Here is a 72,089-nt window from a genome sequence, read left to right on the forward strand (position 1 = left end):
AGAGGGGATTATAAGTGCTGTCAATACCGGCCATTAGTCGAGCGCTCGCCCACCTCCTCAATGGTGAGTTATTTTAGCTGGATAAACCTGTTATCTGCGGAAGAGTGATGGTTAGAGGTGAGCACATGCGAGTGAGGGTCATCTTCACCGGCAGAAGCTCTGATTGTCATGGTAATGCACAGATTCTGCAGCAGAGATGAATCATTCAAATTAACCATACAGATCTTATTGAAAGTTTCAACTTGCAGTATGAATCGGGCCTGATGGATATTGCTTTAATGCTGATCTTTATTACCAGCCTTTTGTAAGGTGAAAAATTTCAATAGATTTTCTGATGTACAGTGTGGGAAATGTCACCCTTGACTTTTAACCTGTAACTCGACATGGGTTTTCATATATTTTAAGTGAACCTTTTGATGCTTAATGATTTGTTGCTTTATTAACATTTCTGTTTTTGAGTTCCCAGCATCCCTGCTGCACCCAAATGAAAAACGGTATTAACCATGAAGTGATACATAGTTTCATATTGTTTTATATTCCCTGTTGTGTATGTGGCTTTCTTCTTCATTTTTTTCCTTCAGGGAAAAATGTGACAAATATTTTTTTTTTTTTTAGCCAGGGACATCTAATTGAGTTGATACATTATGACCCATTTATATCTATAAGTATTTACAAGTGTGTATATTTATTATTTAAATTAACATTATAATTAACACAAATCATTAGCTCTGTATTCATTATTACATTTATTTATTCATGTTTTATAATTATGCATTAGGTCTATTTAAAAAAAAAAAAAAAAGATTTCTGTTTTATAAACAGTTGACTCTTTATAAAACAAAACCGGGAAAAAGCCAAGTTTGCCCAGCTCTTTTTTTGTTAAGCTTTAGATCTTGATTTAGATAGGATTTTGAATGTAATGCAAAATTATTGTACCCTGCTGCTTGGGTTTTGGATGTGAAGTACTTACCTGAGAACATGTTAGAAATAAAAAACAAAATCAGTGAAAACCTTTGTTTGTGAGGATGTTGTGACGAAATCGTAGCCACAATATTTTTTATGTTTTCTTTAACCTAGCAATTTAGGGTGTTTTATTAGTTTCCATCCTTTAAGTCTTTTTTATAATCTTAAAATCTAGCATTTCTACAGGAAGTGGCATCATTTTGGCAGGAGAACTTCACAACATATGTATTAGCAATAGATGGGATGTTTGATATTTTGTGGCAGCTTATTTGTTGGTTTGTGTCAGGCTGATGATACATAGGGCAACTTTTTGAGCAATGTTCCCATGCAACTTTGGAAAATGTTGTCGGCAACAGGCAACCAGTTGACACAAAGGACCCACGACCGATCAAAATTTTTTAGATAGAAATTTGTTATCCATTCTCAATGGGGAAAGTGCCCAAGCAACATTGCTGAAAAAAGTTGCCCCATGTATCATCAGCCTCACTCTCAAACATTTCATCCTGTTTAATAATATTACAGAAATTTTCAAAAAGTAGCCTACAGCAGTTAGAGCTCTATCAAAATTTTACATCCTCCTGAAGGCTAACCGTCAATTCCTCCTTGAGAAAAGGCTTATTTTAGTCCTATGATTTTTGTCCTAGTTAAAACATTAGTATTGCATTGTTTAAAGATGAATATGAACTTGTTTTCTTTGCTTTATTTGAAGTCTGAAAGCATATTTTTGTCAAATGTTTAGTTGGAATTTGGGAGTAATAATGTCAGTAGTTAAGGAAATAAAACAAAAACATTAATTTTACTCAAACACATACCTATAAATAGTAAAACCAGACAAATGGATCTCTAGATTTTTTCAGCTGTATTTTTATGTTGAGGACTGCAGTCTCAAACGACCTGGTTATGGCCACAGTGGAGTCACTGAAGCGAAAAAACACAGCACTTTTCATCAGAGCATCCACATGTTTTTTTTTTTCTCTCGTTCCTGAGGATGGCAAAATCAATCAAACGGGTAAAAACAACAATTCAACATGTTTTCATTTAACATGGCAAAATCAGGGTGATGCAGGCACACCAAAAATAAATATGGGCCATTGTAAGACTAGGAATAAGCAATAGTTCACCTGAAAATGAAAATCCTGTCTTACTTTCATGTTGTTTCAAATCTGACTTTATTTTTTCCCATGAAAACTAATTTTTGATGCACATGTGTACTTCAAGTGGAGACAGAAATAATTGTGACCCTGGTCCACAAAACCAGTCATAAGTGTAAGTTTCTCAAAATTGAGATTTATACATCATCTGAAAGCATACAGTTCTTAGCAATGCATATTACTAATCAAAAATTAAGTTTTAATATATTTACAGTAGGAAAAATCAGATTTGACAGCTTAACAAATTTTTAATTTCTTAAATTTCACATTGTGGCTCACACAAAGCTATCTTATACCTTAAGAAGACTTGAAATACATACCGCATGGGCCATATGAACTGGTTTTATGATACTTTAAAGGTGCAATGTGTAATATTTACAACAATCTATTTACAAAAATGCAATATAACATACATAACTATGTTTTCAGAGGTGTATAAAGACCTTTCTTAATGAACCATTATGTTTTTATTACCTTAGATTGAGCTATTTCTATCTACATACACCACGGGTCCCCTTAAATGGAAGTCACCACCATGTTTCTACAGTAGCCATAAACAGACAAACTGCTCTACACAGCGCGTTTCGTGACTTTGTTGTTCTTGTGAATAAAACACTGACACAATGATGAACAAGTACATTAACATTCGCAATAACATTGATTTATTGAAAGATTAAGTAAATATAATTCCTTGATTTACCTTTGTAAAGAAATCTCATTGCTCACTGCTGTCTTTACGGACGACATCTTTACCTGTGTCGGCCACCGTAGCTTCTCTAAAGGGAGGAAAAAATTACACACTGCACCTTTAATTGTGTTTTTTGGCTGTTGAGAAGTTTGGGAGTATAAATCACCATGGACCTAATAAAAGTATAAGCTTAAACTGATGCACAATATCTCTATGTAAGTTCCACGGAAGAAAGAAGGTCATATGGGTGTTGCAGAATCTTTTTGCCGAAATAATTTTTTGGCGATCTGTTTGAAAAAAGATAATGTGTTTGAGTGTATTAGAATGCTGAAACAGTGCACTGAATGTGTCAGTGAAATGCCCTTTTTTATAATGAAAGATAACACCTAAACACCTCACTGATACATACAATGTGATGATATAGAGTGGCATTGAAGCTTGTGGAATGAAAGAAGAAACAAAAGTTCATTCAAGAGTCCATGGACCACTCCATGTGCCTTCAACCGGGCAAAAAAAGCTCAGAAGTTTCCACTATCAGTGTTCTGTACCAATTCACTCTTAAGAGTGCAAATCACAGGTCCTACTGATCAGTTGAGTCTCATTCTCCCTGCTCTTCTCTATTGATTGTTCCTCTGCTCCAGCTTTGGACTTGTTTGCATCGCACACTAGATAGATGGTATTCTCCGGGCCGTTTTTGGCATCAGAGGTACAGCAAATATTGGATCTCCCGCAGAGGCAGCCCAACTGGTTGACTTCTTGTTTAAAGGTCTTGCTGAAGATATAGTAGATGAACGGGTTGTATACAGTGGATGACTTGGCGAACAGACAAGGTAACATGCTGACCTCAGGAGGGACCAAGTCACCGGGGCGGTAGATGGACCACAGGCTGATGATGCCGTACGGCACCCAGCAGCCGACAAACCCAATGCTGATCAACACAGCGATCTGTAAAAGCAAAGAATAACAAGTTCAGATCATGTTATTTTTGGTGTATGTTCTTATACATATGTAAAACTAGAAATACGCAGCTTTTTGTTACAGAAGATGTTAATTGATGGACTGGAGGCATGTGGATTACTTGTAGATTAATGTGACGTTTTTATCAGCTGTTTGGACTCTCATTCTGACGGCACCTATTCACTGCAGAGGATCCATTGGTGAGCAAGTGAAGTAATGCTAAATTTCTCCAAATTCTGTTCCCATGAAGAAACAAATATTGGCCTAACAATAATTTACAGTAAAATTACATGAAATACCCCATTAGATGATAGAGTAAGGGAATTTACTGTTAAACAATTAACAGGATTTTTACCATAGTCTTTCACCATTATATATATGATAATTTTTTACAGTGCAGGTTTGTAAGACAATTAGTTTAGGAAACAAGTTAGAGAGTTTTAGTGTCATGCAGTCTCTTTGTGAATACATTACAAAATATGAATGCTGAATGCATCGCTGTCTTTAAATATATATATATATATATATATATATATATATATATATATATATATATATATATATATAATTATGTGTTTTTTATTCTTGAATATATCTTTTGTTTGAATATATATGTTTTGTTTTTTTCTAGTTTATTCAGTTTTAGTTCTTTTAGTACATCATCTTTAAATTATAATGAGAAACGCTGCTTTGGCAACTAGCACTGGAAACACGCAAATTCATACATATGTTTTACATAATTTGCACATTTTAAATAACTGAAATGATTTAAGCATTTTTGTTGTGATGCATGCCACACATCTTGAGGCAGTAAGTTTGAATGCATGCACTAAACCCTGGAAAACATCTTGTTCGAAAGATCTTGTGTGTTCCACAAAACATCAAGGTTTTAAACATCAAGATTAAATTGTTGTTTTTTAATATTTAAAGAAGTGTCAAATTGATGCCTGCCCACTGTGACCTAAACATAACTAGTTACTCTGATAATTGCGTCTGCATCTGTCTTGCTATTTTGTACACGTCTTAATATTGAGTTAATGAGGTTAAAGCTGTCAGCTAGAAAGCCTGATGCTCTTGAGTTTCAGATCACGTTCAGGTAAGCACATAATGTACAGAACTTATTTCATAATAGCAGTGTAGCTGGTGCGAACCATAAGTCAAATAGACTCACCACCATGAGCCGCCGCTGCATCTTTATCATGTTGGAGATGTGATTGCTGTCGTCCATAGACTTGTAGGTAATGTACAGTTTCAGAGCAATAGCAGAGTAGCACGAGATGATGATGACGGCTGGGAGGATGAGGTTCATGAAGAAGATGGTGATGATAAAAGACTGGCTCTGTTCCTTCATGTCTCTCCAGGCCAGAGTACAGGACAGGCCAAAGGGCTCCGGGCCATATTTTCCCCAGCCAATCAAAGGAAAAATAGCCCAGAGCAGTGCATACAGCCATGTGGTCGCCACAAGGATCTTTGCGTTCCTTTTGCTGATTTTCTCTTCTATGGAAAAAACAAAACAAAAAAAAGACAGTTAAAGTTGAAATAAAGGGGATCTGAATGCAAAAGCAGTTTTTATGTGTTGCTCTTTTGTTTTTATTTTATATTTAGCATTTTATTGTCTTCCTTTAAGAATGATGAGCACAATGTAGGTGGTCTTTTCCCAGAAAACTGGGGAAAGTGGGCTTTTCCAGATTACAGATGCACACATAAGCTGAATCTGACATCTGGCACTAAATGCAAACATGAATAATAGATTATTTAATTTTATGAAAACATGAGTAGTGCTTGCTCATGCAAAATTAGCCACTGTGATGCTAAAGTGTTCTGGTTGGTTGTTAGGCAATGCTATATGGTTTCTAGATTGTTGTTAGGGCATTCCAGGTGACTGGCAATGGGTTGCTGGATGTCTTTTAGGGGTTTCTGGGTGGTTGTTTAATTTAATGGGCCTACTTAAAGAGTTATTCTGGGTTGATATCTCTTTCAGCTCTTTATTAGCATTTGTCTAGCAATAAGGGCAGACAAGAAATCTATTTGTTTCCCTCCACAGCAGTTATTCCCATGCCAAGTTTCATTTCAATAATTCTGTGTTTGTCTCCCAGCATGAAACAGCCAAAAAACTCCATTAAGTTAGCTTTACTGAACTGTCATGTTGAGTTTGTGTGTAAATGACAACTATCTGCTGTAACAGAGCTCCCTAGCAGCTCTCAGTGAGAACATGACCTCTTACAGAGCTGAAACCAGATCACTCCCTCTGTCAAACCATTAATGAAACCTTGCTTTGTTATGTTATAGTGGAATTAATCAGAAATGATTGGCTGTATCATATACATTTAATAAATTGATAATGTTCTGTTTGGGGTCAATGCCATTTAAAAAGTTTGGTCAAATGAATATTCTGGGTTTAGTACAAGTTTAGCTCAATCAACAGCATTTGTGGCATAATATTGATTACCACAAAACTGATTACGATTAGAGCAGAAATGTGAAGCTCATCATTTTATAAAAGCACCTGACTTAATTTTTCAGTTAAAATGGTGTATTATTTGTGGTGCAAAGCTGTTAAAAATTCATCCTTTTAACAGTTGTTTTTTGCGATTTGCGATTTTTCATATTATCGTATTCATTATCTAAATCATTAACACCCATATTGTTTGCATACTGTGGCTATACTATTAAAACAGTTTTAATTAGATAATTTTTTTATTTATTTTGGAGCAGATAACGTGCATCAGGCAAATGCTCTACCTCTGAAATGTACATTGTCATTCTCAACAGAACTTTACATGGTAAGAAAAGATAATTGAACTCTCAGGAGCTCTGAGGTTTTACCACTCATTAGAAATCTATGCAGGAGTCAGAATAAAAATAGGTCCATAGATAGAGCCCAGGGGAACTCACTGGGTGACTGGAGCGTTAAAGACACAATGAATCGAACAATAGCCATAATTGTCAGGGTCATCATGCTAGCTGCTCCAAAGAAAAATCCCATCAGGCCGTAGTACACACAGGTGACGTCTCCTCCTATCCAATGGTGGTTCCAAGCTGAGGCTATAGCCAGCGGGTACATGGTGATGGCTGCTCCCAGATCTGTCACAGCAAGATTTACACTCAAATACTCAGGGGGCTTCATGTGGTTTGACCGCTTGTATGCCATCACAAGAACCATCAAATTCCCCACAATGGAAAGAATTGCTGCATGTGAAAGACAAAAAGAAGAAAAACACACCCAGATGAAAAACGCACATCCATAATGTACTTAAAGTACTCTATTTTCACACACTAATTTTGTACATAATATAGTAAAAATTATTCTAGTACCTCTTAGGAAAACTTAAGATCATCTAAGTGTACTCAACTGTGCTATTTTGGGACAACATGAATATGAACTAAAATGTGCTTTTAACATACTATCTCTGTATTTTAAAAATGCATTTAGTTACCACTTGTAGTACACTTAAACCCTTCTTTCATACACTAGTACACTTACAGGTGCATCTCAATAAATTAGAATGTTGTGGAAAAGTTTATTTCAGTAATTCAACTCAAATTGTGAAACTCGTGTATTAAATAAATTCAATGCACACAGACTGAAGTAGTTTAAGTCTTTGGTTCTTTTAATTGTGACAATTTTGGCTCACATTTAACAAAAACCCACCAATTATCTCAACAAATTAGAATATGGTGACATGCCAATCAGCTAATCAACTTAAAACACCTGCAAAGGTTTCCTGAGCCTTCAAAATGGTCTCTCAGTTTGGTTCACTAGGCTACACAATCATGGAGAAGACTGCTGATCTGGCAGTTGTCCAGAAGACAATCATTGACACCCTTCACAAGGAGGGCACGCCACAAACATTCATTGCCAGAGAAGCTGGCTGTTCACAGAGTGCTGTATCCAAGCATGTTAACAGAAAGTTGAGTGGAAAGAAAAAGTGTGGAAGAAAAACCGAGAGAACCACAGCCTTATGAGGATTATCAAGCAAAATTGATTAAAGAATTTGAGTGAACTTCACAAGGAATGGACTGAGGCTGGGGTCAAGGAACAAGAGCCACCAGACACAGACGTGTCGAGGAATTTGGCTAAAGTTGTCATATTCCTCTTGTTAAGCCACTCCTGAACCACAGACAACGTCAGAGGCATCTTACCTGGGCTAAGGAGAAGAAGAACTGGATTTGCTAATTTAGACTTAATCCATGTGTTACATTCAAATTTAATTTCCATTTATTTATTTTGACAGAAAATATATGACATTCTGTGTTTTGATTTTGTGATAATGACTAGCTGACTATATCCATCTCTATCACTTACACCTTCTTCCATATTTGCTGAGAAAATGCAAGATGCTGCATCATGTCTATATATGAATTTTATTTGGATTTGTAATTGTTTTATATTAATGCATATCTTGCTCTGCATTTGGCTGACACTTTTATCCAAAGTGACATCCATTGCATTCAAGGTTCATTTTATCAGTCCATATCCCACGTTCCTGGAATTGCTAGTCTCCTTTTAATCTACAGATCTTATTATATAGTGTTTTGTTCAGAGCAAATGTTGGGATCAAATCCCAAAGACAAATTCCTCCTGTAGTCTTATGTAACCCCATCTTCAAACAGTCTCTTGTGTCGTTACTTTGTGTCTCCTTGCCTACTCTATAACCTTCTTGTTTTGCTTTAGACTGCATTTTTAGCAGTACATAATAACTGTGGGACTTACATTTACTGTATGAATTTGGCAGGCGTTTTATCTAAAAGCAATTATATTGCATTCAAGACACACACACACATATATATATATATATATTGAACACATGACCTTGGAGTTACTAGCGTCACACTACAGTTGAAGCTACAAGGAAGCTGAAGGACAACTTAGAACATGTTTTACACAGCAATCAATGAAGGTCTAATGGGGTGAATGTTACATAACCACGCAACATGTTTTACATAGCCTAATGGAATCTTTAACAATTGTAAAAAAAAATTTAGACTGATTCTTATTACTCTAATGTGAAAAAAATACAATTTTAATTTCTCACTAAATTTAAAAAGATTAACTATTTGTCAATCATAGTAGTATTTTTATGCTTTTTTTATCCTATCCGGGCGCTGCAGCATAAATGGCTGGCCACTGCTCCGGGTGTGTGTTCACAGTGTGTGTGTGTGTTCACTGCTGTGTGTGTGCACTTTGGATGGGTTAAATGCAGAGCACGAATTCTGAGTATAGGTCACCATACTTGGCTGTATGTCACGTCACTTTCACTAAAAATAAATAAAAATCTAGCACCGCATTATTCAGTACTGACTGATGTCCTAACTTAAATGTAAAACCCACATCCTGTACAAACTCGTGAGAAATTTACAATAATCCTAAGCAAGTTTTAGGTTGGTTTCTGCTAACGTGGCTGAATGTACCTAACATTGTCAGAATTGATCTGTGCTGTGCCAGTGAAATCCTTTATTCTTCATCGCTGACTGCTGGATACGTGGATTACATTTAATCCATCTGTAATCTTACATTTGAAAGCATTACATATGAGTCGCTAGGATCTTCCTGCAGCAGAAAACAGATCTGCTCCACTAAAATTAAAAACATCTTGCTGTGCAAGGAGCAAACAGTCTATCGTCTATAGGGAACAGAGCTGCTTCATTCAGCAGAGCCTTAAGGGTAAAGTGTGTATAAATCATATGCCATCAGCTTTACCCAATTATCCTCATCTTCTAAAATAGGTTCAATGCTCCCTCTGCCAACTGCATTAAGGGTTTATCAAACACCTGCAATTTAAATTGGAATGTATTGAGGAAATTAAACGTCTCCAGTTGCAAAGGCCATTTGTCAAAGCAACCGAATGAAAAGTGACATCAGTGTGAAAGCACTTTGATGAGGGATTTCTGTGTGTATTTCTCATTGTGCCATTTACAACACGATTTTCTAATAGAAATTTGGACTCTGGGGCATAGAATACTGCAAAAAGAATTGATATATACAGTCTGCTCTGGTAACCTGGACGTCACAGAGGTTATGCTTTCTCTTTGAGAAGAGAAAGTCAAGAATGGTTTTGCAAAGATAATAGAGACCCACGAGTCTCTTCATCCTTGCAGTAATGTCACGGATGACTACTCTGTCCTCAGACAAACATAATTTTCACTTGCCTCTGACACAAATGATTGTTCACAGTTAAACCTACTGATCAGTTAAAATAAGCCTGATCTCTGTACGATTACATATATTACTGTATCTCGAAATCCAAGACACAACTTTGAATTCTCTATATAAATACTAAATGAGTGACAAAGGACAGGAGAGAATGAAAGAAGTCAAAGACACATACTTTAATATCTTAGCACTAAAAAAAAAGAAAAAAGAAAAAAAAAAAGCCAGTGACCAACCATTATTACCTAGAAAAAAGAAAGTTAATTGAACACACCATATATATTGAGCATGTTGTCACAATGGAAACTGACATTAAAATATAAACAGTAAGACAACTTGACTCTCTCTATATAAACATTAAGGGAGTGAATGAAACGAATAATTGATTTCTATCAATTATTGGAGGAAAACAAATAGATTTCTTGTTGGGACAGAATGAGAGAATGCAAACGTTTTACTCCAGGATTCAAGTCTATTGTTGCAAGTAAATTTCACATACACAAATATTCACTTGATTGTTGTTTTTTGTTGGTTTGTTTGTTTACTTGTATAACCAAAAATGATGATTTGGGAGGTGTAAAAAGTGGTAACATGCAATTATTACCTTAAATAACTATTTCAACCTGATTTAATCCACAGTTTTGTTGGTGTAAATTAATAGCCCTGGTTTCTCTTAAATAAAAAATGTACCAAAGCATCGATCGTTAAACTTCTCTATAAAACACTGCGTTTTCAGAATAACTACCCCTTTTGAGTCATTAGGTAAGAAGTTTTATTAATCAGTTTGGAAACACACAGACTCACTATTACGCGCCAGAAAGGGTAACCAAAAAAGTTGGAGATCCAGTAACGCAATCTTACCAATGAGCAGCAGGAACGCACCAACTCCATAATCCACAGCCGGTGATAGTTTAGAGGAATAAATATCCATGTGGACAAGTGAAATGTGCTCTTTAGCGGGACGAGATGTTAATTCCCAGAAAGACACGCGCTCACAAGGATCGGTACGATGTGGAAAAAGTTAACGAAAATACATGCGCTGTGAAATTCCACTGGAACAAGAAGCTATAGACGATCCACACTGCTGTCAGGTGTCAGAAACATCTGATGTCCAACCGAGATAAAGAACGCGATTAAATGAAGCCCCCACCTCAACAACATACCGAGAAAATGAAGCGATGCCGCTGTTTTTGCTCAATAACGAATAAAACAGAAGAACTCGCCATGAGAGGTTACTGGTGCGCACTGGACGCCCTCAATCCAGCGTCTGATACAACATCTCTACAAGGGTCCGCTTCACTAAAGTCCTCAAAAGGAGGGTCTTAATCATGACTGGACCACACTTAAGTCCCGCGTTAGGATAGATAGATAGATAGATAGATAGATAGATAGATAGATAGATAGATAGATAGATAGATAGATAGATAGATAGATGAAAATATTTTTGAGTGCAACTGGGAAAATAATAAAGAACAAAATATTGCTGTGGTTTATTTACAATGTTTTATTTTAATTAAAATATATATACAGAATAATTTATATATATAAATTATTCTATATATATATATATATATATATATATATATATATAGAGAGAGAGAGAGAGAGAGAGAGAGAGAGAGAGAGAGAGAGGTCTATAACTACTGTTATTCTGATTGTTTTGGAGAATCAGTCATCTCTCATGCAAGTGCATTACTGTCACTGTACAATAGTCATAAATTGCAATCATGCATCCTCGCAAAACACACTTGATTACAGAAACAGAAAACACAGAGAGTAATAAGAAGTTGATTCTTCTTCGCATTTAGGCAATTAAATCAAATTAGCAAGCTTCAGATGTCACAGTTTTTTTTTTTTTTTTTTCAGATTCTTTCGAAATTCAATTAAACAAACTGGGACTTTCATCCTTAAGTAAAAAAATGAATAATAAAATCTGGAGCCATTTTAAAGTAAAAAGACACCAAGACAATTATATGTTCTTCTCTCTTTGATGTCTCTCAATGAAGGCTTAAGTGTTCAGTGCACTTAAATCCATCAGGAAATGTCAAATAAACTGAGATTGAGATATCTGAGAGTTTCTGCACATACTGGTATGGTTTGTGTGCACAGCGGGAATGAGACAAATTATGCAATGCTTTGCACAATGCTTTGAGGAAATTGTCGAGCACCGTTCACAATTAAAGCTATGTTTTTCATCTGCAATCTCATGTTTATTTCTTTAGCTGGCTCTTGTGCAGCAGAGACCTGTGGGTGTGGTTAACAGAATACTTTGCTCAAAAATGAACATTTTCTGAAAAAAATACTCACCTTCAGGCCATCCAAGATGTAGATGAGTTTGTATGTTCAGAACAGATTTGGAGAAATTTAACATTACATCATTTGTTCACCAGTGGATCCTCTGCAGTGAATGGGTGCTGTCAGAATGAAACTTATTTCTGATAAATGGATTTGTTCATTACAAACACAACAGCAATATTATGCAACATTATGGATTATGGACTTATATTTTAACTGGAAGCAATGGTTTGAAAAACATCTTTATGATAAACTGGCTTATAACAAAAATGCAGCTTTTCACAAGATAGTTAATTGATCGACTGGAGTAGTGTGGATTACTTGTGGATTATTGTTATGTTTTTATCTGTTTGGCCTTTCATTCTGACGGCACCCATTCACTGCAGCGGATCCATTGGGGAGCAATTATGTAATGCTAAATTTCTTGAAATCTGGTCAGATGAAGAAACAAACTTTTTTACATCTTGGATGGCCTAAGGGTGAGGAAATTTCTGCAAATTTTTAATTTTGGGGTGAACTTTTTCTTCATTTACATTTCTCATTTCCGGAGGCTACCAGTTGAATGCGGTTCAACCTTTCTCTGTCTTCACTTATGCAGTCCTATTGCTGTGGACACTACCTCCTCAAAGGAAATCTAAAAACCTCCTTTGCATATTATTATTTAGGTTTTTCCTTCCTAATAACAAATTTGCATGACTCATTTACCTTTGATCAATAACTTTGAATTATTCATAACTCTTATCGCTGAATTCATTAGTGGAAACAGTAGCTTACTAATTAATTGGATTTACATCTTACATCTGGTGTTATGCAAGTATGCAAGATATCTGTTTATGTGTGGTAATTTGGAAAACCTTTAAATAAAATAAAAATAGTTGAAAATAGGCTTGAACATATGCTGCATATGTCATTTTAGTCAGTTTTATAGTGTCTTATTATTATAAATGCATTAAATGAATACATTTAAGTATTTACATGAATGGGGGTGCATACATTAAAAAAGGCTAGAAACGTCTCCCCTATAAACCTTATGTAGCTTTGCACCATTTTAGTGCTGTGCTTGTTATCTTCTGTCCTCTGTTTGTATTTCTTCAGGGTGAAGGTAAAGTCGTACGAATACTATCTACTGATATTTGTTATGACATCTGCTTTGAACATTACAATTGCTCATTATATCTTTGGTTAACTCATTAAGTAAACGGAGTGTCTATTTACACTAAGTGCAAATAGCCCGCCTTGTTGGCTAAAACGATTTACACTAACCCCGCCCACCAAGGTGTGATTTAGCTACCTGTAGTTAACACTATAAAAGAAAACTAACAGACCTCACTCGTACAATTTTGTACGATTTGTCTAGACCGCAGTGATGGGTAAGTTTAAGGGCGAGGTTAGATGTAGGTCATTCATACAAATTCATACGAATTGGGCAACTAGTAAAATACATATTATTTAGCACAAATCAGGTCATAGGAATTCGTACGTCTTACAGGTTTCAAACGACATGAGGGTGAGTAATTATTAATTGACAGAATTTTCATTTTTGGGTGAACTAACCCTTTAATGTGTTAGTTTGGTTCCAACCGTGGTCTGAGTAATCAGATCAGGAGTAAACCACTGAAGCACTCAATGGCTAGTGTCTTTCCTCGTGATGAAGCTCTCTGGGAAATGATATTAGATCATGGATCTGTCACCCTTCCCTCCAAGAAAGTGATTTAAAGATCTGAAAGTTTCACGGGGTTTAGATGAATGTTATTAGCATTATTGCCAATGCAAATTGGCTATGCTGTATTTATCACTGTAGGCATACAATGTGGATAGGAACATGTGCTGTAATGGTTGCACTCAGGATAATTGGCTCAACCAATGGCTGATGTGGGTCGAGGTTTTTAGAAACAATTATTTCTGCAATTCTGATTGGTGACGCTAGTATCAGAAAAATTATACACTTCTCCTTTCACTTCTAAGTCTGTCTGATGCTCATCATCATTGTGGTTTCTGGAGGAGGCCTGTCTTTCTATTTTCTTTGAACTTTCATCTGTAGAAGATGCAGAGCTCTTCTGTAAATTGAGCTCTCCATGAAGGGCAGAGGACGTGTGAAATGCTCACTTTTCTCTTTTGATGAGTGGTGGTTAACAGTAGAAGAAAATAATGTAAAATGATTAATATGACTCATGAAAGCAAGCCATGTTCTTGGATCCACATCTTTTGTCTTTGTCATGAAACATTTGGGGTTTTATACAAAGACATTACAGGCAAAGTCAAACAGGTTTGGAACAACATTTGAATTACTGATGACAGTCATAGATTTGAAATGAAGTTTTGGCAGGGAATGAACAAACTGATTTCTTTCTGCTTACTGATGATGTCACAATTTATTCTGTAGCGAAGAAACACAGCCCTTTAAAGGGATACTCCACCCCAAAATGAAAATGTTGAACAGAGATGACGAACAGAGCTTTTACGGGTTTGGAACGACATGGGGGTAAGTAATTAATGACAAAATTTTCATTTTGGGGTGGAGTATCCCTTTAAGCCAAGTATTGCTTTGACATACCATGCCATCAGAGACACTTTACATTCAGGAAACTGAGCAAAATGATATGTCTAGACATTAATCTACATCCAGAGTGCACTTCTCAGAGCGTCCATTTGTGCGTCTCTGAGGATAGTAAAGTAAAGTTGGGAATGGAAAGCTGCTGGGATGTGTGTTCATATGTGTCCTGGTCAGCCCTCTTCACTTTGATCTGCTCCCTAATTCAATAAGACACCCCTGCCAACAACTCAGAAATCCCACAGAGAGTCACTCTGCAGTAGCGTTTTAAAAAGTTATGGTTGGGGAAGAGCCAACGACCAAAATTTTTTTTTAAATGTGATTTTATTTTTAATATTTGTGACTGTGTGGGACTAAAACAATAACATATACCTATACATAAAAGGCAAATGCAAAGTAGCACAAATAATGAAATGATTAAATATTTCCAAGCCTGTATTAAAAATCTTACTGTTCTTAAATCATACTGTAGTTGAAGGAACACCTAATCCGGCTTTATTATTTTTTGAAGAATTCTGTCTAACAACAAGTTTAGCATCTGTGCCCTATAGCTTGACAAAGTGAGCATGACGTTTCGATCAATGTCTCAATGGGGTGTTTGTCTTGAAGGAGTCATGCATTAAAAGCCATTAACAGGATCCTTCTTTCAATCTGTGTACCTCATCTGATGATCAGCCCCTTTCACCGGTAATTACAGCTTTAGATGCATTACATGTGCACAAGTAATACTATTAAAGAAAGATTGACAACAATTATTGCAGAATAAAGAACGCAGGATTAAAATACAAGAAACAGTCAGTGTGAAAAATGATTTTAATGAAAAACAAGGTTTAATGGAAAACAAAGCAACATAAAAAGTTTTGCAAAAAAAAAAAAAAAAATCTTCCTTGCACCATTCTATCTTCTTATAAAGCATTTATCTTTCATAAAGATTGCAATAGCTCTGATCTCACAATAATCTGGGACTAAAAACAAATAAACATATGTACCTATACATAAAGGCAAATGCAAAAGTAGCCACAAATAATGAAATGATTAAATATTTTCAAGCTGTATTCCAAAAACATCTTACTGTTCTCTAAATCATACTGTAGTGAAGGAACACCTAAATCCGGCTTTATTATTTTTTGAAGAATTCTGTCTAACAACAAGTTTAGCATCTGTGCCCTATAGCTTGACAAAGTGAGCGGGCATGACGGTTTCGATCAATGTCTCAATGGGTGTGTTTGTGTTGAAGGGTAGTCATGCATTAAAAGCCATTAAAGGATCCTTCTTTCAATCGCGTAGTGTGTACCTCATCTGATGATCAGCCCCTTTCACCGGTAATTACAGCTTTTGGATGCATTACATGTGCACAAGTAATAACTATTAAAGAAAGATTGACAACAATTATTGCAGAATAAAGAACGCAGGATTAAAATACAAGAAACAGTCAGTGTGAAAAATGATTTTAATGAAAAACAAGGTTTAATGGAAAACAAAGCAACATAAAACAAAATTATTGAGACAAAGTTTTGCAAAAAAAAAAAAAAAAAAAAAGAAAAAGAAATCTTCCTTGCACCATTCTATCTTCTTATAAAGCATTTATCTTTCATAAAGATTGCAATAGCTCTGATCTCACAATAATCTGCCGAAAGCGAAAAGGTTAGGCAGCAGTAAAAGATAAGGTAAAAGGACAAAAGAATAAGATATTGTTCAAACAGGCAGCATTTGACTGGGACAGTGAATATCTGAAGCTAAAGTGCTGCTTGTTTCACTGGCATCAAAAGATGAATCTTTATGAAATTTTTCCAAAAATTTCCTCTGCTAATTACTTAATTCTGTGTCCCATGTTCATGCAGTAGTGCATTACTGTGGGCTGCAGACACAGACTTGATGGTCTTGAAAATGCCATAACACACAGAGTCCAAGCGTTTCCATATTACAAACAATCCGGCAACCCTTTTCTTTTTATTTAGTGTGTGTTCACTCTTCTGCTGTCTCTTGTGCCCTGCTAGTTTCCTCTGAGCTTTCTGCTCCTATACAGAGTGTCATTTTGCTCACAGCATCCCAGCAACAATACATCCGGATTTGCCGAAGCTCTCTGCGGAAAGATTTGCAGAAAACATAGTAGACTAAGGGGTTGTACACTGTTGAGCATTTTGCAAAGAGGCAGGGCAGCAAGCTGACAATGGGCGCCACGCTGTCTTTGCCATCAGAGTAAAACATGGTCCAGAGACTGATGAACACGTAGGGCGCCCAGGATACAATAAAGCCGGCACTGATCAGGATGGCCATCTGAAACAAACAAGAAAAAACTGAAAGCAAAAAACAGTTAAAGGAATATTCCACCCAAAAATGAACATTTGCGTACAAATTTGCATCTAAGATGTGGATGAGTTTATTTCTTCATCTGAACAGAATAAAAATGGGCGCCGTCAAAATGAAAGACCAAACAGCTAATAAAAACATCACAGTAATCCACAAATAATCCACACCACTCCGGTCTATCAATTAATGTCTTGTGAAGTGAAAAGCTGACTTCAAACTTGTAAAATGTGAGTCCTGCTGAGTATTGCTGTTGTGTGGATTTCTTGTGGATTATTGCGATGTTTTTATCAGCAGTTCAAACACTCATTACTACAGAACACACACAGCTGAGCAAGTTATATAATGCTTCATTTCCTCAAATTTGTTATGATGAAGAAACAAACTCATCTACATCTTAGATGGCCTGAGGGTGAGTAAAATTTTTACTTTTTGGGGAACTATTCCTTTAAAAGTGATTCATGTTGGACATGCTACTGCTGTTGTAGTCTGGGGGAAAGGGCACTAATACATTAATTCAAAGTGATGGCTCCACATGAACCATTTGATAATTAAGGCTTATGAACAACATATGCTGTGCTTAAGATTCAGATCCAGTGAAAAGATTGCAGAAATACCTGATTACAATTTTGATCTTAGCTCCAGGGGGTAAAGACCCGACAATACACTATTAAGCTTTAGATGCAAATGCCTGGAAAATTACAAGGCTATTTCTTGGAAATCCTTTACATCCATTAGTGACCTTTAAGGACTGGAGGAGCTTGACCTTTACCAATTTCTCTCACTTCTATAACTTGGGCACCGAACAAAAAAAAAAAAAAAGTTTTAGGTTTAAAATTTTAGATCTGAAATCAACTGAAAAAAAAATGTTGTGGGCAGAAGGTGAAGCTGGGGTGTGAATCAGTGTCTGTCACTGTAGCAGGAAAAACTGTAAGCTTCCTGCAGATGTGTGAACGCTCCAGGGTTTGCACGTCCTGTGACCCTGCATGTTGTTAAAAACTTAAAAGGCAAGTTTGCTGATTTTCAACCAGCTTTGTTTTGTCTTTCTCCATGTTGCCTGGAGAAAAAATACAAATGGTCATTTACATGTACCACAACAATGTAATAATACAAAGCTGGTTGAGAAACATCAAACTTGTCCTTTAAAAGAAATAATAAAAAAAAACCTAGCCATAATTTTAGTGTACATACTGTCAACTAGAAGGAAATTTTTAAAGAAAGAATGCAGTCAAAACAATATCTGTCCTGAAAACCTAGCTATGCACACTAAAGGTCATATTAAGGCTATTTTGACAAAATTTCGCAGACAAAAGGGGTCTATTGTCTACAGCTCAGACAGAAGCCATTTTAAAACCAAGTAGTTTTCTGTTAGTCTTGGCCATTATGGCAAATCTGTGACCAACTTGCAGAATTTTGCCCCTATGTAGATTTACCAGATTGTATGGTTTCCTATTGAAATGATCAGATTTTGCCTAACAACAGTAAACGTGAGCATAGTACTAGTGTTAGAAATTTGAACGAACCCATTAAATTGGATGCCTAACTTGTCCCACACCATTCGTGCTATGGAGATGAATGATACCTTATATTGTTGCAAACTTGACTTTATTTTGTACAGTACATCCCAGTGCTCGGAAATTGTGTAAAGCTGGCCAGTCAGATTGGAGCCTGGCAATTTCAAGAAAGCTCTTAACATTTTTGTGTGCAATTTCGGATATCCCTTACCAGGGTGACTTTCCTCTCAACGGCCCCAGAGTTGGGCAGGTTATCATTGCTCTGGACGGACTGATAGGCCTTGTGGAGCTTCCAGGCGATGCCAGTGTAGGAGAACAGGATGACCACACATGGGATCAGGGTGCACAAGATGGCCAAAGCCATAATGAATGAAGAGCCATTTAAGGAGTGCTGGTACCCAGCCCAGTCCACAGAGCATGCCAAACCAAAGGGTTCTGGCCCATATCCTCCCCATCCCAGAAAAAAAAAAAACCACCCAAAAAAACAGAAAACACACACATAACACACATCAATCAATATACTGATAGTTTTTCTTTGAAATTTGCTTCCTGGAACAGAGAGATAAGAAAAAGTTATTTGATACTGTTCTTCATAGGGGAAAGCTCATTCTTTAGAGTTTTTATCAAACATGTAGAGGTTTAGCCATGCCTAGAAAGACAACTGATGAATCCTCAAGTAAATCCCACTGCCAATAACCTATTTTTCCTCATTTAGAGTTTCTTCTTCGTAAATGGAGAGGCAATGTGAAGGCAATTAACAGGTTGGTAATTTGAAAATGAAAAGGAAGATGGAGTAATGAGAAACTGTCTAATTGAAAATGAAAATGAAACTGTTTAACTGGAAAACAATTGGGTGTAAATTGATCCCTCAAATTAAATATAAAACAACATTAGCGCAAATCTATACCCCAAATTTAACATTAAACACAATTAAATCAAATCCTATAATCCCTCCATTGACCTTTTCATGCATCATTAAAGATTTCATGGATAGATGTTTCATGTGTTTCGAGAGCAAATAAGCAGTTATGGTTTGGGTACAAATTAAATTAAATTCTGTGAGTCCTGGCATTTGTGGTAAAGCCAAAGAAACAATCAAAAACACAAATACCATTCATCTCTCTATTCTGATTTTGACTGTGATTACAATGTCATTAACATTTATATATATTTTTTTCTGTATAAAATTATATTTATGACTGTGAAATTCCCATGTCTGTAGACAAGTTATAATGATATTTTGTTTTCTGTATCAAATTATACACTTTTTTACAGTAAATATTTATTAGTCTGGGTTTAGTTTTGAAAGTCAAGCAGTACACAATCAAACACAAAAATAAAAAAAATCAATAAATACAGACTCAAACATTAAAATTCTACATAAAATATAAATCAAAAAAAAATACACTACACAATTACAAGAAAAAAAAAAAAATATGGTTCATTAAACACACATTGAACTTTTGTGTCCCCAAACCCAATGTTCTTAGATGCAACAACAATGAAATTAAATTAAATGCTGAATTAATAAAGTAATGAAGGATCCTGTTTTTAAATGTTATTTAGGCCTTAATGGAATCAGCACAGCACCTGATTTCGGAGGGTTTCCTGTCACCAGATATCTCACTAAACCCATGACGGCCAGGGTCATGATGCTGGCCACACTGAAGAAAGTATCATACCTGCATCAGGGAATAAGGAAGAAAAGTCATAGTACAGGCAGGGAAGGGTCAAATATTGTGCCTCCAATCCAGGCGTGGTTGAAGGCAACATTTGTGGGGGAGAGGGACGGATGTGAGAGCGGGTACATACTGTGGAGAGCCATAATGTGGCAATGTCAGTCACAGCCAGATTGACCGTGAGGAAAAAGCTCAGAGAGCATTATGAGAACACTGGAAAAAGAAAAGCCAGGCAGCTGTTACCAGAAATCAGGAGACGGCTGCATTGCCACAGATGGATTCATGAGAGAATGGCTGGAAAAAAATAAGTGTTAAAAAGTAGAAATCTAATGGTCTAAATCCTAAATCCAATCATTTATGATTTTAGAGACTTGTAACATTGTATCTTCACTTGTACTGTATAAGATAATATAACATTACATTCATGCAGCCAGAGTAGAATAAGTCACTTGGTATAAGTAGAGTATGACACTTGGTATATTTGGTAGAAGAGTAGAGAGAGGGTGACACTTGGTATGTGGGGATTTGGCAATGCCTGGTAAATGATCAGAGAAGATTTCTGATATTTCTGAAATGGGGGGTACAAAATAATATTATTTTTGTTTAGTTGTTGGAAAATGTAGCTTAATTATTTCCTGATTTGATGGAAATGTGTGTCTAAATTTTGTGTGTAAAAGAAGTCGAGAAGAAAGGGAGATTAAATAATGGATTTTAAAAGGTTTAAATGAAGTAAGAAGTGTCGATGACTGTTAAATGAAAATATTAGCAAAATGGCTCAGCAGTAAAAAAATTGATCTCCAAGCGATTTACCATGGTGGAATAAGGAGTGTGAGAACGCTATTAGAAGGAAAAAGGAGAGATCAAGAAGGTAAGAGATTGCATAAGTATACAGATTTATGAATATAAAGATCGAGAAAAAGCAACAGGAAAAGAGGGGGGTAGACGGGCAAAAGACAACATTGAGAGATTTTGTGATAGAATAGGGGAGCAAAGGAAGTACATAAGAGGAGAAGTATGGGTATGATCAGAAGGATGAATTGGATAAGGAAGGATATGGAATATCCTGTTTTTAAATGAGGGGCAGATATAGCAATATAAAACTGTGACTTAAAGCAGGAAACTGTTTTGTAATACATTATAAAGTAAACAGTACGGAAAATCGATGAAGAGTTTATTTAGAGGGAAAGGGAGGAAGTCACTACGAGGAGCAGCCTCATCTATGGGGGAAAGAGACAGGATGGAGATATATAATGGATGTCCCGTTTGGAAGACGGAAACTAAAACGAGCGCTGAGGATAATGAGCAGAAACTACTCCGGGGCAAGCTGAAATCAGCGATTATATGATCAAGCAGTTAAGTGAGGAATCATTGAGAGTGAATGTTGGCGTGCTATATCACGTGTGGGAAATGGGGGGTGCTACGCATAGGTGGAAAGAGAGCATTGTGATATTGCAATAAAGAAGACCGGGAAGGATCCAAATAAGCCGGCTAGTATAGCCACATAGCCCTTACATCTCATGTAGGGAAAGTGATGGATGAGAATGATACGATAGATTTAGTATATTTTTTGGAAGAAGGAAAAAATACACTCCAAAGTTTTAGTGGAGGCCCGGTTAAACAGATGGAAATCCAAGCTCTGTCACGAAAGAATACTCCGTATTGAAAAGAATAATTATAGTCTGATCATTAAGTTGGGGGCGGGGGAAGAAAATGGGGGTTAATTGGAAGTAATATTTCTTACGCAAAGGCTAATAAGGGTGAGAGTAGGAGATGCTAATCTCAAGGAATTAATAGAAAATGGTTCCTCAGGGAAGTGTAATAAGTCCAGTACTTTTTTTTAGTAATGTAAATAATTTTAGTAAGGTGTTTTGGTAAATCACCAGCTTTGGTTTTTATTATGGGAAAAGCAAGGCGGTGATGAGGTAGGGTCATAATAAGTATGTAAGTTATCAGTGGACACAATGTTATTAATTTTCTAGATAATGGGGAAGTTATATAACCGGGAAATTCGAGAACGTCAGTAGATCTTGGGGAAGTGGCTAGATACTAGACTTACATGGCACCTTATGATAAGGATGTGAATAGGGGTAAAAAGAGTTTAAATGTAATGAAATGTATGGCAGGACAAGAGTGGGGAGCAGATTAGCGGGGCGCTTCATATATAGCAATGATAAGATCAGTTATCGGAAGTATAGCATATGGTGTTGGCGGCAAAAATCACAGTTAGAGAATAAGAAATTCAAGCACAGGCGATGAGAATTTGCTGGGAGCATGGCTTACAACAAACACCATAGTAGCTTGCAAGTAGAGATAAATTGCAATTTAATATTAGAAGGAAAAACTGTAAGGCTTGTATGGACAAATCTAAACTAGTCAGAATGACGGTACATCCAACAGGAAAATATTAGGAAATGGTGGGAAAGGGGAATGTAAGAACCATAAGAGTTTGGGTGGGTGGTAGAAAGAAGATTTATAGGAGAGTGGGGATACCAATTATAGAGTGTTACCAAGAGTAATATATCCGGCATATCTATATGGATATGCCTCAGCCAGTAGTAGTGGAGATAAGACATGAGTGAAGAAATCAGGTATGGAAGTGGAGAGCAATGAGTGAAAAACGTATACGTGTTGTAAATAAGGCAGAGAGTAGGGTGGGCAGTCAATGTGCCATTTTTAGAATTATGACCAGTTGTCAACTTTGAGTTGATTCTGTTTGCAGGAGTACAAATCAGGAGCAGTAATATGTTCAGATTCTTATTAAGCAATAGGTAGTATCTATAATCAAAATCTGAATCAAGGCAGATCTTAATCATGGAACTTCTTCAACATCTAGAGTTGAAACAAATTCAAATAGAAGTTGTGGGTCCCAGCTCATGGAAATTAAAGGCAAATGCGGAAGCTGTCAAGTGTAGCATGAAGATAGGGTAGAAAGAAATTTAGGTTATCACATTAGTTTTTAAAAGAAATTCAAATCAGTAATCCGGAGGAACTGATTAAACAGTTGGCAACAATATTGGATCATGAGAGTCAAGGTTAGCCATTTTTGCAATACAAAAGAAAGTGGGAAAAGGTAGGAAAAGAGGGAGAACTAGAAGGAGGAAAGTATAAATTACAAGTACGCACGCTGTGGACATACGGTTTGAATAAAACTATCTAAGCAATCCAAGGGTTTGTGTGAGCAAATGTGGGATGTTTGAAACGTGAACATGTTGGTTTATAATTTATTGTTCAAAATTTATATTTTACTATTGTCCTGAACTGAATTGTTTCAAGGTTATAGTTGACTATTAGCGGTGAGATACAGTTTGACAATATGACAACTATCAATAAAGTAGGCCTATTATTGTGCAGGATTTCGTTTGTTGTTGGCACGCGGTAATGACATCACCTGGCTCATTCTCATCTGCATCTTGTCGCCCCAAATCTATAAGTTGATTATGATAACACGTCTTGTTGATCTGACTTTTTAGTCATGTTGACTGTTATGTTTGCTAAAACGTTGTTTGAAGATGCTGTTGAAATAATGTATGCTTTTATGAATATATATTTTGTAAGCTTGAAGGATCCCCACCTTTGCTTTGACTTGTTTTGTTGGTTCAACCTTTGAATTATTTGTAATAAGCAAATAGACTGTATGGCTATATGTGGTACAGTCTCAGTGCTCTGTATAGCCAGTCCATTTCTTGCATTTTACCCAATACAGTATATGCATATATTTTTTTTCAAAGCTTTTTTGTTCATCTCAGTAAGCTGAAGAATCCATGGAAATACCAGTGAAAAAATCTAAATGTCACTGCTAAGCAATCATGATGACTCTTCAGCTGAAAAAATATATTCTACGTCATCTGTTCGTGATGAAAATCCCCCCAAAGATCAGTTTTGCAGACCCTGGGTTGAAAAGCAAGGCATGTCAATCTAGCCAACAGCAGTATGAAGGCAGGAAGATATCTGACTGATTCTCTTGTGAGGTCAACAGTGTTCTTAGAAATATTTTTAAGAAAAACAAGAATGGTCTTTTGAGAGATGGCATCTGTGCAGTAGTAATCAATTTTACATTTTTCACTTCCAAGCAGCTGCAGACATGGAGCCTGAGGTGAATTAAAACAACTTAAGCAACCTTAAGTTTAATATGTATTAAAAAGACTGTCCATGTAAAACCATAAAATTGATATGTTCCACATCTGAAAGGAATGCTATTTTTTGTTTGCTGATGCCACTTTTATATCTTATCATCTGTGCAATTATATATGTTTACATCTGCTGTACTGCTGTACATAACCAAAGCAATAATATCCTGCTCCTTCTAGAAAAAATAAAAAAAAAATAAAAACTTTTTCTTGTCTTTAAGAAATCATGTACTGTATGAATCATTTATATTGATTTATCCTTTAGTTTTAATAGGGTCTTGTATTACTATTATCTATTTATTCTCACAAACTCACACCTATTTATCATCTCTTAATGAATTCAATTAATTAATTCAATTCAATCACATCACAGCATAAAAAACAGTCTTGCATAGATGTGTTTGGAAAATATTTGTCAAAATGAGGAGTTAGATGGTTTTAGTATCTGAATATCTGTTTAAGTATCTGAGTATATGTGAAGTAAAATTTCTTTCAAGCCCTTGTTTGACTTTAAGTAGCCATTTTCACATTTTCTCTGACCTTTACAGTTAAAGAGAAGCGATTAGTAAACAGAAGAGATGGACGGCTGCACATGAGTGTCGTGCTTAATACTTGTTTGTAGATCTGTTGTTTAAATTATTACTTGCTGCTAGGAAGGGATATTTAGTTTTCTACTTATTACTAATTTGTATTTTCGCTGTAGTTTGGATTTTTGATTGCAATTACTTGTAAATATAATAATCGCCGTGGGCTAAGAAGGAGCCTGTGTTATTTTTATTGCTCCCTTCCTGAAGGAAACTTCATTACTAATTTCATTTATTTAAACTACATTTTGTTACCCCTATACCGGTTACTTTTAGAATGAAACCTACGCTCCCTTTCCCCCTCCCATCTTTCCACTGTAGTATCCTCCTCTCTTCCCTTACCTACCCATTTCTCATCTCTGGGTGTGAATGCAGCAACTGACACTTTATGCTCTACCTTTTGTCTAGACAATATTTGTCCTCTCTCCTCCAGGCCAGCATGGGCTGCCCCTTCTAACCCCTGGTTATCCAATGTTCTTTGTGAGCATTGGACCAAACTCAGGGCAGCAGAGAGAAAGTGGTGCAAATCAAAAGATCTTTCAGACCTGAGTATGTATCAGTCTTTGCTTTCATCTTTCTCTGCTGAAGTCCTTACTGCCAAATCTTCATACTTCCACATACTTCCTTTTTTTTCTTTCTGACTGGAAGACATCAGGCAGTACGGGTCGGCAGTAACACATCCAGCACCATCACACTGAACACTGGGGCCCCCCAAGGATGTGTGCTGAGCCCTCTCCTCTTTACTCTGCTGACCCACGACTGCACACCGTCACACAACTCCAACGTCTTTATTAAGTTTGTGGATGACACGACTTGTGGTAGGTCTCATTAGCAACAAATATGAGACAAACTACAGGAGCGAGGTGAGCCGCCTAGCCGGGTGGTGCAGTGACAACAATCTCTCTCTGAACGTGGAGAAGACGAAGGAGATTGTTGTTGACTTCAGTAGAGTGCACACTCAGCATGCTCCTTTTAGCATTAACGGTGTGACTGTGGAGAGAGTGAGTAGCACCAAGTTCCTGGGTGTGCACATCACGGAGGACCTCTCCTGGACCGACAACACCGCAGCACTGGCCAAGAAATCACAGCAGCGTCTATACTTCCTCCGCAAACTGAGGAGAGCCAGAGCTCCGGCCCCCATCATGTGCACCTTCTACAGAGGCACCATCGAGAGCATTCTGACGAGCTGCATCACTGTGTGGTATGGTGCCTGCAACGCGTCCTGCCTGAAGACCCTTCAACGCATAGTGAGAGCAGCTGAGAATATCATTGGTGTCTCTCTTCCCTCCCTCCAGGACATTTATGGAACCTGTCTCACTTGCAAAGCCCTCTGCATTGCAGGTGATCCCACACACCCGTCACACAGCTTCTTCAGTCTGCTGCCATCAGGGAAGAGACTACGGAGTCTCCAGGCCAGGACCAGCAGACTGAAGGACAGCTTCATCCATCAGGCTGTCAGGAAGCTGAACTCGCTCCCGAACTTGCCCCCCCGTCCCTCTTCTGCCCTAGGCACCACTGAACTATGAACCCCCCCCAGGTTCCACATCCCCAGGGCCTTCCACTCCCCCCTCCCACTAATATACGGTGACATGCAACAGTCATTTTGTGCGGCATTGGTCTGCTCACTACCTCATTCAGCATAGAACTGACGTCTTCACTGGTTTGCACTCTATCTGCCATGTGCCTTGCGCTGCTTTATTTAACTTTATTTTTATTTTTTTACATACCATTATTTGTATAGTTGTATCTTATATTTTATATTTAATCTGTATCTGTCTGGATTTTTAGGCTCTACTGTTAGTGTTATCTGTATGCACCATGGGTCTGAGAGTAACGCAATTTCAATTCTCTGTATGTATGTGCTGTACATGTGGAAAAATTGACAATAAAGCAGACTTGACTTGACTTGACAAGATCAGCAGCACTCCAGACACATGTAATTTCTTCAAAACATTCCACTCTCTCCTCTGTCCCCCTCCACCACCTCCCACCACTTCTATAACAGCTGATGATTTCGCCACATTCTTCACAGACAAAACTGGAACAATCAGAAGTCAATTCTCAGCCCCACACTCACAGGACCTCAAACCAACCTAAAACTCCCATCTTCTCTTTCTGTCCCCTCACTGAGGCAGAAGTAAACTTCTCCTCTCCAGCCACCCTACAACATGCCCTCTAGACCCAATCTCCTCACACCTTCTCCAAGCAATCTCTCCTACACTCTTACCAGCACTCACACACATCATCAACACATCTCTCCTCACGGGTACCTTCCCCACTGCATTCAAAAAGGCTCGCGTAACCCCACTGCTAAAAAAATCTACATTAAACACTTTTAGACAACTACAGACCTGTCTATCTCCTTCCATTCATAGCGAAAACCCTCAAACAGGTTGTTTTCAACCAGATATCATTGTTTCTTCCACAGAACAACAAAATGAACGCTAACCAGTCAGGTTTCAGAAGTGGCCATTCAACTTGAGAGACTGAGCTTTTTCTAAAGTTTGTTGGAAGCAGGTCTTTTCACATTAGCACATTTGATGCCACATTACTGAGATTTAACTATGTCAACATCTGTTCATGTCATGTTCATAAATAGACCTATTAATCCAGGTAGGGACTTTAACCTTATGACGGTTAAAACAGATTCTCAGAAAAGCCTAACAGGTATTCTTTAAAGCTGTTGCATGACAACAGTGGCACTCTGACACTATAAAATTTCACTGCTCTTGCATTGATAGCAGAGTACACAGGCAACTGTTAATTAGAAAAATAATAACAGCATGTTTTTTCTGCACTCTTTCTATTGTGAGGTGCTAAAGAGTGATTAAGCAAAAGAACAATATTGCTTTATATTTTGTTTAATCTCACTCTAATCAGACAAATCTCCTGACGTGGCATTGCGTCCTTTGCAGAAAAGCATTAAACTGGTGTTAATTTAGTGTATTGAGCTGTTAATTGTTTACATAACTAAGCTCTAAAGATAAGGTTTTAAGTGCTGCTCATTTACTTGGGCTCCTAAAACAGTACATTATTGGGAACTAGAGAGAAATGGGGTAAATTTGTCAGATATTTCTTAGTGCATTCTTAGAGATTTGCACACAGTCAAGAGATGTCTCTGAGAGCATTACAAAGACGTTCATCAGCTCAGTGATTTTCTTTGTACTGCTCAGTGGACCACAAACACATACTCTTGAGCACATCAGGTGGGCACTTAACGCTGGTCTGCGCTGGTGTCTGAAAGCTGAAAAATGCTGCCTTCAGTAGGAGTGTTTATATTGCATATGGTACAATTTAGATACCTTTGTATGTTTGTAATAACCTTATGTACACTGTAAAGTTTATTTTTTGAATTTGTAAAATTATCATTTCAGTCTTCATAATTTCTTCAAAAGTTTACTTCAAAATTTCACATTTAATTTAATGTTACTTGCTGTTTCTTTGTAATTATTTGTGAAAATTTACTAGCAAATTTGGAGTGAAAAATGCTTCAAAATAAATTCTACACCAAATTTTTTTTTCAGTCTTGTTTGTGAACAATGGAGAAAAAAAAAAAAAAAAAAAAAAAAATATATATATATATATAAACATATAACTCTCCCAGAGCGCATGGGAGGAGCAAGTTCAGTGATCTTATTCCTCTGACCTTCAAAGAGATGAAAAGAGCATTTCTTTTTCACCAAAGTATATGCACATTCATCTCATGGTATGAAAGCATGTATAGATTTTTTCCCCCAGAGTTTAATACATATTTAAAATAAAAGTATAAAGAGAGAATAAATGCAGTGAACCTAGAAGAACCATTTTTGCTTCCCTAAAGAACAGTTCTTATAAGAACCATTTTTGTTTTTAATGTGAAGAACATTTTAAAAAGCCTTTTTTGGAATTCCTTGGATGTTTAATGTTCTTAATGGAACTATTCTCTAGATGGCAATAAAGAACTTTGTGTATGTAGAACCGCATATATTATACTTGAATTGATTCTCAGAGCAAGACTTTTTCATTTTTGTGTATTGATGAATATCAAAGTGTAGATAAATATCAAAACATTTATCCATAGTGAGCAATTAATATTTCTAGGTTCATAGAGGTCTCTACTGGCATTTAGTAGATCTCTTTTAGCAGTGCTATACATAGCTAAAAAGTCATACAACACTCTAAACTAGATCAAACTTAACTAGCATGGAATTAGTGTAAATACAAATTGTGTTGCCTTTGAATGCTGCTGAGGAGAATTGTTGCAGAATATTTTATTTATGTTGTAAAGAGCTTAAAATGGTCCTATTAATATCTGTGTATTTAAAATCTGATGTAAAAGAGCTGGTGAGAGTGAACGTATATGTCGAGTGAAGCCTTGAAGATGAGAAGCGCTTTCTTTAGAACTTTATGTGACTGTATTTGTATGCAATCGTTCATCTCCAATTATACAAGTGATTCATTAACGTGTGTAGTGACTTTCATCACCTGCTAGACTTAAATACCTGAGTTTTTTTTGTGGAAGTAACTTGTCTCAGTTGCAATATAAAATAGATTTTGGTTACCATGGCTTTCTGACTTTGAAATTTCTTTCTATACATTTCTGTTAATAATGGTGAAAAGCATAATGTACTGCATCAATGACATAATCTCCATCTAGATTCAATATAGCACTTCTGGTTAATCTGAATGCAGCCTGGGACAGAGGCTTGATTGATTATTTTATGTAATTTCATGAGTGATTAATCTGTACTTGAGGCTTATACTGACCGATTGAAATAATGACTAAAACTCTGGATTGCAAGGCTTTTGAACATTGTACAAAACCATTGCTTGGTCATTTCTAGTCAGTCAGGTCACCAGTGTCAACAACTGATATTTCATAAATTGAACTGTGCATTCTGCATCTAGTTGGTATCTAATGAGTTGCAGCTTGTTTAGCATCAAATCTATTCTGAGATAAGACGTCATCGAGCAATCATTTACATCATAGGTAACATTTAGTTAATACATTCAGGATAACTAGCTAAAGATGATAGCTATGGAACAAGCTGGTTTTGAGCTTGTGTGGTGGTCATTAGCTGGTCCAAGCATGTTGTGATGAAATGATGGAAAAGGCAATTAATGGTGTCTAGTGATAACAGTGTGCGAATGTCTGCCAATCCCTTCTATATAAAAATCACAGAATTTATGTACACAGTGTAATGTAACATAAAAATATATATGTATGGATATGTTTTGTGTGAATGTTTCAGTTTCTCAAAGTCTCATTTAAACTAAATGCATTTATCAAATCTGAGAATGTGGATCCTACAGATGATATATTTCACCAGTGGCAATCATTCCTATTTAAACACAACCTGGAACAAGGTTATGAATCTTTTTATCACTCTTCAGACACTCAACATGACTTCCTAGGTATAATTCAGAGGGTTGTCATTAATGTAGAAAATGTAAAAACATTGCTTGTATTTTTCAATAGCAGTGTGAAAAACCAGCACTTACCAACCACCAGCAAGAACGTTCCCGCACCATAATCAACAGCAGGAGAAAGTTTAGAGGTGTATCGATCCATTCCAGCTTCTCCGTCTGAATTGACTGCAAATGTCATCCAGGGGTTTCAATTTCACCTCCACTTTCCCAGGAAAAAAACACTCCAGTTTGACATCCTGTAATCATAATCATTTGCATTGTGCACATAGCACATAATATCTCCCCACCTTTTTCATTCAGAGTAATCCCCCATCATACACGGACGACTTACGCAAACTCGTTCACCTGTGTGCTGACTTCAGCTTGCACAGGAATCATCGAGAGCCATCCTGTTGATTAGGATTACAGCTGTCACTGGCGTGTCATTGTGACAGCCCTTAGCGTCAAACTGTCCTCCTCATTACACATAGCTTATGTAGGTTCCTGGAGCTTCATTATAGCAAGATATACCATAGAAAACGTGTCAAGATCAAGTTCTAGAATGTGTCACTGTCACTATTGCAAACCTATCATAAACAGGCATCTGTCACAAATTGTTAGATATTGCAGAAGATACTGCGCATGAAACTTGGCATCATGTGAGTACATTGAGCACAAAGTAATGCATTTGGATGCTAAGAAGCAAGTGTTGGCTGCTGCTTATCTAAAATACTCAAGTGTGCCGTTTTGTATTAACAGAAAGCTGTTCCTGTAGTCTATTTGATAAGATATTATATATTCAGTGCACATATTTCATTTTCAGTTATCACTGTTTGTGGTTTGCAATATTAAATTCCAGAATGTCTCTTAAAATGAAGCATCGGGGGGTGGCTTTGTATGCTACTGCAAGAAGTTATATCATTATACAGATTAAAAATAGTCTTAGAAAAAAATAGACTTCAGAAAATGTCAGTCTTTATTTGAAATCTACAAACTGGAATGTTTGATTTGGAATAGTGCGCAAGAGTATGGGTATAAACACAAGTGGTAGTGAGCATTTAATGTTTGTCGTGATGATGTTTCATGTCCCAGACAGCCTCTGTAGTTCCATTTAGCAACTTTTTATTTCAAGACACACACATACTGTACAAAAAAATCAAGAGTGCAATGTAACCATTAAGTCCACTGCTGTTCTTATTAAATACTATTGTTTCTGGGTTTTTCAGTTCCATCAGGAAAGGTAAATGCATTAACAAAAAAAAAAAAAAAAATTATTTTGGGGTCGATGGAACCAGAAATTCAGAAATGTAAAGTTAGAACATGACTGTATTAAACTAAATTAAATCTGGGGTGAAGATCACATTAAGTCTGTATAGCCCAGTGATCCTACATCCTTTGAATTAGTATGTTATGGGTTATTGCTCCATGCTGTGAGAATTATAGCACCTGTCCTGGACTTTTTTTTTATTTATTTTTTTACCTGACCTTTGATCTTGCACACTCTCTATCCCTAGCAAATGTCACTGCTTTTCTTTATTATCAGGATGCAGTATTCGACACCAATGAAAATTAAATCATCAACAATATTTTAAGGGCTCTTCAGCTCTCACTGAAGGACTTAAGTTAGCTTTGTACTTGACCTTTAAGCCAACACAAATCATATCAGCCTCTTAGTTCTTATTATAATTCCATACTCAACACTGAACAATACTACTTTTGTGTATAAAAATAGGCACATACTGTACTGTATGTAAACTCAAATAGAATGATGAATGAAAAGACTTGAAACAGAGCACACAAGTCATATCATCCATTGTAAAAATGTAGTACACTTTTGCATACTTTTGAAAAGAGTACAGAAAATAATATATTTATTGTAATTGCAATCTAAATGTAATGTTTTTGGACACACTAATTGCATGTTATTTACAATTAAATGAAAATATCTTTCTAGCTCACATCTGCATTTATTTTAAATACACCCTAGTGAAAAATAAATATACTTGTATTTGAAATACATTTATTTCATGCTAAGTATACTACAAATACATTTATATTTTTCTGTGCTTAATAAAATGTCTTGCAATTGCAATTTAGTAATTTAGTATGCTAAACTGGAACAACTAATTTTGTACTTCAATGTACACAATTAAGTGTACTATATGTAGCAATTTTTATGACTTGTTTTTATTGTGTGTTTTTGTCCTTTTTGGAGCTCAGCTCATTATATAATGCTGTTGTATGGAAATGAACATCATAAGTATGTGCACAGTGAGCATCTTGCTTTGTGTTTCACGCATGAAAGAAAGGCATGGAAGTGTGTGCAAACAGATGATGCTATCAGAGGATGCAATTAATTCAGTTCTATTCTACCTAGAAACATTCGGGAATCATAAGGAAAGGACATAACACAGAACCACTGAGACAAACAAAAATATACATTCATGTAGAAGATTCAAAAGGATGATAGCTCAAATATTTTTCAGAAAGATTGTTTACTATCGTTTGTTTCCATTATTCATGTCCATCATTTGCTCTTCATTATTCCAAGGGACTTTTTGTCCTTTTTAGATGTCCGTGCTATAGCAGCTGTCGGTGGGTGGAAATCTTTTAGTTTACTGGAAATGTTGGGAATCTAATGTGGAAAAATATGTATTTATCTTTTCTATGCATTTTATCATTCAAACCATTCCACTTCAATTTCTCCCGAGTCTGTCAGAACATGCGTCATCTACAGCACTAGCATTAAAAGCAAACTTCCGAACAGCTGAATGGATTTTCAGCCTTCGCCGTGCTATTTCACTGTTTGTTTCTTACAGAAAGTCCTTTTAGAGTGCTATGAATGTATGGAAATGAATTAATTTTGCTTAAAGGTTGTGGAATTGGCTACCAATGGTTTAGAAAACTCTTTACACACAATTTGAATTGAAAATTGTGAGCAGGCCTGTGACCTCTCACACAACATAAAGTAAAGTTTGTCATGTAATATTAGGCTATTTCCACTATAGAAAATACCAGCTTATAGGTCAGCTTAGATTTACAGAACGTCTATTATTAATAAATGAGAAACAGAAATCTTTTGTGCTGTTAAAGCTTTTTTCAGAATTTTACTTTGCCGATGTATTTGTTGTCAATGGATTTGAATAATTACGAATACTTATGAGATCACATTTAATTAAAAATCTGTCAGCAATGATCAGAATGAATAGATTGGTGGCCATGTGTAGTAATAAATATTTATTAGTCTTTGAATGTGTGCATGAAACCCCAAAAGGTTTAGATAAACCCTTTAACTTTAGGGTTATTTAAATTTTTTAACGTGAATTTAATGTCATTGATCATTATACATATGTTATCAACATGCCCTTCATTAAGACCCTATAAAAGAATATGATGAACAGCAGCTTATTTCATGCTTTAAATGTATAACATGTTGTTTTGTAATGCATTTGATGATTTGATTGCAAAAAATGTGAATTTTTTTCTTATTTTAAACCTATTTCATACTTATTCTTGCTTCACTGTTTTACATAATAACAGTAAACAAAATGAGCTCAATTAAAGCACATTTGCGGGCTGTGAGTCATGAATATGAATTGCATTCTGTACTAGACTGTGGCTTTGAGTGCATGCAAATGACTTGCTTCATAAAGATGTTTTTCTGTGGCTTTGCCTAACATTGAATAAAAGGTTCAGGTCTTCAGTGACATTTGCTGCATCCCAATTTGCCTTATACTATACCTTAAAAATATGTGCACTTTTCGTAAAGAAAAACTATATGCTTTGATGTTTGAATTGGGACTTAGCAATTGTCTTGTAGCTCTGTAAAAGCATTACCCAGCACGCACTGCTGTAAACAAACCTCAGTTGCTTAAGGATTTACTTTTATTGTTCTTGAGCATAAAGTGTTTTCTTAGCAGCCCAAGTTGATTGATTAGATTAGTCTTTCTGAACCAGTACACAATTTTCCATCGCCTGCGATCAATAACAGATGTGCTCAGGGACTTTCCAGAGGCTTTTGGTCTTTAATTGTAGATGCATTAGTGACTTAGTTCAGCACCATGCCGAAACGGATTAACTGATGCTAAACAGATTCTAGGAAAAGTATTTAATTACAGAGTGAGCAAATGGCAGCTGTGGTGGCCATTTGGATCTTTTTGTCACAACCTTCAGTTTCTTTAAACACTGTTTTACTTCAAAGGCTGTCAGCTTAAAACCTAGTGAGATGTTAAGAACATAATATTAGGTTCTTGAAGTGTTTGTTCATTCTTCTTTGCAGTTTACTAATCATTGTAATATGAAAGATAATCATTAACACTACCAGTTAGGGCTGCACGATTATGACTTTTTATTAATAACGATTATCACAATTTACATTGAATGATGTTTATAACATTGTTTGATGCAACTGCATGCCGTATTTTTATATGAAAATAAACAAGCTGAAAACACTAACTGAAAAACTTTTGTGCGTTTCTGTATTATTAAGCCTCAAATTTCAACTATACATCGGATTGGTTTCTTCTTTAAATTATAAAAAAGTTAAAATATGAATGGTATTATAATGTTATACTAAAGCTAAAAGTAAAATAATAGGAAAAACCCTTAAGATAACATGTAGAAAGAAAAAAACACATCTTAAGCACACAGAATAACATTGCCGCTTTGAACGATTACATAATTTATTGTGGCATCCATAATCACGATTAGAAATTTGATTAATTATGCAGTCCTACTACTGGTAAAAAGTTTGGAGTAATTAAGGAGTCTCTCTTGAGATAATAAATATTTCTTCAGCACAAAATCAGCATATTAGAATGATTTCTGAAGGATCATGTGACACTGAAGACTGATGCTGAAAATTCAGCTTTGCATCCCAGGTATAAATTACATTTTAAAATACATTCATATAGATGCACAATTATAGTAATAATAATAAATGCAGCATTGGTGTCCACACAAATGTAATTACTTCAAACTTTTGAGCGGTAGTTTTCATTTAGTCTCTCTTCTATCAAATTTTTCTAGTGTTTTCCTTCAGAGATGTTTCTTAAATTATTTAGAATTTTTCCCTTCCAGTCTCATAAACAAATCAGCCTACTTTCATTTTAAACTAGAATATCTAGTAATTAATTTAACAAGATCCAAAAAGTGCATCTTAGACTCGAGTACTGAAAATCATTTAGATGAACCACACAGAGGAAACGTTTTAGGCGACATTAAGTTATATGTAAACCTGCAGAGCTATTTTTTAATATGCCAGAGCTGTGTGTGTGTTGTAGATGTCTTTCATAATGTGTATGAGGCCAGGCAGAGCTCAGCTGTAAGAGTCTTATGCTGTCAGTCTGATTGCTGCGACTATGGAGACAGGTGTCCTGTTAGTTTCACATACACAGAGATGAGAGGGGACTAAACAGTCAAAAACAACAGATGAACTTGGCTAAAGTACCTGATAAATACAGTAAACTCCTAGTGACTAAACAGCAGGGTACATGGTAGTGAAAAAGGGGTCCGGGTTTGAATGGCTAGAATGGTTAGAATGGCCCCTGCTGGTGGATGCCGTAACTACACAATCTTTTTTCTTTAATATTCATCTTTCGTATATATTGCACGAATATTTCATTTTAATATAATATAAAGTTTTACCAGTTTCATAAATGATTCCTTCCTCCTCAAATTAGAACATTCATTTTGTTGCATGCTTAATGGGGACATTAAGTCTTTAAATTGTGCTCATATATTAATCATGAGGAAACATAAAAAATAATTTTGTTCATTTAACAGTTACTAAAAACATTTTTTTATTTTTGGAGGAATATTAATGTGATAAGGGTCTAGTTTAGATTTATAATCTCATAAATACTGTACAGCTGAGTGTGAAGAACAATCACGCTGTTCTCAGCCCATCATTATCTCAGAGGATACGGTTAATGTCAGGAGGGATCTGTTCTTCAGAAGTTTCAGTTAAGTAATGCTGTTTATTGTTAACTGATGGAAATGATGAAATAACTACAAAAGCAATAGAGCTTTTATGATTTTTTTTAAAAATTTTGCAGTAGATAACTTTCATGTGGTCTTGAATTCAGCAGGGAGGCTGATGAATAAAATTTATATGAATGAATGAAAGTATATGTCTTAGATCCTGCAGCTAGTCAATATCAAATTCAAAATTTTTTGATTGCCAGGTCATTTTAAATGGCCAAGTGGTGTGACAAATAATTGTTTAAAAGTACAAATATTTCATTAAGTCTTAATTTTGTTTCTAAAAATTAACAAAATTAAGGGAAATATATATATTGATTGAGAACATCATGTCACACTGCAGAACATTAGGGAAATTACATTTTATATGTAAAAAAAATTCATGATAATTTTTAAAATCTATTTAATATATATTTTTTGATTTTTAAATTATCTATCTATCTATCTATCTATCTATCTATCTATCTATCTTGCTTGCTTGCTTGCATGCATGCAGATTTTTGTTTTCTGAAATGATCTTTAGAGTCTCTACCAATAGGGAGCAGTATTGCACAATGATAAAATGGAAAAATAGTCTAAAATAGGCAAAAGCTCACTCTATTCAAGTTTTTTCAAGGTTACCTATGACAATCCAGTTTACTGCATCTCTCAGATAGAGCAGAGAGTCTTGACCCACTGCGTGTTGAGTCAAAACATGAATACTTGGTCATTCCGTCTCAGAAATAAAAATAATAAGAAAATAATTCTCTGTAAGATGACTGGTTTAAAACATCATTCTTTGGCACAGGGGTTTTAGTTTTAGTAATGTGTTCTTGAAGCCTGTTTTCATGTTTGAAGTGTACGCCAAAGGCTACTACTCATTCATAGACTGAAGTGGCAGCTCTGGGCAGCTGCTACACTTACGAACTCTATTGCAAAACTGTCCAGTCATGGAAAACTGAAACCTTCAATCAGCATATGCCTGTGAGTTAATGAAGGGGGAACAGTCCTTTGTCAAAGTTTTTTAAGAGGAGGCTGAGATTATGCTAAGTCTGTGGCTTAAACTTTTGTTGGTTTTTCCTCCTTGGCATTTGGGTGGTCCAGCAAAAGTGCTGCTGGCATCAGTGTCTTGGCACAGGTAGCAAAGGGCTTGGATGACCGAAAAAACAGTCTCCACGACTATGTAATACAACTTACCCCACTAATTGTGGGTGTTTCAGCAATTAAATTATAGATGATATGGTTTTTATAAGCTCTTGCCAGGGACAATCATGACTGCTAAAAAGTTTAAAGCCGGAGGAAAATTTTAAATCACAAGCTGACGAGGTCTTATTTTTCAAATATGTTTAGTTTGTTTAATGTATATATTTCCAGCCATATCATGCTTCATGTCATAGACCATTTAAAATTGGATAAGGAATAATTTACCCAAAATTCTGTCATCTTTTCATCCTTTCATCAATCCCATTTGACTTACTTTCCTTCTGTGGAACACAAAATAAGGTGTTTTAAAATAACAGTCTCTGCTCATTTATATACAATAAAAACATATTGTGACCTGAGCTGTCAAGCTAGAATATAAATAGAAATAAAAAATAAATCAATATACAGGATGTACTTTTTAGTCTTTTGTTGTGTGGGTATATTATGCAAGATATTTTAATTTGTGTCCCATGAAAGAAAGTCGAGGTGAGTTTTTAATTGAAATATTATAGAAGCTTTTTCCGCCACTGAATAAAAATAAAAAAGGTAATCGCGACTTTTTATCTCATATTTCAGTTTTTTTTTCTCGAAATTGCAAATTTACATCTCACAATTCTTTTCTCAGAATTGCATGACAAAAATAATCAATTCTTACTTTTTTTCTCAAAATTACTAGATATAATCTTGCTGTTGCATGTTATAAAGACAGAACTGTGAGATATAAATTGGAATTCTGAGAAATAAAGTCAGAATTGCGACTTTATAATTTTTTTCTCAGAATTGTGATGTAAACCTGCAATTGTGAGTTTATATCTCACAATTGCGAGTTTATATTTGCAGAAAATTGCAAGAAAAAGAAAAAGAATTGTGAGATAAAAAGTTGTAATTACCTTTTTGTTATTTTTTATTCAGTGGCATAAACAGTGAATAAACTTACCAGGTACCAAGTATAAAAGGATTAAATATTATGTTTAAATGCTGTAATCCTAAACATAAATTTATTAGGATTACAGTAAACAAATTTCATTTACTATATTAAATTTTGTGTGTTTCACTGGAAGGACCCTCGGACATGTTGAATTTATATTGTATGTTTAACCAGCTACACATAATCTTTAATTTGCCACCCAGGTTATGAAAATAATGTATATTTTAGCTCCAGCCTATACTAATAGGAAACCTTTGGCCCCAAAAACGTCAAATAGTAACTGAATCCCTTGTTGGCCGTTCATTAATGGTGGCGTTCTACAAAACACAGGCCTCGGCTTGTTCCAGGTCCTCGTATGTGTCCACACTGAGAGTGTACAGTATAAACAGCTTGTAGAATATTAGGGGTATTGAATTCCAATGGAATGAAACCACAAAAAGGGTGCTTTACACTGTGCAAAAGAGAGATGAAAGTCCTCATTAGGACTACTTACCAGATGGTGTCTCGCAGAAATTGCTGTGAAATTGGGCCTTGTCCCTAGACCAAATGAACTGTAATTGAATTTCCTGTTTGCCTTTGAATCCTGACACACTTACAAACCAAACAGAGATTCTCTCCATCTCTCCGCTCCATTCAGAATGACGTCCAGTGGAGCTGAACATTGAGTGTGACAGAAAATAGAGAAAATATGTAAACCTACACCCAATTTCTAAACATGCTTTCAACAAATGCTGGCTTCAGGAGTTGGCATCCAACTGCCATCCCAAAATCAACATTGAAAAATCTTAGTGGAGACTCCAGGGGAATATTTTTAACATTTTGCATTTTAATGTAAAAATTAAAACACATGAAAATATAATAATAATAATTATTATTATCATCATCAATAATAATCAAAAATAAACAATTCTAAAACATATTTATTTATACGTATAACTACATTTATCTGTTCAAAGATTTTTCACAAATATATAAAACAAAGCATGTGTAATTATTAGGCAATATTCAAATCATATATTTTTTCCATGAAGCACATTTTAGCATTTCTAAACCACATCTTAAAAAATTCTTCATTAAATAATTATAATTATCTTAAATATATTTTTTAATGAAATTAGACTTGATAAAAAATGTTAGTATTTTAGATGTTTTTATTCAGAAAATATATCAATGGATGTTTTTAAAAAGGTTTCCCCTCGAATAATTTTAGAATTTTTATAAAATATGCCTATTAAATGGAAAGTTTCTATATCATTGTTATTAGTATAGTATTTTAATTTAAATAGTGTTGATTTAATACTTTTGCCATGAAATCTGCATGCATGCAGATTTTTGTTTTCTGAAATGATCTTTAGAGTCTCTACCAATAGGGAGCAGTATTGCACAATGATAAAATGGAAAAAAATAGTCTAAAATAGGCAAAAGCTCACTCTATTCAAGTTTTTTTCAAGGTTACCTATGACAATCCAGTTTTACTGCATCTCTCAGATAGAGCAGAGAGTCTTGACCCACTGCGTGTTGAGTCAAAACATGAATACTTGGTCATTCCGTCTCAGAAATAAAAATAATAAGAAAATAATTCTCTGTAAGATGACTGGTTTAAAACATCATTCTTTGGCACAGGGGTTTTAGTTTTAGTAATGTGTTCTTGAAGCCTGTTTTCATGTTTGAAGTGTACGCCAAAGGCTACTACTCATTCATAGACTGAAGTGGCAGCTCTGGGCAGCTGCTACACTACGAACTCTATATGCAAAACTGTCCAGTCATGGAAAACTGAAACCTTCAATCAGCATATGCCTGTGAGTTAATGAAGGGGGAAACAGTCCTTTGTCAAAGTTTTTTAAGAGGAGGCTGAGATTATGCTAAGTCTGTGGCTTAAACTTTTGTTGGTTTTTCCTCCTTGGCATTTGGGTGGTCCAGCAAAAGTGCTGCTGGCATCAGTGTCTTGTCACAGGTAGCAAAGGGCTTGGATGACCGAAAAAACAGTCTCCACGACTATGTAATACAACTTACCCCACTAATTGTGGGTGTTTCAGCAATTAAATTACAGATGATATGGTTTTTATAAGCTCTTGCCAGGGACAATCATGACTGCTAAAAAGTTTAAAGCCGGAGGAAAATTTTAAATCACAAGCTGACGAGGTCTTATTTTTCAAATATGTTTAGTTTGTTTAATGTATATATTTCCAGCCATATCATGCTTCATGTCATAGACCATTTAAAATTGGATAAGGAATAATTTACCCCAAAATTCTGTCATCTTTTCATCCTTTCATCAATCCCATTTGACTTACTTTCCTCCTGTGGAACACAAAATAAGGTGTTTTAAAATAACAGTCTCTGCTCATTTATATACAATAAAAACATATTGTGACCTGAGCTGTCAAGCTAGAATATAATAGAAATAAAAAATAAATCAATATACAGGATGTACTTTTTAGTCTTTTTGTTGTGTGGGTATATTATGCAAGATATTTTAATTTGTGTCCCATGAAAGAAAGTCGAGGTGAGTTTTTAATTTAAATATTATAGAAGCTTTTTCCGCCACTGAATAAAAATAAAAAAGGTAATATCGACTTTTTATCTCATATTTCAGTTTTTTTTTCTCGAAATTGCAAATTTACATCTCACAATTCTTTTCTCAGAATTGCATGACAAAAAATAATCAAATTCTTACTTTTTTTCTCAAAATTGCTAGATATAATCTTGCTGTTGCATGTTATAAAGACAGAACTGTGAGATATAAATTGGAATTCTGAGAAATAAAGTCAGAATTGCGAGAATTGCGACTTTATAATTTTTTTCTCAGAATTGTGATGTAAGCCTGCAATTGCGAGTTTATATTTGCAGAAAATTGCAAGAAAAAGAAAAAGAATTGTGAGATAAAAAGTTGTAATTACCTTTTTGTTATTTTTTATTCAGTGGCATAAACAGTGAATAAACTTACCAGGTACCAAGTATAAAAGGATTAAATATTATGTTTAAATGCTGTAATCCTAAACATAAATTTATTAGGATTACAGTAAACAAATTTCATGACTTGATTTAAAATTTTGTGTGTTTTACTGGAAGGACCCTCGGACATGTTGAATTTATATTGTATGTTTAACCAGCTACACATAATCTTTAATTTGCCACCCAGGTTATGAAAATAATGTATATTTTAGCTCCAGCCTATACTAATAGGAAACCTTTGGCCCCAAAAACGTCAAATAGTAACTGAATCCTTGTTGGCCGTTCATTAATGGTGGCGTTCTACAAACACAGGCCTCGGCTTGTTCCAGGTCCTCGTATGTGTCCACACTGAGAGTGTACAGTATAAACAGCTTGTAGAATATTAGGGGTATTGAATTCCAATGGAATGAAACCACAAAAGGGTGCTTTACACTGTGCAAAAGAGAGATGAAAGTCCTCATTAGGACTACTTACCAGATGGTGTCTCGCAGAAATTGCTGTGAAATTGGGCCTTGTCCCTAGACCAAATGAACTGTAATTGCATTTCCTGTTTGCCTTTGAATCCTGACACACTTACAAACCAAACAGAGATTCTCTCCATCTCTCCGCTCCATTCAGAATGACGTCCAGTGGAGCTGAACATTGAGTGTGACAGAAAATAGAGAAAATATGTAAACCTACACCCAATTTCTAAACCATGCTTTCAACAAATGCTGGCTTCAGGAGTTGGCATCCAACTGCCATCCCAAAATCAACATTGAAAAATCTTAGTGGAGACTCCAGGGGAATATTTTTAACATTTTGCATTTTAATGTAAAAATTAAAACACATGAAAATATAATAATAATAATTATTATTATCATCATCAATAATAATCAAAAATAAACAATGTCTAAAACATATTTATTTATACGTATAACTACATTTATCTGTTCAAAGATTTTTCACAAATATATAAAACAAAGCATGCGTAATTATTAGGCAATATTCAAATCATATATTTTTTCCATGAAGCACATTTTAGCATTTCTAAACCACATCTTAAAAATTCTTAATTAAATAATTATAATTATCTTAAATATATTTTTTAATGAAATTAGACTTGATATAAAATGTTAGTATTTTAGATGTTTTTATTCAGAAAATATATCAATGGATGTTTTTAAAAAGGTTTCCCCTCGAATAATTTTAGAATTTTTATAAAAATATGCCAATTAAATGGAAAGTTCTATATCATTGTTATTAGTATAGTATTTTAATTTAAATAGTGTTGATTTAATACTTTTGCCATGAAATCCTAAGTGTGTGTGTGTGTATATATATATATATATATATATATATTATATATATATATATATATATATATATGTAATATGTGTGTATACATGTGTATATCTGTGTGTGTATATATATATATATATGTATATATATATATATATATATATATATGTATATATATATATATATATATATGTATGTATGTATGTATATATATATATGTGTATATATATATATATATATATATATATATTCAAGGTTAGTGTAGGCTGTTAAGTCAGCTAAAAGAACCCATTACTCTCAAGCAACCGTTGCCTATGATGGCAGCAATTAAGGGAATTATATCCGTTTAGGCATCCCTTCTTTTATAAGAGGCCCCATGAAAGAGATCTGCAGGGATCAGTTTTGGCATGATGCTGAAAGTTACTGAGGTTTCAGAGCTCATAAAAACTTGTCACTTTATTTCAAACAGCAACCACAGTTGAATGGACTTTGTATCCTTCTGGAGAAGCCATCAAGAGCTTGAGGTCTGCTGGTTATCGATGGGGGGACGGAAGTGGTTGGAGGAAACTTTTCTTCCTCTGTTGTCATTCCAAATCATTAAGACTTCATTTGACCCACGAGCCAATGGATAATTAAGGGTTTCTTTCGCTCGACTGCTATAGCGAACGCGCCTGTCTGGCGTCACTTGTCATTCTTCTGAGGACGGCAAGGTTATTTATGAGTCCGGTGGTGCATACCTGACTAAACTGTGATGCTTGCGAAGTGGCCAAGACATAATCGTAAGGCCTGGAATTACACACCGCGCTGAGATATGCATGAACGGCTGATTCTTTTAAGGTCGGTGTACTTAGGAGGTCACGTACCTGAGAATATGCTGAAATTAATGTTAATGAAATTGACATTCATAATATTTCCTTATGCAGAATGTTCTGATTCACTAACAAAATCTGTTTGAAATATTCATTGTAGTAGTAGGCCGTTTAATGTGTTGAGTTGTTCTTGCAGGGATGTTTTGGCACATTTCGGATCCATTGATCTGATTAGCTGTTGGATTGAAACAGCGGCTCGGGCAGCTGAAGCGTTCTGGAGCTGCCAGAGCGACATGCCAGTGCAGTGGCGCTACATTGTGAAAACAAAACAAAACACATGCCCAAGTGAAAACATCTGGTCTCCGTACTGTAGAGCGCTCGTTTTTTTCACGATTGGATGAAATAAGCAGAACTATTATGCCTCTCATTCACAGGTTTAGACTGGGCTTGTCGTGAAATCAAACCAAAACATAATAATGTGTAAACACACAGTACGGGACATTTGAGCTCTCCCGCCACGACTGAGACATCCAAAGCATTGAGGTTTCTTCTGACGAGAGCCGGTCCAAAGTGAAAATGACAATGGAGGGCCTCAGAAAGGAATCCAAGCATAAAATATGTTTGTTAAATGTCTGGGTTTCCTTCCGAACAGTTAGTTTCAGTTATGGTCACCCCCAACCTCATACTCCCACATACAGACACACACTCATACACACAGCCACAGCTCCTCGGCAGCCCTTAAAACTGAATAATCCACCATACGATCTATGAAAAACACAGATAATTTGTGTATTCATTGCTATTTTAAACAGCAAGCTATTAATATGTATTTCATGGGTCATATTTTTGCATTATGAGTACATCATATAATGGTTTAATGTGCTATATAGTTTGAGGTCAGTAATTTTTGAACAAATTAACACCTTTGTTCAGCAAGTATTCATTTAATTAACAACATAAAGACATGTAGAGTGTTACAAAAATCTATTTGAAATAAAATATGTTCTTCAAAGAATCCTGAAGAAAATGTATCACAGTTTCCAAAAAAAAAAAAAAAGAAAAAAAATTAAGAAAGATTAAGTAAGAAATGTTACTTGAGCAAATCAGCATATTATAATGGTTTCTAATGATCACATGACACTGAAGATTTCTTAGGATCTTGATAAAACTTCAGCATTGCATCACAGGAATAAATGACATTTTAAAATATGTTAAAATAGGAAACGGCTATTTGAAATTGGAATAATATTTTACCTTATTACTGTTTTTACTGTATTTTGTCCAAATAAATGCAGCTGTGGTGAGCATAAGAGACTTAAAAACATAAAAAATAGACTTTCAATAACATTTAAAAAATTGTACTGACCCCAAAATTTTAAACAGTAGTGTATACATATATGTTTATACTATATATATCTGTAGTTATGTTGTGTAGATGCGTAGAAATGGAGACTTTAAGGAATTTTTTAGAAAGATTATTTACTAGAAAGAAGCCTAAATTACACAGTGTCTCTGTCAACAACAGTACTATTTCAGCTCATATGCAAATATTTGTAGATGCTGTCACAAATTTGAGCTAACGTGTCATTGTTCATGAAGCCTCTACTGTTGCTACTACTGTGGCCTTTTAATGCTGAAAGCAATCTTTCACTCTCTACTGTTGTTTCACACCTGTATTATACTGTTTTCCCCACTGTAGTTTCACTGGCATCTTTCCCTCTGCAGTAGCTCTCAAATCTCATTTGCACTTCTGCTGGATCAAACTTGGTGTGAAGCAAAGGTTTGCTGGCCTGTGGTGTTGCATTTATACTGAAATAAGGAAGGACAGGCAAGTGACTCTAAGTATCTATGTGATCTGCATTTATTAAGTAAAAAAGATGGCAGGGACATATCAGCATACTGGCTTTCAGTGCAAATGCATGAAAAAATGAAAAATACACACTTGTAAAAATCAAGGTTTTTCGAGGTTGTAAATAAAACAAAGATTAATAGATCTACTTCAAAACAGTCACCCCATGTCACTTACCGCTTTGCTTACAGCTACTTACTATTTTGTAATTATTCGTGAAACTAGCAATTTCTAAATGACTTTATTTTTTACAATGAATCCTACACTACGTGTATGTAATCCATAAAATGTGAAAATAGCACCCATTTATGAAAAAAAAAAAAGAATAACGAAAGGAATCTCCTCTAACACTTTAAATGTTTATATGATTGAAAGGTCTAAGGTTTTCAGATGGAATTAAGATAAAGCCTGCGTTATAAAACAATATTATGACAGCTTTTCCCAGCATTTGATCTTGTGGTTTGTACTGCCAAGACAATATCTTCAGGCACATTATGAATGCACTGGCCTCTAATTGCTGCATCATTGGCATGAAATAAATCCATGTATACAGTATACCTACAAAACCCCTCTGGAACTCCACGCGTGAAATTGGAGAAACTTCTCACACAGTTTTGTTCTCGCAGAAATGAGGTTGGTTCCGAGGCAGGACCCCGTCAGTCACATCCCACAGTCCCTTTCATTTCCAACAGCCCCTTTTGTTTTAGTGTTGATCTACAGGCTCTAAACTTTTCAGCTTGACATAAGGAATGTGTGCATTTCATCATATTTTTGACAGCGCAAAAGAGGATGGTTTGTTCTCACGCGCAGCAAAGGCTGCTGGCCCGTGTTTGGCTTGGACGCCAATGAATAACATTGTATGTGGAGAGGAAATTAAAAATGCAGGGTAGTAATTTACAAGAGAGTGGAACTGATTTAACGCACCCAATCCTCTCCTTTTCATTTTTTTTCTCTCGGCTGTTCTTCCAAGGCAACCAAATCGGCCGCAGCTGAGAGATGGTAGAGCTCTCTTGTGTCGCCAATAACAAGAGCGCTGAGGCTGCCAGTTCCTCTCTTCTACTGAGGTGTGATGGTGTGAAAGGTAAATGAGTTATGAAATCCAAATGCTGCACGTTTCTCTGATCTACCATGTTTTATGTATTTGCAAGGAATTTTTAAGATCTAAAGTCAAACAGTTACAGCAAAACACATTTCGTCCTACAGTATCATCTTATATAGAGTATGTTGTTCTTAGTATTTGTACATAAAGTATACTGTACATGTACAGTGGTTGCCACAATGATAACTTATTTCTATCTTTTGCTGTAGTGTGTCAGTAGGAAATATCAGTTTTCATTTCCAAACATTAATTTTGCCATTAATTGTAATAATCCAGTGAGATTTTAGTTTGCACAAGCAGTTTGAAAACAGCCAGTGCTCCTCACAGAGATCTGATCTCATCATCATCAGTCTGTCTGGAATGACATGAAGAAACAGAACAAATTGAGACAGACTAAATCCAGAAGAACTGTGGCAACAACTCCAAGATGCTTCAAGAAACCTACCTGCAAATCTACCTGAAAAACTATGCACAAGTGCATCTACGGCAAAAGCTGCTTTAAAATGCAAAGGACGGTCACACAAAATGTTGATTGATAAAGAAAATCTATTTATGACATTAATTTTGACAGCATCCTCATTTTTCAGCATTTTTACACAAGTGCCTAGTACTTTTAACACTACTGTAGATTTGCAGGTAGCTTTCTTGAAGCGTCTTGTACACTGTACATTTTGTACTGATGTTTGGAAGTTACTGATGCATTTCCTGCTGAACAAAAAACAACAACATTATCTTGCCTAAGACGGCTTGCTGGTTTGAACTGGTTTAGCTGGTCTCAGGAATTGTTATTTTAGAATCATTGGGATATTACAGTTTGAATTAGATTTAGTTTTTATATTTTTCTGCCTTAATTGTAATTTAAGTAATTTTATTTTTAAATTTAGTCATTTGTATTCATTTTTAATGTAGTTTATTTTACTACTTCTATGAACCTCTATTTAGGATTCATTAACATTTGTATCTCTTTAAAGGTGTAAAAGAGGTTGCATTATAAATGTATTAGTCCATATCCAAACCTTTAAAAAAAATTGTGTGCTTGAATTTCATTTTATATATGAATATCTACGAATCCTTATGAATATTGTGCATGCATTCTGCTGACTTGCACTATTTTCTATTTAATTAATCAATTGATATTATTATTATAATTTCTTTGTATAAAATTATTATTTTATTATAATATTTGATACTAATAGTTATTATAATTTATTAATATTTAAAAACCTAAATTTGATGTTTGTAATATATCATATACTATAATTATACAGTTTTTTGTGCATTTGAATTTGTCATGTTGCTTTCCCTTCACTCATTAATATTATTATTTAGTTTTTTTGTTATAGAACAGACTTCTGCTGGAGAGACTTTCTAATGTGACGGCTCAGTGAATGGCATTTTGCATTCTGAATCAGCCATCATCAACGTTCTATGCCGTTTTAATGAAAATTCAGCTGCCTGGCCCTCTGGTGACCAGTTCATTTGACTGCCCTCATCCTCATTACCTCCTAACAAGGCCTCTGGGAGCATCTAAGTGTGAGCAGAATGGTAAGTGTGTGATGCTCTCCATGTTATTATGCTGACATTCACATCTGTCACAGAAATGATTCTTATTCATATAAGTACTTGAATGCCGGAAAGAGATTAGAGGTGAACATTTATGCCACTTTGTCTTTGACCAAGAATATATATATATATTTTTTTTACACTTTTACCATCTGTGAGTTATTTTAAGTCCTTTGGTTTAAGAACTTCAGTAGACCTGCAACATAACACTTCACCATAAATCACCAAGAGATGGCGACATTGCACAAACGCACGTGTCTGACTCCACATTTCCTCTTTTAAATGTCCTGTCTTCACTTTTCCCACTGTTTCAATAGCATTGGAGATGAATTATGTGACAAGGAAGGATGTCGGCGCGTTTGTGCGGCTGTAGGGCACACACAGACATGCACTGCTGACTTACAGAAATGTTTGAAACTCCTTGATAAATATTTGATGCAGTGGCAGCAGTCAGTGGGAGTTAAAGGAGGTACAGCAGACAGGTCCGAGACCACAGGGAGGAAAACCTATGCAATTGTGTCGGAAAAATAGAAAAAATACGTCATTTAGGAGCTGCATGGAGTTTCAGGGCAGGCTAAACGAGATGGATGAAGTGGTAGCTGAGCTGTTTGCATAGGACAAACACAAGACGGGGGTCTGCTTCTAATGATCGCAGGGAAGACGCTGGGCCTACGGGGTCGCGCCAGAGGAATTTTCCTAAAAACATAGACTTCATCCCAGCCCAAGATAGACAGGAAAAGAGCGAACAGTCGAGCGCGGACCCTCCAGAGAGCAGTGAAGTTTTTTTCCAGGAAGGTTTGGCGTGTTCTTGTGGCGCCGGCATGGGTGTTAGCTGACGAGAAGCCGTCATTCCCAGTTGATGCTGCGAACTCGCGTGCTGTTACTGAGTGAAGGCTCTCACTGTGCTGCTGACTCGTAGGGAGAAGACCTTGTTTGCAAAATTCATCCCTAAGAAAATTAAATGCTAGTTAGGAGATGACACATTCGTCGGTGCAGATGTTGAACGGGAGTGGAGGGCTAATATTTTAGCTCTTAGAACATCATGACAGCCTCATAAATGTAATAAAATATCCTCATAAAAAAAATACTTATTCCCAAGTGAGATGACTAATCAGCTTTGACACACATGCAGTGTTTTGATATCATTTTTAAAAATAATTTTATTAATAATTTGTGTATATGTACATATAAAAAGATAAATATCGAATTAATTAATTAGTCTAGACATTTATATATATATATATATATATATATATATATATATATGCACATGTATACAAAACACGCACTTTTCTATTCACAATCTGTGTCAGAGCCTAATAGTGCTTTAACACAATAATTGACATAAAATGTAAATAGCATGTCAGCATTGGCACGTTCGCATCATTTAGCATGATTATAGTCCACAATCTGTTTCAAACTGACAATGGATGGAATGATATGAAAATTATGTGAGACATGAAAAAACACACACACTCATGGCGTTTGAGGTTTACCCTGGATTTTTTCGTACATCATGATGACTGACTGATAACATTTTAATGCACTCAAGTACTCTGTAGCCAGTCCAGATTCAAAAATTGCAGATTCAGGAGTTGAGAAGAGAAGGTGAAGGTTGAGAAGGTTTTTTTTTTTTTTTGTCCCATAGATTTCTTTGTTTGTGATTGACAGGTCTTAACAGGATCAAGGCAGTTGGGTGTACAGTGCAGTACCTGGGTTTCATTTAGCTCTGTCTAAACACTCACCACAGATGTTTGTTTTTACTATTGCATTATGGACACACTGGAAGCTCTGCTTTCTCATTCCAAAACAGAAAAATAGATCTAATCTACACCATGGTTTAAAACAAAAGAGAGAGAATTAAACCTCCCATGCCATCTGATTTCTGTAAGCTTGTAAAGACTCTTTCACAAGACTCATGCCAGGCAATGTTAAATCTATAACAAATCAGATGCCTGTGAACGATGATCTCCTTATAAAGTTTAAAAATGTTTTTATTGTTTTTTGTTTTGTTTTTTTCCAGAAGGACCTCATTACAGAGGCTAAATCATTTGTGTAAAAAAAAAAAAAACATTCACTAATTTAGGGTCAAAGTTGGACTTTTTGTTTTAAAGATGGACAAGGTAGTCATTGGCTTGAAAGGTCAACAGCAAAAGGGCTCAGTTGAAATCATCTGAACACCTTAGAGTTTAATGAATTGTGCATATGTGAAAGGGTCTTATGGAATAAAGATTCTATTTTAAAATACATGAGCTGAATAACAGCATCTAAATGGATAATTTATATTGCTTTATATGTTATATAGCGATTCTCCAGATTAATATTCTGAATGTACAGTGCAAAAAAATAAGCAGCACAAACAGTGTTGTCTGATACCCAAGCAAATGAGCATAATGGGCCTTTTCTTATTAGCAAATCAAAAACACCCTGCATCTTATTAGCAAAACAAAAACATATAGCACAACCGTTGTAGCTCAATTTCCAAATGAATGAATCTTATGAACCAGTTTTTTTTTATTGAATCGGAACCATTCAGCATGATCGGTGTGGTTCAGTTCCCGAACAAATGACTCTTTTGAGCAGGTTCGATATAGTGAATCATATATGTGTATATATTAGCACATTAACACAGGCACTTAATATATTTAACGCAGTTAACGCAGGGGCAGAGCTAGGATTGGCCACCCCATTCACAACTGCTGCTTCGGTCTCGTTTTTCCTTACAAGAATTGCGTTTATTTAGACACAGAACCTCTTTACGTCCACATCAAACCAGAGATTTTTCAGATGCGCACTCCACTTTGCATCAGCGCCAAATGCTAGTCAAACAAGCACAGAAACAGTACTGTGCTTTTAGCGTGTGCTCTTCAATTGCATGCACTAATGTGCGAGTGTGCGCTATAGCCGGTATCATTTCATGCCAAAGCATTATAGAAGCTATGAGCTATTGTCGTCAGTTAAGTCATGAAGTTACCAAAAAGGCAATTAAAGCTTCCTTACAACTTTGCATGCATGTAAGTATTTGTTATATGAGTTACGTTTAAGAACATTTCTCTGAAATGGTTTTCAAAACTGTTCTTGAGCAGCCCAGTACTGTCTCCCTCATTAACACACTCGATTAAATTCGTCAGCTCATTATTGAGACTTTAAAGCCCAGAAAACACCAAGCCGACGTTCAGCAATCGAGCAGTTTTTGTTCATCGGCCGAATAAGTTTTCTTAGTGTTTTCCGCACCGTTGGCTGAAGTTAGTCCTCGTCTGCCTTTTCCGGCCGATTTGACATGTTGAATCTGCGTCGGAGCTCGTCGGTCAGTCGGGCCAACTGATCATTCTGATTGGCTGTTCAGCTGGCAAACCAGTGCAAGAGAAAAAATGCAGAACGGACATGCTACTTGGCCGTCGGGTGTCGAGCATCGGCTCGGTGTGTCAGGGCAACTTTGGACCCAGACTCTGCCGAAGAGCCCGCAGTCTGTTTTCGTCGCCATTAGTTTGTCGGCTTAGTGTGTTCCAGGCTTAAGACCTGAACTGAGTCAGAAAAGGAGTTGAGTGAGAAAATACGATCCGTGTTCGATCTACGTTATGTTCAACAGCGGCTGCTCTTAAAGTTATAGCAGCCAAATAACCTAATAACCCAGCTGCCATGATGTCTGTTCATCAAAGAACAAAATAAAAATGAGGAAATCAATAACTTTTGTAGCTTTAAGGATTCATCTATATTTAATTTAGAATTTAGTGTTTCATAACTTCATTTAATTTCTGTATATTTCTGCTGAAGGGCACAGGCAGCTAAATTTGACATTTATTATAATGGGTTTTAGTGAAGATTGTTTTAAGTTTACTTAAAGTAAAAGCTGTTTTTTTTTTAAAGTCTAATAAATGTTAAAATTACTGGCTCTTAATTATACAGTACTGTAATGTTGTCTAGTGGCTAGTCAGTGGTTAAATATTAGGGTGAAAAACAATTTCATAGAGACATCATTAAATTACGTATGATTCAAATCCCTCATTTTAAGAGTGGGATTTAAATAATTTGAACCCAATTAATGTATGGATCGTACATTGTGTAGAGAACCTACAGTAAATGTCTATACACCGTGACCTTGAATATCTACACCAGAACAGGACATTATATATACGGATGTTTTCCAGAGTTAAATAAAATATTCACATAGGTACGGTGGGGTTTCAAACTTCCCTTGAAAAGCCTAACAGAGCATGATGGAGCTATGTGACAAAAGTGAAGCTGATAAATTCATCTGTCATCCAGCGAAAACACATCAAACCCAAGATCGTATGAATAAACACTCCTGTTTACTTAGGGGCTGTCCCAGCAGTTGAGTTTTAATTCGTCCTTGTGCATTTTTACAGATCCATAAATATCCAAACGTGCGCTGCAGCGTAGCATAACAAGGACCAAGAAAAATAATCCCAGGGAAGTCGAGATACAGAGACTGTGTGTTCATTCTGAGGGAGAGGAATTCGATTGCTATACATTAATTAACTCGTGGCTTCTCCAGAATGACAGGTAGGAGTAGTCACCAGAGGGCCGTCTGATGACATGCCAAGAGTGCACTGGCCGGCGTGTGTGCGTGAGTGATTTATGAAGCCCTCAATATGTGAGGGGGTTGTATTCAAAGGCTTGTATTTTTAAGCTTGGTACACATATGTGGAGTTTTCTGAGGGCGAGCCTCTTAAGACATCATTTATCCTTTATCACAGCCATGTTGATAACAACCTCCGGCGCACACGAGGCAAATATCTATGGGGATTCTGGCAGCCCGTCAGCTTCCGACGACTTCCAGGGCAAGACACATAAATAAAAAGGCCAGTGTTTAGATCCCGGCCAGCCTGCCTTTATTCGTTTATAATATGAGGATGTAAAAACAGGAAGTAATAGCACAGTGTATTGAATCGTTTCCTTCCTGTACAGACAGAGCTCTAATTTGGACCGTCCCATGACACCCCAAAGGCCGTCTGTCTTCGCACTGCTGCTGTTTGGTGCTCTGTTCCTCGAAAGCATATGTGACTGAAGTTTGTTCAGTTAGAATTCAAAGTGCATTATTAATTAAGGTAGAATTAATAATATTAATTAATAATTAATAGGCGATTGCAGTGAGTTTCAAAAGGTATGATGTCATTTTTGGTTTTGAATGGGGTTGTAATTATTGGGAGGGGTCTGACCTCAGTTGTTAAAGTTTGACCTCACACAGTGGAAGTCAGACTTGAAAAGTGCATATAATTTAATGTATGCGCTTAACATAAACATGTAGAGGCTATGCTTTCTCCTGTATCTATGAAATTCTCAAAAGAAGGGTGAAAAATAAGTATTTTCTTGTTCAGGCACTACTGTTTAAAGGTTTAAAAAAATAATACTTTTAATTCAGCAAGAGTTCATTAAATTGATCAAAATTGACAGTAAAGACATTTAGAATGTTACAAAAGATTTCTATTTCAAACTAATGGTGTTCTTTTGAACATTGTGTTCTTTAAAGTATCTTGAAAAAATTCATGGCTCATACAAAAATATCAAGCAGCACCATTGATTACTTTTATATGAAACATTTATTGTGAACTAAAGTTTAAGTGAAAAATGTAAAATATCAAAACAAAATCTCAATAAAATTTAAAAATATTAACAAAAACTATGATAGTATGTCGATGATAGTAAAATAACATTTTTCTTGTTTTTGTAACAGAAATGGCAAAAAGAAGAAGTTTTATTTGTTTATTTATTTAAAAAAAAAATTTTATGGTTTCCCTTATTTTTCTGCCTTCTCAACATTCAACAGGAGGAAACAAAAAAATATTAATATATTGTGACTTGTGCTACCAATGTTAGCCACTAAGGGAAGAATTGTGGACGATAACGTACAACACAATAAGTTATGCTAGTTTTTTTCTGAAAGTCGTAAAATGGGCAAAAAGTCATTCGGATTGATTCGGTTGATAATGTTCGAGACCACCTCAGAATGACCGAACCAACATATTTTATAATTATACATCTCAATGACAGTAAATTACTAATAATGTTAATACTAATGATAAAATTATGATTACAATTATCATTATTTGTGTTTTTTTCTAATTGCAGGTTGGAGTTGGTGAAGCAGTGGAAATTTTAGCAGTAGCTATCATTTTCATTTTCCAGGTACAAAAAAAGCATGATTAGATCATTTTGTCATATTAATACACTGACATTTCCATTTCAAAACCAAATAAATGACTCTTCCTCATCCTAAATTAGCATGAAATGGTTATACGATATAAAATGTCTTCTGCATTTCCAAATGCACTAGAAAAAGGGGCAAAATTGAACTCTGCCAGGACGTGGCTCTTTTACAAGAAAATGCAGCGACCGCAAATTGCGCTCAACAATTCCAGTGCTCTTGGAGCTGACCACTTTAAAAACGTCCTGCTTCAGTATTATAAATGCTGTTTGATGGCTCCGTCATTACATCTCGAGCAGAGGAGGCGTAGGCAGCAGGCGGGTGTCCACCATCTTGTGGGGTCAGGAAGGGTCGGGATCTTTTTGATGTGGGCGGGGATTTGAACCCTCCATCACCACAAGGTTCTGAGGTCTAGAAAGTACACCAGGGAGCAGGCCTCATAAAAAGATAATCACATAACTGCTGGGAAACAAGCAGAATCTGAAACATTTATAATTTGCTACTTTTTTTATCTACTTTTTTTCTACTTCAATTAGTGAGCTAGTGTTCATTTATATATTATATTCACCAACAAAATTGATTTTAATAATGGAGATACGGGGACAATTCATACCTTTCTTACTCTGGATGATTGGTCACTAAGTCGTCTTATTTTTCAGCTCTTCCGTGTCAACCACCTGTCAAATTTAGAGACAACTTTTTTAACCGATCCACTCATTCTAATGGATAAACCGATAGAGATGCCGGCAGGGACAAATCAACTCAACAATATGAGGAGTGATGCTTATAACTATGATGGACAGTAAATCATTATGCAGTACTTTAGAACTAAAGCTACAATTACTTGCAATTTCATTTCATGTTTTTTTTTGTGGTCAATTATTAATAACATTTTGGATTTCTTTACATAAAATAAGATAATAGTAAAGATAAAAGTCCCATTCAGGCATTGAAAGCTCTTAAACAATTACTCCTCAAAGTATAAAATGAGGGACATTAACTTCAGCAATCCTTACACAGAAAACTAGTACACGGGTAGAAAGTCCTTAAATGCCCAGGCAGGAGTGGGGGTGGTTCTTCATCAATTGCATAATTCCTTGCTGATTTACATGCAAAGGCAGATGAAAAGTATTCATTTCCGATATTAATCTGTTAAAATATCTGTGGGTTAAATCCTTAATAATAGATGATTACCCACTATAAGTGCAACAGTGAAACTCCAGCACCCCTTAAACCTCAAAACACAACAGGACAAAGGGGGACTTCTTTCCTTTTTTTCCCCCCTCCTAAATGTTCCCATGTGAAGCGGCACACAGAGCCAATGAGTAAATGAAGGGTTTTGCATGGAGATCTGAGAGACCCTGTAGCAGGGATTGATGGCCGCGGGACAGGGGGGGAGGTTTGTTCCTGACAGAGAGAGCTCATCCAGGCTCTGCCGGAGATCACAGGGGCCAGAGCTGCTCTCCTTGCCCCACACGGCCACACGGCTGTGGGAGAGAGAGAGAGATGTGCCTCATATTCAGTCATTGATCCCCACCCAGAGAAACTTAATGCGCTCCTCCGATTTCTAATGAGTATCTGGGAGAGCGGCAAGACCACAGATGAAAACCTCGGCTAGAAACGTAGGAAACACCTTGAGAGTTAATTCTGGGATAGATGTTGTGGAAATCTTAGGACGTTCTAATTATTATGATTTATTATGATTTTTTGTGTTTCTATAACTACAGAGTGGGTTCTCAAGTACAAGTCAATCTATTATCGTACAGAAACTCTTGAATCGGTCATTTTTATGTGTCTTCTACGTGATAGCTGGTCTGTGTTGTTCATTATAGAATTTTGGCTGTGGTTTTTGTCATTTTTATAATTTTCCTATAATCAATTAGCTTTTATTGTGTGCCATTAGCAGGTGGTTGGAGAACCACTGCTGCTGGGGTATCGAAGCGATATTCTTATTTATCACCACAGACGCTGCATAGAAACGCCACCCTACACTTATTGCAGAGCTGGTCCTGATGTCAGTTTATTTAGTCAAGGGCTCACTGGGAAAGCAACTCCTCCTTCGAATGAGCAACCATCCGATTATCAGCTCTGACCTTTAACCACACAGCACACTATGGGACTATAGAATTACAACTGACACTTATAGAACTAGTGTATTTTGCTTTTTGCAGATCTTGTTAACATAGAGGGAAGACTTGGGCAGTGGATTTATTTATTTTAGGTAGTTTCATGTCTTAGATTGTTGTCTCTGGCCTTTAATTGCTCTTCCTAGTAACGGGTCAGTGAGTCAGCTGATCATTGTATGTACAAAGAGATTTTATCTGACGACAACTGAATTCCTGTTCACACAATTTAATAAACCCAACATGAAAATAGAGGAACAGTAACAGTTCAAAAGTTTTGGGCTCACTAAACTATAAATAATATTATTTGATCAAAAATAAAGTAAAACATTAATATTGTTAAATATAATGACAATTTAAAAATAACGCTTTTCTATTTTTGAATATATTTATATACATTTTGATTTGCCAACTATCTTTCAGGGCGAACACAGTGTGTGCTTTTAAAAGACTGTACTTCATCTATTTTGTCACTTTCCAAAGGTATCCCTCAGGGGTCTGTTTTGGGGCCGATATTTATTTTCCTTGTATGTAAATATTTATGCAATAATATTCAAATGCGAAGTTCCATCTGTATGCAGACAACACTGCGTATTTACTGCTGTGCTGTCATCAGCTTCACAAGCACTTCACTATTTACAGTCAGCGTTTGTTATTGTTCAGCAGTTCCGTTCATGTCAGCTTAACTGGTTTTAAACACAGATAAACTAGTTTAATGATTTTTTGTACCAAGAAATCTTCCTGACATTATATCCTTCCTGGGAACAAAAATGAATATGTTATAAGTTATAAGTACCTGGGCATCCTATTTTCTGATTGTCATTTCTGAACTTTTAAGCTACATATTGATTAAATTAATTTCAAAACTTAAGCTCAAATTGCGATTTTACTACAGAATAGATCTTTATTCTTTTAAAGCAAGGAAATATTTGGTATCTACTACCTTCTTACCACTTTTTGATTATGGTGATCTGCTGTATATGAATGCCAAAACATATAACCTAAAAAACTTAATACTGTTTTTCATAGTGTTTTACGTTTTATTATTTCTGGTTGTAGTTATCAACACATCATTGTACTTCATATGAGAAGGCTGAGTTACCATCGTTGTATACCCAAAGAAGTTTTAATTGGTATTGTTTTTTATTTATAAGTCTATTTGTGGTCTAATGCCATCTTATTTGTCCTCGAGTTTTTCTAAATCAAAGTATGCTACAAACTACGTTCAAACGATCTGTTATATTTTAAAGTCCCTCTGGTTCGAACAGAGCTAAGGGAAAAAGGGTTTTGAATATAATGCTACTTTGGCTTGAAATAATCTACAAAGCATTCTACTTTTAACAAGCTGTGTGTTTTATCCTTTGATGAATTGTTGTGATCTTTGATTTGTTTTTTTGTCTTATGATGTAAATTTTGTATACACTGTTATTGGTTGCTGCTTTTTTTGGCCAGGTCACTCTTGCAAAAGAGATTTTAATCTCAATGAGTTTTTAACCTGGTTAAATAAAAGAAATTAATCAAATTATATTATATTATATATAAAATATACATGACTTATATTTTGTAAAATTTTTTCATATAACATTTTTTTTTTTGTTTTTTTTTTTCTTTATTTTCCCCCATGATTAATTAAAGGTTTTTCAGCCTGAGGACACGACGCTGCCCTGCACTTGCTTTTGTTGATTCAGTATTAACTTAAAACCAAACGTCCAGCTCTTTTTGTGGGCGTCCCTCAGAATTAGAGCACTATTTATTACATAAGAAAAATGGCTGCTTTGATGTGGGTGAAAGGAACTCCCGTGTCTGGCCTGAGCAGGTCAGACAGAAGGTCAGCTCTCCCTCAGGGTCTCCATGACCCTCACGGCTGCCAAAAGTGCACAGGTAAGCAGAGAGGAAGTCCTTACCGACACAACCGTTGGAAGGCATCCATGAACATGTGAGGCCCAGCTGTGTGTGTATGAGTGTGTGTGTGTTTCCACCTGGACAAAGCTTGCACACGCTCTGTTTAAAAACTCCCACTCAAACTTCCAGTTCCTGCTTTTAAGGAAATTCCTGGTCTGGTGTTTACTTAGAACTCTGAAGATTTTTTTTCATTTTCAGAAAGCAGACCTAGTGGTCTTTGAAAGAGCTGCCATCACACTCAGGTGAGGTATGAATTTTAAAATAAGCTTAAAAAGTCTTCGACCTATTGAACTCAGATTTTGAGATGAATGAGACTTTTAAAATAAATTAACTGAGACATCTCTCTTTGCTTTTATTAATTATTATTAATGTAAACATCACTTATATAGCTTAGTGCCCTCCAAAAGTTTAGAAACAAGTTAAACCAGATGATCAGTATCAGGTTAAAGCCATATAATTTTATGACTTTGCATTAAAAAGAAACCGTGCAAACTATAAAAAAAAATTATTTAGAAATTATTGAATCTAAAACTACTGCAGCATCTCTTAACTATGTTCTAATTGATCTGTTGGTATGCAAAACTGAATTTGAAATCAATCAGCAAAGCTATAAAGATGTTGACCCAATAATAATCAAAAAAAGAAACAAATTTAATCAAGTAAGTAGACAACACAACTGCCGAGGGACATATCTGACTATGTATATTGACATTATGGAATAAAAAATAAATTTGCTGCTTTTTAATGTTAATTGCAAGTTATTTTACAAAACATTCTAGAAATGTATGCTAATATTGTGCCACACCCCACAATGAAACCCAGTGTACTTCTAAACCATTGCAGGGTTAGGAGTTTGTTAGATACTTTCTCTACATAAAACAACCACTTTAAATTTTATAGAATGTTTTTTTTTTTTTTTTAAGATAATAAGACAGTTGTTTACTTGGATGCATTAAATAAAAAAATGATTAAATATGTTATATTAAAAGTCGAGATAAGGCATAAATTAAAATCATGTGTTTCACATCATTTTGTCAGAATTTGGGCACCACTGTAGGGTTATCATGGTTTCTTCCATATGTTACTCACAAAATGTATTTTAATTCTTCAATATTTGGTGTGGATTCTATATGATGATTTACATTTACAGTACAGTTGGCATTGGCTTAACAAGCACCAACCCAAACATCCTAGAGACACTGTTGTAAAATGGGATTTTCCATGGAAGTTCTGAATTAAATCATTCACATATTGACTGTATTTGACTATATACTGACAGACTGGCGATGCCAAATGTGTCACTTTCAGATTTCACACGCAATTTCAGGCCACTTGTTTGAGCCCGAAACACAATGCCCTATGTGGCATGCCAGACACAAGTCAATTACTTCTTAGGTTACCCTTCTGCTGCTTTTCTTTAAGCCAGTGTACTTGGAAGCCTTTTGTATAATAGAGTCAAGAAGGTTATTCTGTTGGGAATTTCATCTGGTTTCAGGGAGTTAATTTTAGCGGCATGTTGGAGGCGTCCGATGTGAGGCTGCATGCAGTATCTTACTTATTACCGAGGGGGCGAAGCCACGCACAGACTTAAAGGCTCCTGGGCATTACAAGGGCGGCCTGAAATCCTCCGAGCGCCACCGTAATCCAGCTGCCATCATCCATTCTGCCGTGGTTTGAGATGAAACGTCCCAGCTGTCATCGGCTCTTTGAGGTTTCATTTTTGTATTTGTTGTTTTTTTCCCACCTGTTCTCATTTTCCCGATGCGTGTATTGATAATAATTTTACAGCGAAGGATGTTATTTCCAAAAGCATCACTCTGCATCACTGTAACATTTTGTGGTTACTCCGCTGATTGAAAGTGGCACCCAAAATTACCTTGGCCTGGCTGAGGTCATTACGTATGCCGCCATCATTTAGGGGCATGACTGCGCAGCGAAATCTAACTCGCACAGAAAGTATTGTTTTTGTTTCAACATGGGATAATTAGTAAATTCCTGCAACAAAACCCAGCATCATAGGGCTTGGTATGCCAGTGCATTTTAATTCTTTTCAGTTCAAATATGTACAAGAGTTTAGTTTTTGTACAAGTGTTAAGTAGATGAACAGGACTGAACAGTAACTGAACAGGAGTCACTAAATGGATCATTTCATGCTTGTGCAATGTGAATATGTCAAACCGTAACTTTTATGAAGATTTAAAGATTAATGCTTTAAAACAAGACATTGGAAATAAATTTGGATAACTTGTTTTAAAATTTTGGCTATGCAAAGTTATCAAAATGTATTTTTTTAATGGTTTAAGGCCTCATGAATGTAAACTTGCAAAACCAGATGTGCATATTTCATATGGAAATCGTTACTGCAAAGTGATAAAAGTTCACACCTTATGTACTTTTACTGTCGAATACAGAGGTAGTTGACACGTAAAGCAGCTTTTTTAAATCAACATTAAGGTTAAAATGAGTATGAATGCATCAAAATAGAGATTTTATATATAATTATATTTTAGGTTCTATAAGTTTTGTCTCCATTTTAGTCACCTTTTTGACTTTCAGTTCATATTAAATGACCTCTGGTTTGACAAAAGAGGCTATAAAAGGGTAAACACTCCACAGTCTCTCATTTAATGAACTATATTTGTAATAATAATAATAATACAGATCCCACAGTACATTTTCTGTAGATGTTTTAAAAATACAGCTTTTTAAATAACATCATGTAAGCTGAGGAAATAATGTACTGTAAAAAAAATTTTTTATATAGTGCATATAGTCCCATATTCATTCTAGGGAATCAGTTCATTTGGTCGATTCATGTATATTATTGTTTAGCTTTATTTGATGTATATTTGTCTTACCAGGTTTAATGCTGTCTCCCTAATTCATACATTGAAACAAATCCCTTGTTTTTTATTCCAGAAAAACACAGCTTTGATTATATATTACATTGCCCATTGCAAGTTAGCCGCTGTTAGTAGTTTGTAGTGTGGTCGCTTTTCCAAAGGTTGACTGTAGTTTAGCTACTTCAGACGTTGTTAAATTTGTAACTTGGCAAGATAAAGTTTTCAAAGCAGCTTTCCAACATACTGATGCCGTTGGGAATAAACTGTGGTTAAAAGAAATGACTTTTACACCTAATTTAATTTGGACATACACTCTTAATTATTTTAGACTAACTGTGTTTATCACAATTTGTGTACAGGTGGTTTTCAGGAGACACATGGGGATCTGCAGCCTCCTGTGAAGAAAGTGTCATTTCCGTCTCACACGGCTTCACCGCGCTCAAGTAGAGAAGACGGTAGTGCTTGTTCTCTGCTAGTGTTGCGTTAAACCAGTGGAGAAAACTTTTTCATGCGCTGCTTCTGTTGCTTGAGAGAACTTATAAAGCTCTCAGGGACTCGCAGAGACCAAAGGTGATTCAAACTAGTTAAAATAACATCGCCCACCCTTAATAAGGACTTTTTGTGCTAATATTTTTACTCGGATGGGGAAAAAAAGGCTCAGTCAGAGTGCTGATATGTTTTGGTCTCCGTTCAATAATTTATCATTTTTCATTGCACATTTAAATTTTCCGTCTCCAAAGGCAGGGATCCCTGCTGGCAATCAGATGGTCATTTATGGCGTCCCTAATTTGATTTAAAAATATTTTAACACACTCTGAAAATACAAAACGGCTGCAAATTGACACTAATTTATGGGGAATATTTTATGGTAACACACACATACATATATACAGTAAGTCTGATCTGAAAATATTTAGGTCCACTGCACTGTAACACAGATTAAATCACAAACCTATTTGGATAAATATCAAACAATATTTTAACATGCAGATGGAATTTTCCATGTTTTGGTAGTTTCAAACTACAAGATTTGTTTTTCCACCTAATAAAAACCAAATCGCAGTAAAGACACACAAAGGAACAGCTTTTAAAAATCACGAGTCTGACCCGATTCTGCTTGAATTAATGTGGCAATCATATGGAAGCAATCTTTATGGACCCCAGTAAGACAAAAAACAGGAGTTAAATGAGGACCATCTTCTCTCTCAAGACCTCTCATTTGTTTGTATTGCTTATTAACTGAAACGCCTCATTTATCAATGTCAGCGTTTGCACAAAATGATAGCTGTCCTCATGTAAATGAGTAAATCTGACGAATGGTTCAGAATTAAGTGGCTGCGTTCTCATGAAATGCGCACTCTGTCGGTGGACTGACCCCGGTAAAACCACCCACGACCAGGAAACTTTTTTATTTTCTCTCGGCATTTGAGGTGGAAAACTGTCTGAGAACGGTGTGAAAGGGGACGGAGTTGGCACAGGACGGGCCCCGTTCCGCACTGTGTAATGCAGCACAGAGTGGAGGTGGTTAGAACTGACTCTAAGTGAAACCCGTCAGTTTGTGTTGCTATGTAGTCTAATTACTGTCGGCCTGGACCATCTTTGTGCTAAACAGATTAACAGAACGCTGCTGAGAGAGCCAAACCACGGCTCTTCACAGAAGAGTTCGGAGTCAATGATGTAATGAGATGACCTTGCTATTAAGATAAAGCCCAAAGCATGCAGACATTGAATCATGCTGAATAAATCAGTGAAGCGGTTTCATTTAAAAGAAGAGGCCAAACAAACTTCCCCAAGCTTTCATATGAGAGATGGGGATGTTCCGTTTGTCCATTAAATGAAAGTCAACAGACTTTAATAATATCATCTTTTGTGTTTCACAGAGAAAAAAGAAAATTCGTTCAGGTTGGGAAAAATATGATGCATTTCAAATATGAAATATGATTCTAAAAAAATGACAGATTTTTATTTTATTTTTTTGGGTGGACTGTGCCCTCACTAAAAGTAGTGATGCTGCCAACATCGCATTTTTCAGTAGCATAACTGTGTCAGCTGTTATCAAAAATGATATACACAAATAATATTGTATATAATATTTATTGAAGTTAAGTTAAAAAATGCCATTAAATTCAATTCTGCTCCCCACCCCCAAGTTGAAATATACAGCATTAGGTCTGATTCATTTTAGTGACTCACATGTTCTGGTATTTTATTTAAATGAACAGGTTCAAAATAATAATGCACTGATATTTTTTCTTAAAATAATTTGACAAAATATCATATTAAGTTACGTTCTGCTGCCCACCTCAAATTGACATTCTGTTAATGTACTTTTAGTCTACTTTCTGTTAGTAGGTTGCCAACTACTTTTTCAATAATCAAAGACTGTAAATTATTAATAAATTGCAAAGTAAATTACAAATCCTTGGTTCTTAGTCTAATATTAAATCAATAGGAAAAAACTGGGATCAGATATAAGTTACTTGGAGGCAATTTTACCATTTTAACGACCTATTGAAGTTGAAATATCATATAATTCATTGAATATCAACAGTTATCCAAGAATTTAGAAAAAATCCCTTATGTTTGATAGACACTTAAGTCCAGGATCATGCACTTAAAACTCCTGCTTTTGATTTTGTACTGCATAAATGTATTGCACAAATGCTATGGTTAAGATTTTTTTCTCTTACTGTCTAAGAAACACATGCCACGCATGAATGCTGCTTTGTAGCATATGTTGATATCTGTTTAGGCTGACAACCATCTAAAAAACACACACCAAAATTGACCTCCTCGTTTTTTCTAAATTGTGAACAATAGCATGATTGTGGTCTCCTCCTCCTCTGTTTACAGTAGGTTAAGACTTTTTCTCCCTGTATTTGTTATTCCCACTAAAGCTAGCAAGCTGCATAAATGGCCTTAGACTCTCCGAACCGGTCCTGCAGGGCCAGGAAAAAACCCAAAGGAGCCAGACAAATAAAAAAGCAAAGAGCTCAGACGCCGCAGCTCGGCTCTGAATCTGGTTCCTGTCAGGGTACATCAAGGGAACACCCGCAACGCAATCTCCAAACTGCTGCCTCCCCGTAACCATACGTGTCTCGCTGACAAGACGACTGAACCATCGCCAGCTCTCCAAAGAGGACGGCTTTTTTTTTCCTTCTTCCACCCCTTTATTTATTCCTTTTCACCCTCCCCTCTTTTCTTGGAACTGACCCACATGGATGCAGATCAATTCTGGATGATCTGATAATTATGCTGTCAGTTCCAATTGCCATGTGATGAAGTGAGAAATCGGACAGAGGGTAAATACTAAAAGATTTCAAGCTTTCTGTACGTGCGTGGGTGCCGTATTCAGGAGCGAAACTCAGAGCTAGCCATTACTTGTTTAAGACCCGTTTCATAAGCTGATAATTCTGTATTTAACAGATGACATCTGCTAGAACATCACAGTTCTGTCTTTGATTTATTTGCCATTTTTCTATTCACTGAATGACACATCATTAATAACTGATTTTTAAGTTGCGGTTGTAGACTTATAATCGGAGATCCTGGTTTGTGATTTAGACCACTAACCCATTATATGATTATAGGTTCAAATCAAGGAGGTCTGTGATACCTGGAAAGAGCTATCCGTTAGTGTTCCCATTCATCTCAATGGCAGTTCCTCATTTGGTGCAGGACCTCCAAGAATACGCGATTAGAAATCTGCAATCTGCTGCCAGGTTGTTTGAGCCATAAATGAGGTAATTGAGGTTTTAAAAAAACTGATGCAGATTTTTATTTTAGTAAAGTAGTAAATTAAAAATATTAACTTAACCGCAATAATTGTCAAGAAAGGGAAAGAATGTGACATTTTTGTAGGTAAAAATGACACTTACTGTATTTATAGAAATTGCTATTTATTTTATTTTGACAAACTTAAACATTTAACATATTGTGCCTTTTAAGAAAGTAAAAAAAAAAAAATCAGTGTTAAAGATTTTATAGATAATAAATTGAAGAAAGTACAAAATAAATGAATTAAAACTGATTTGACAATTATGTATTTGACAGTTTTATAGTTAAAAAGATGACAAATATTGACAAACATGAAATGAACTAGGAATCAGAAATGAATCGCAAATTTTGTAAAATGTAAATGTTTTGGGGCTTTTGCATAATTTCTGTAATTACATTCATAATTACACTGTTGACCCATCCCTTAAACCTTAACCCACCCTTAAACCTACCCATACCACTAAACCTGTTCATTACCTTACCCATATCTCACCCCAATAGCAGCAAAAGTGTTTAGCAACACAATATGAACACAATAAGTACACTGTACTTATGTTTTGATGCAAGTCAAACTTAAGGCCACCTAATATAAAGTGAGACCAAACAAAAGTTCTAAATTCTTATGAAAGCTGATTTGGTTTGATTTGCTTAATTTAAGTTTGCCCTATTCAAACCAATTAATTGTTTTGAGCAATAGGGTTTACGGTGTAATATAATGAAATATTTGTGATTTATATTTTGCTTGCAGAAAAGTTTACTTCACCACAATACACAACTACTTTCAAAATTCTGGAGCCAGAAGGAGTAACTGGACCATGCTAACCATTCCAGGTAGAGATCTCACACACCGCTGTCTATTCTGTTTAAACTCCTGGTTTGTAACTGTATAGGAATATTTAAATGACATATAATCAGACTGGGTTGTGGGTGAATAAGACAGAGGTTTTTGTGCTGAAACACTTAATAAAACTGGCAACTGTAAAGTGAATTCACTTCTTGGCTTCAGGGTTTAGAGACTGTCCTTGCAATTAATGTACTCTATGTTCTCTTGGAAGAGTTTGTTGGTATGACAGTAACAAAACAAAATCTGTGCTAGAACATGCTGTTCAGTCTGTTGCAGCTGTAGAAAAAAAGCAGGCAGAGTGGATGTACACAGTAGCCAGTGTGAGCGCACTGGTGTTGGACTGATCTATGGCCTGTGCGCTGGCTGGATTTGTTTAACCCTGAATGTCAACCGGTGCTGTCTGGAGCATGTGTGCAGGTAATACGTACCAGATGACTTGAGTAGCAACCCAGGCAAACTGAATACAAAGCGAGTGTGGAGAGGCGTTTTTTTTTTTTCTTTTTTAAACCTGACAGCAGGTCAAATCTCTATTCAGTGAGCCTGAAGTAGCATGAAGCATACAATGTGAATTGCAGAGAGTTTTTAAAGATTTACAGAATATAGTAGGTATTGGAGTTGTAAGATTTATAAAACAACTGATGCCTTGTGACATTTTGGACACGTAACATGGTAATATTTTTCTTATTTGTAAAAGTACCTTGGACTACCACTTACAGCAGTAGGATATACAGTATAGGGGCAGTCGTGGCCTAATGGTTAGAGAGTTGGACTTGTAAACCAAAGGTCCGGCGGGAATTGAAAGTGGGGTGAGTAAATGACCAGCGCTCTTTTCCACCCTCAACCACCACGACTGAGGTGAGATCCTTGAGCAAGGCACCGAACCCCCAAACTGCTCCCCAGGTGCCCCAGCAATAGGGCTGCCTACTACTCCTGGTCGGTGTTCACGGGTGTGTGTGTGTGTTCATTACTGTGTGTGTGTGCACTTGGATGGATTAAATGCAGAGCACAAATTCCGAATATGGGTCACCATACTTGGCCACACTTCACTTCACTTCACTTCACATAGTGACCTCAGTAAAAAAAAAAAAAAAAAAAAAATCAGTGCTAAGCTAAACCAGTTTTGCAATAAAAAGCTCACATACAGTAGGTGCTCAGAATAATCACAGGTGTAGGTCTAAAAACAGGCTTATAAGCACATGTACAGTAGTTAATTAATATACTCAGTACTTAAATGTATAATTACATTGTAACCAACTACCTGAAAAACTATGCGCAAGTGCACCTAGGGCAAAAGCTGCTTTAAACACAGAGGATGGTCACACCATATGTTTATTTAATTCAGTTACTAGAAGTTAATCGATAAAGAAAAATCTGTTTATTTTTGACAGCATCCTCATTTTTCAGCATTTTTACACAAGTGTCTAAAACTTTTAACAGTACTGTTGCTTTGCAGGCCGGTTTCTTGAAGCATCTTGGAGACGTTGCCACAGTTCTTCTGGATTTATTGGGTCTCAGTTTGTTCTGTTTCTTCGTGTTATTCCAGACAGACTGATGATGATGAGATCAGATCTGACTGTTGTCAGACTCCTTGTGCAAACACAAATCTCACTGGATTATTACAATTAATGGAAAAATGAATGTTTGGAAATGTAAACTGATATTTCCTACTGACACACTACAGCAAAAGATAGAAATAAACCGACTTAAAACCATTTTTATCTGCTGAAAATACTAGTGTTCTAATCATTTTGGCCACCACTCAGAATTACTGTTGGATACCATCAGTGTACCATATTAAAAAATGACCTAATAGTGGCTTAAAGACTTTTTTTAAAATCCTTTTTTCTGAACATTAAACACTATTGGCATCTTCGGCATATTTTTGTGCTGCACTCAGAAAGGGTGATTATACACTTGGATTGGTGAATAAATGTTTGCCCTCTAAACTGAGAGTGGGTGGGGTGTGCCAACACACCTTGGTCATCTGTGTATGCCAGCCAGTGTCTGAGCAGACCAACCACAGTCTGGACGGATGAACGACCTGCTGTTAGAAGGATGTGCTAAAGAGGATTGCACTTTCCATTTTGCATATTCATCCTGAATACAAATAAATAAATCCTCTGAATCCAAACATTCGGGGGGCATCTTTGGCAGTCTAGACGACCACCCAGACTGCCACGGGCTTGGGGTTTGAAACCCTTCACAAACACACAAACAAATAACACAAACAAGCCCAGCGTAGATCCTCATGACGCTTTGAGTCAATGAAATGCGATAGAAATAGTAATGAGAGAAGTTTGTCTTGAACGTTCCCTGTTTTTGGTTGCAATCTCTCTTGGTAAAGCTGCCCTCTGAAGTGTGGTGTTCTTTTAAACTGTCATACCTCATATACTGGATATTGCATATATTTGTTTTAAAAAAAAAAAAGATGGATACAATGCAATTCGATTTAAACTTTGTATTATTACTGGCCATCTTTGTTTTTTCTTTATTTTATTGCAATAGATCCATGCAATAGTTTAGATAATGCATTGTATGAATAACTGAAGCATTATTATTAAATGTAAAAATTTGGCATTTTATTACTATTGCGTCTTACCAAAATACGAGTCCATAATCAAAAATACTGTATCCTTCAGTGAAAAAGTCCGTCCCCTTTTGTCATCGCACATCAAAATCCACCAACATATTTATTTTGGCTTGTAGACAGTGCATGATCTGTGCATATTTCTCTGCTGATTCAGATGAGATTACTTTTTCTCTGCAGAAACCAATATTATGGATAGAGGACCCGTATTTTTGCTGGAAGCAGGGTTTTGAAGTTAAAATGTCTTGATGCAGTTTTTTGCTTCACAAGACATTAATTGATGGACTGAAGTCATGTGAATTACCTGTGTATTATAGTGATGTTTTTATCAGCTGTTTGGACTCTCATTCTGACGGCACCCCATTCACTGCAGAGGATCCATTGGTGAGCAAGTGATGTAATGCTACATTTCTCCAAATCTTTTCTGATGAAGAAACAAAATCATTAACATCTTTGATGTCCTGAGGGTGAACACATTTTCAGCCAGTTTTCATTTTTGAACAGTTTTTACACTTCATAAATCTGTGTTGATGACTAAATGTAATTTTCATACTATAGTTCATCACAGTACTATATGCATAGTCAAAAGACCTTCTGTTCCAATTTTAATTATTTCATAGATGCTGCTGTAAATTTAATTGATGCTGAAATCAAAGTAAGTCTACATTTAAGAAATCAGGTCAGTTTACTGTTTAGCTAATATCTGCATTCAATGGCATACATTTCTGAGTGCTAGACTGATTTTTTTCTTAGTCTGAGAGTTTCTCGAGATGGTTCTCTTATTGCTTTAGTCCTCCCATGTGAGTTGCATTTCAATATTACCGTCAATAACTTTACAGCCAACAAAAAGGAATTAAGCTCAGTAAAACGCCTATTGCTATTAGTTTGAAGAGATAGAATGCAGCTCTTTTCTAAGCAGTACATACAGCGCACAATCTCCTAAGGGTCTAATAAATCTCTGTGCCATCCTTTCCACTCCGTAAAACCATTTGACTTCACAGGCAAATGTAGCATAAGAGAGAAAGAAAAAAACAAGTGGAAAATCCAAGAGGCAGAAAAGTCAAAGTCGAAAAGAGCAAAGTCTGCAGAGGCATTTTACAACCCAACTACTTGTAATCAAAAAGACTCTTAGCGGTGCATGTTTTACGGTGAACATTTAAATGCATGTGCAAAAGCACGAGGGACTGCTCTCCATCACCCGCTGTAATTTACAGTGCCGACCCCCCAAGACGGAGGAGAAAAAGAAAACACAAAAACTAGGCCCATGGGTTTGATAAAGATGTTAGGTGATGAAAACTGACTTAAAACGATCGCATACGAGAGAGAGTCTGGCCAACTTTTGCACCTGGCTCCAAAGGAGCAGCTAAGCAAACTTCCTTTCCCCGTTGTGATGTCTTTTTTCATACACGTTTTGGCCTCTAAATGGACAGGACAGCTACAACTGCTCTCGACTACATTTGGTCAAACCACCACGACTCGATCAACAGAACAGCTATTTTTGCAGATCACCAAATTTTGCATAATAATTTGACATGCACACCTCAGCGAACACAGAGGCCATGCACCATCTGAAAAAGTGCTACCAGTTAGCTTGATTTCATCTACGCTGTCATTTTTGTCTTGTAATGTAATTTGATGGAGACACTGCCTTCTCTGATCCTTGAAAGCATATCGAGGGAATTTATTTTCCTGTAAAAACAATTTCCTCATTGTGTTGGTTCTAATGACTAAAAGACTTGTTAGAAGCACTTCCATAAAGCAAATTTGACTTCAACATAATGAGCTGAATTTGTTTCCTCCGAGTTGCTCTGCTAAAACAGCAAAGTATCATAATTAGTTTTTCTTATTTGTCATGTTGGTAAAACTACTTTATGTGGCAGGATGCTTATACAATCTGGACATTATGGCTTAGTTTTTTTTTTTTTTTTTTTTATATTTTTTTTTTTTTTTTTTTAAAGCATTCCGCTTCAAAGCTGTTGTATTGATTATATTTTCCCTGACAATAAGCATGATGCATTCACAAATTCCTACTTACGATTTTCCGAAATCCTAATTACAGTTTATATTATTCAAGTGATTTTTTATCTGAAAATAATTAACTTAATACAATTTCATATTTCTCTCTTTCACTTATTGACAAAGACAGGAAGCTTTTATACACTAACAACATAATGAAGATCAGTAGATGTAAATACTGCTTGTGTAATTAGTGTTTCTATGTATTTTATCAAATAAAAGTCCCATTTCTAACTTGAAATCATGACTTTATGTTGGTGTTAATATATGTTCAACTCGTAAATGCAATCTTTTTGACATACCTTGAACAAGTTTGATTGTCAGCTCAGTTATTTGAACAGATCACTCCCACAGTAAATCGGTTTCTCACTCTATAAAAACGTTGGGATACTTTAGAATACTGAGAATTTACTTAAAAGTTAAAATAAACCTTGTTTGCAAGTAATGAAGGAGTTTATTGAGTTCAACACCTGAATGTGAAGCAGAAGACTCAAAAGACTATTAATCTAAAAGCACTAGCAATACTATGAAGCATTTAAAGTATCAAAATATAAAAAAATTTGACGTGCATTGTTAGTACTTGTTTTTTTTCTTAAGTACCTTGTAAATACAACATAAATATAGTAATAATTCAACACAGTAGTAATTCATAGCATAGCATAGTGAGTAAACACTTTCCTCTTTTTTACAGTGCATTTTGTTCTAATAAACATATTAGTAATTGTATTTTATTAAATTAAAGAAAGTATTTATTTAATAAAATAAAAATGTACATTTTTATCATATTTTATTAATAAATATAGTGTGGTTATATTAAATTATATGTGTTTAATATTTCATAATTATACTTTATAATTATTTGGTCATACTTTATTTTAGGTCCAATTCTCACTATTACCTAACTATTAACTACGACTTTTGCCTCAGTAAACACCCAGTTTGCTGTTAATTAATTAGTTAGGTAGTTAAGTTTAGGTATGGGGTAGGATTATGGGATCTAAAATATGGTCAGGTAGAATAAGGCATTAATATGTGCTTTTAAAGCACTAATAAACAGTTAATATGCTTGTGATATGCATACTAGTAATAGTAATAATTGGTTCTTGAAGTGTTTTTTAATTTAAATGAATTTGAAAAATGTCCATAATTCACACTACTTTTGCCATGTTGCCTGCAGTGTTGCTTGTAGTGTAACTATCTAAACATTAGCTTTCAACTGAACTTTGATAACTTTGATTTGGAGTATTTTTTAGCTTCTAGATGCTACACAGTAAAATTGAACAGTATTTTGTGATTCTAGCAAATGTAGTGCATTTCACAACATGCCTCAGATCTTCAATAGCAACACTGGTAATTGCAGTGTTAGTTCACATTAATCAAGTGTCAGCTGCAGAGAACCAAAGGCTTTGTTTTGAGAAGGGCCTCCACCTAGCTTCCACCAGAGTGCATCTATTAAGGGGTTAAATAAACACTATTTGCTAATACGGCCTTTATTTCAGCTTGAGTGGAAGGAAACGGAGTCACTGAGTGTTTGCAATGCAGGTATGGAAGCAATCTCTTGAAAAAACGCAAACATTGTGGATTATCCGCAGTGTTTGTGTGTGTTTGTGTGTCTGTGAAAAAGACAGATAGTTGATCACTGAAAAGCTACTGCAGATGCTGCTGTGCGCACTGTCAGGTTGAGGGCTGGGGATGATTGCCACATCTGGAGTGAATTTATCCTATAATTCGCCGTATTACTGACGCAGTCTCCATATAAGTAGCATGACCACGTTTACAGTCCAGTCGGTAAGCCTGCAAGTGCCCTCTGCTCTACGCTAATTTATAC

At 35.7% G+C, this 72,089-nt stretch overlaps 1 protein-coding gene, 2 long non-coding RNA genes and 1 pseudogene across 3 annotated transcripts; 2 read left to right on the plus strand and 2 right to left on the minus strand.

Annotated features, from left to right (window-relative positions):
• Positions 1-1,820: 1,820 nt before the first annotated feature.
• Positions 1,821-11,163, minus strand: opn8b (opsin 8, group member b). Its single transcript, XM_042747157.1, has 4 exons — positions 10,772-11,163; positions 6,655-6,948; positions 4,931-5,256; positions 1,821-3,747 (listed from the first exon to the last, which is right to left on the minus strand). Exons 1-4 carry the CDS (start codon positions 10,839-10,841, stop codon positions 3,361-3,363), a joined length of 1,077 nt encoding a protein of 358 aa, XP_042603091.1. The 5' UTR covers positions 10,842-11,163; the 3' UTR covers positions 1,821-3,360.
• Positions 11,164-16,285: 5,122 nt separating this feature from the next.
• LOC122141029 lies at positions 16,286-30,566 on the minus strand (annotated as a pseudogene).
• Positions 30,567-46,307: 15,741 nt separating this feature from the next.
• On the plus strand, positions 46,308-54,871 carry LOC122141127. Its single transcript, XR_006157561.1, has 4 exons — positions 46,308-46,422; positions 47,770-47,985; positions 54,094-54,150; positions 54,829-54,871. It is a non-coding gene; the product is annotated as an uncharacterized LOC122141127 (long non-coding RNA).
• Positions 54,872-59,619: 4,748 nt separating this feature from the next.
• Positions 59,620-64,774, plus strand: LOC122140947. The gene is made up of 3 exons (XR_006157464.1): positions 59,620-59,905; positions 61,397-61,492; positions 64,628-64,774. It is a non-coding gene; the product is annotated as an uncharacterized LOC122140947 (long non-coding RNA).
• The last annotated feature ends 7,315 nt before the right edge of the window (positions 64,775-72,089 follow it).

This window comes from Cyprinus carpio, chromosome B20 (genome assembly GCF_018340385.1).
Source record: "Cyprinus carpio isolate SPL01 chromosome B20, ASM1834038v1, whole genome shotgun sequence".
Taxonomy (NCBI): Eukaryota; Metazoa; Chordata; class Actinopteri; order Cypriniformes; family Cyprinidae; genus Cyprinus; species Cyprinus carpio.

Coding starts and splice junctions, on each gene's coding strand:
- opn8b (XM_042747157.1), bottom strand. CDS start 10,841: ATGGATATTTATTCCTCTAAACTATCACCGGCTGTGGATTATGGAGTT. Junction 5,257..6,654: donor TTTAACGCTCCAGTCACCCA/GTGAGTTCCCCT, acceptor TTTTTTCCATAG/AAGAGAAAATCAGCAAAAGG. Junction 3,748..4,930: donor TGCAGCGGCGGCTCATGGTG/GTGAGTCTATTT, acceptor TTGCTTTTACAG/ATCGCTGTGTTGATCAGCAT.